General features: G+C 46.8%; 3 protein-coding genes and 2 pseudogenes across 3 annotated transcripts; 3 read left to right on the top strand and 2 right to left on the bottom strand.

The window, feature by feature from the left end:
- The first annotated feature begins 8,568 nt into the window (after window positions 1-8,568).
- LOC144254685 (olfactory receptor 2G3-like) lies at window positions 8,569-9,402 on the top strand. The gene has a single exon (XM_077798157.1). It carries the CDS (start codon window positions 8,569-8,571, stop codon window positions 9,400-9,402), a length of 834 nt encoding a protein of 277 aa, XP_077654283.1.
- Window positions 9,403-17,231: 7,829 nt separating this feature from the next.
- On the top strand, window positions 17,232-19,689 carry LOC144249735 (olfactory receptor 14L1-like; annotated as a pseudogene).
- A 9,402-nt stretch (window positions 19,690-29,091) lies between these two features.
- LOC144249720 (olfactory receptor 14I1-like) lies at window positions 29,092-36,130 on the bottom strand. Its single transcript, XM_077791882.1, has 2 exons — window positions 35,373-36,130; window positions 29,092-29,194 (listed from the first exon to the last, which is right to left on the bottom strand). Exons 1-2 carry the CDS (start codon window positions 36,128-36,130, stop codon window positions 29,092-29,094), a joined length of 861 nt encoding a protein of 286 aa, XP_077648008.1.
- An 8,481-nt stretch (window positions 36,131-44,611) lies between these two features.
- LOC144249689 (olfactory receptor 5V1-like) lies at window positions 44,612-45,565 on the top strand. The gene has a single exon (XM_077791842.1). The coding sequence runs from the start codon at window positions 44,612-44,614 to the stop codon at window positions 45,563-45,565; it is 954 nt and encodes a 317-aa protein (XP_077647968.1).
- Window positions 45,566-70,581: 25,016 nt separating this feature from the next.
- Window positions 70,582-71,339, bottom strand: part of LOC144249664 (olfactory receptor 13G1-like) — a 919-nt pseudogene continuing 161 nt past the window's right edge.

Genomic DNA, 71,339 nt, shown 5'->3' with positions numbered 1-71,339 from the left:
TGTGCCTGGCTCTTCATTATTATCCTAACAAACCAGGCCTATTCCAGCCAGGAGGAAGTCACTTTTGCCCTAACCCACTAATACTCCCCTCTTTCTGACCCAAATTTCGTGAATCCAACTGATCTTGCTGCCACCCAGGACCCATTTTGTGTCAGTAAGCCCCTGAGTAATTCCTACCCTGTGCAAGCTGAGATCTCTCTGCCTCTCTTCCTTTGGTCTCACGGCACTTGAAGCCAGTCATCATAAACCAGGACTGGGCGGTCCCAGAACAAGGGCGTGGGCAGTGCCAGCCTCTCCTTTGTCTCTTTCTTTGGCTGCCAGGTGATGAGATCAACGGCTTTGCTCCATGTGCTCCCACCATGGTGGACACCACGGCCCAGAGCAGTTCCACCCCCAAGTATGGGCTGAAATATCCAAAACCATGAGCAGAACCAAACCGGCTTTTCCATAGGCTGGTGATCCCAGGTGTGTTTTGGAGTAACAGAAAGCTGAACACCACGCCATGTGACAGAAAGACAAATAGAGGGTCGGAATGCCTTCAGCTAGATGGTTGGGGCAAAGACAATTATTCATTATGAGTTCCTTGTTTTCCAAGGGTGGTGCGTTTAATTGGCAGTCCTAACAGGTGTCAGGTGCCATGGGGACACAGAGAGAAGCATTGTCAAGTGTTTGTGGACTCTGTCTCCTGGGATGGCTTAAGTCTCAGTGGATTGGTTCCGGATGGTGGGACCCCAAATCCCCACACTACGTTATGTGGTCACATCACCCACCCAACACAAAATGTCTCTAGTGGTGGTGGAGAACCCAGGGTGCAGTGTCTCAGAGGCTCAAAACAGGTGCTCAGAAATCAAGTACCAGAGGACAGTCAGCATTGGGGAGGGTTGGGATGGAAAGTGGCTGGGCTTCGGAAGAGAGTCTTTGGGAATCTGGGGAGGGGCAGCGAGGAGCTTCCTTCATTTGGTCTCAATGCAGCGTTTGGTGCTTTTCAAAACGAAAGACTGCAAATGTTCTCCACTGGAATTAAAAAACAAACCAGGGAGTCTTGCAGAATGTATGTTTCCCAATTTTGTAACCAAACTACAAATTGCTTGGAGTTACAACATCTTAATTTGCTGCCTTGTGTAGAAACCTCTTTATGAAGTGAATTCTATTAAAATGTTTCTAAAATCTACCACACTTTTAATTTTATATATTTATCTCTGATGTGCTATTAGACTCTTTTTTTGCTGATGTTTAATTTAGAGACTTCCGTTTATTTAAAATGATAGTTTACTATTTTATTTTCTTGTATTTTGCTAAATTAACTTTCTTAATTCATTTTATCTTGTTTAATAATAGTTTTAAACCTGAATATTCTTACATTGTGATGCTCAGGGGTTTGAAAATTGATAAATTCTAAAGATTACTGATTGAAATTTTGGCACTCCTAATTACCTTGCTTTTTGTTCCTGCTTTCAAGTCTTACTGCAATGTGTTATGGGATTAAACATTTCTACTCTGATGTAATCACATCTTTATTGAATTAATACCTAGTCAACGATGCAAGCTGTCTATCACCAGTTTAGGCTTTGCATATTTTTATGAAAATATATCAATACCTATCATCAATGTGGACTGTCATGTTATTTCATAACTCAGATATGATGTGCTCATGTGGTAATAAAACATCTCTGTAATGACTTCCCTCCACCAACAGGAAGCACACTTTGCATCCACTTGGAGCCAAAGGTTAAAATGTAAATGATTGTAGGAAAAAGAAATTTAAGAAGGTAGAGAAAACAATCCACTTCCTAAAGATGGTTTTGGAGCTTGATGGTGTCCAGAGTGCCTAAAGGAGTGGTGAAGCAAAGAATAAAAACCAGATCCAAGACCAACCCCCACCCCATCCCACATCCCCGTGCACTTGCACACACAGAAGAAAGAAGAATGAGCTGGGGTGGGGGCTCAGAGAAATCAATTCAGCTGCTGGTTTCAACAGTTGCCAAGTAGTTGCCTTCCACTGACAGCCCTCCAGCTGACTGTTTGCTAATGCTGACCACATCTGCCATGAGACCACCACACACCCATATCATACTCTCTAGGGTGATTAAGAGTGGTTTATCTCTCCCTCAGTTGAGTAAAACCTTAAATTAAACCTCAGTGCTCTCTCTGGTTGGAGTTATCTGAGTTTTTCCATTTCTGTAATGACCAAGGCATTGGTTTATGTTAGGTATAGCGGTCTGGGAGGAATGGGTGGCCTTGTATTTCCTAGAGCATGATTGTGTTTGCAGTGTTCTCTACTCCACAGAGCATCACCACCAGCTGAAAGGCGAGGAGAATGTGCATTCCATAGGTTGCACGGTTGGGAAGCAGACCCAGGCCACTAGACCTGAGGATGGAGCTGCTAGGAACCCAACCCAAGATCGGTTTTTGCAAGGTGTAGGCCCGTCACTCACTTGAGACAGTCATCTTTCTCAGCTGAGCCTCAGCCTCAGGAGCACACTGAGCATGTGGGGATGGTGAGAAGTGCTAGTGAGAACAAGCAGGCACTCCCTAGTACACGCACACTCACTAGTACACCCACACTCACTAGTACAGCAGCACACACCAAGATAACAACACGTGTTAGTGTAACAACACACACTAATATAACAAGGCACACTTATCAATATAACAATGCATACTTATTAATAAAACAATATACCCTAATTACCCAATATACACTAATATAACAAGACATACTTAATACAAGGTACCAAAGTCCAGGGGAAGTAACTTTAAAAAGGTTTTTAATTATGTTTTTCCTCCCAAATAATCATACTACAAGCTACACTGGTGTATTTCATATAGGAAAATATTGAAATTTGAAGGAAGCTGTATGTTCCTAGAAGAGAGTTCAGAGAATATTTAAGCAATAGAAGGCTCTGAGAGAGTCAAGGTACTGAAGACAGAGATGTTGAGATATTTGTCAACAGACTCAGTTTCAACATGTCGATGAACGCCCTAAGTGATGGTGCTACATTGCGTGAAGAACGTCACACTCAGAAGGCAGGTTCTGGGCCTTCCCCCAGCTCTTCCATCAAGCCTGATGGGAGACCTGCATCTCTAGCGGCATGACTGGGTTGGCGGTGGCCTTTGCTCCTTCAGGATAGTGTGAGTTTGAACAAGGTCTCTTGGAGGCCCATCAGCAGGTGCAGATTCTATGTGGACCCATGGATCTGGTCCACCTGAGGGAGCTGCACAAAGGAATGTGATCAGCAGTTGTGTCCAATCGTAAGAGAGGAAGTAGGATCAGAGGTGAGGAAACTGGGTGGGGCTTGATGGTTCCACAGGTAAAGACGAGATTATAAGAGAGAGAGTGCTTTTCCTGGTAATTTATTGTGAGACTATTTTGTACTGATGGAGAGATGCTCATGGAGCAAGTTATTTGGTGCAGGGAATCAAGAGCAAGTTATTTGGTGCAGGGAACCAGGAGCACAGGTGGAAAAATGAGCTTTAAATGGGTTGAGAGAATCCTCTGCCATAAGGGGGAAGGGCTTAGCAGAAGTGGATTTTGTGTGTGTGTGTGTGTGTGTGTAGGGGAGGATACCAGGGATTGGACTCAGGGTGTTTAACCACTGAGCCACATTCCCAGCCCTTTTATATTTTATTTAGAGACAGGGCCTTGCTAACTTGCTGAGGCTGACTTTGCATTTGGGATCCTCCTTCCTCAGCCGCCCAAGCCTCTGGGGTGACAGGTATGCACCATCACTCCCAGCTATAACCATTATAAAAATAACAATGGGTTATTTTTATTTATTTATTTTTTACTGTGGTTTTGTTAAGTGTTGGACAAGCCTGTTGACTGCTGCTTCCCTGATCAAGCAGAAGGTCCCAGAGTGATGCTCAAGGAGGAAGGCCCCTCACACTGGGGAGATGCAACCTCTTCTTCCTGGACCGCCCCCAGAGGTTAGTCAGCTCCTCAGCTAATTGCCCGCAGGATGTGGCTTTCCCCAGAAGATGCAGCACCAGGAACAAGCCAGGGCCCTTTGATGAGGCTTCTGTTTCCCACCCAGGAACCCCTGTCTTGCTGAGGTGGCTTTTCCAGGATTGGGTACTGGAAACGTGTCTCAACAGACCTTGATTTGAAGTCAGTGACCCGTGGTCTGGGAATTATTTGGACATGGACCCCAAGGCTTGCTTTCTGAGGACAGGAGAAACGTGAGCTCTGCCCTTCACAGTGAGTAGGCTGGCAGTCTGTGCAGCCCGGGTGTCCAGGGTCTTGCTGGGGTCATGGAGTCCATGAACCTCACAGTTCCCATCCCAGTCAGCTGCTTCTGTCACTAGGGTGATGGTGATGTTGCCTGGGCCAGGAGAACTGTCTGGGATTCAGAATTGTATCTTGTAATTTCTCATAAATGCAAGCCAGTGTCATGCAATTGCTTAGTATGACACCAACCCTCAAGAATTAAAATAAGAACACCACGGATAATGATGGCCACGATGACTAGAAGGATAGATTGAGAGGCACTAGACATACAGGTGCGCAGGCAGACAAGTAGCTAGACCCTCGGCTCTGCACCCCAGGGGAGCAGTCCAACCCTGGAGCTCCAGCCCTGCGGAACTGCTGTGGAGGAATGGCTTACCCTGGCTTCTTCCTCCAGGAGAGAAGCTCTGCAGGCCTTTGAAATTGGAAGCTGCTGGCTCAAGCAGGGGAGTGGCGTCTGTCAATCAAAATGACAGTTTTAAATGATGGGACTGTGAGTCCCTGTGGATAGCAGCAAGACTGGAGCCTCCCACCCCTCCAGCCTCTGCCACTCGCTGCACAGAGCAGACAGACCACAGCAACTAGTCAGGAGAGTTCACGGTGCGAACAAGAAGTGGTCGGACTTAAGGGGAAAAGGCAGCAGCATTGGCGTGAGAGTCAGGGCGTCTTCTCATGGGCCAGGAGACAAAAGGTGAGTCAAGAGGAACAGGACTTGATGTGGGAAAAGGTGTTACAATCCGCCTCTTGTTAATAACCAAGGGCTGTTTGGGACACTGTTTCTCAGGTGGTCACGGGGCACACTGGCTGTGGCAGATCCAAGACGAGGGGGGACCTGGGCTGCATCATAAGCCGAGTGTCTCCTACACAGAGCATCCGGGCTTCATGAGTAGGCACAATAAGTGCTGCTGGTTGGAAGGCATCTTTGCTGTAAAATTACAAACAGAAGGAGGAGAGATCTCCCTCTCCTCATTAAAATGTAAATGTTTATTACATTTCAGTTTTTTTTTAAATGGTCAAAATTCTGCCTTTTCCTCAATTTTGCTGTTAACCTAAAAGTATTCTAAAATAATAACTTAAAATTTTAAATACACTTGAAAAAGTTTAAATAAAAGAATAAAATGGATTTGGGGCTAGATGCTGCTGGGTGAAAACCAGAGGTGTTGTGGAGGACAGGTCTTTCTGACTTGTGGTTCTGGTCTCCCTTTCCGGGGTCCTTCCAGGGAAGCACTTGTATTTCCTCAGACTTGAGGTTCAGCAAGAACTGAAGTCTGCATGTCCAGGGCACCTAGCTTGAACACGAGGCCAGGCACTTCACCAACGGGTGATCGTCTGACCTGGTCCTACGATGCCTGAGCAGACACGGGGGACAGTAACCGTTGCTCTTTCCTCTGGTTGGCAGAGTCATCCTGGAGGAACGGTGCATCTGGGAAGTGTGCCAGGCCAGGAACCTTGGTTCTGCCCCTTAGGAGAGGCTATGAGTACCCCTTCAGCTCATGGCACAGCTCTCTGCCTGTGGTGGCCGGAGGCTGCCCTGGGCTGGTGCCATGGTGCAGGGTGTGGAGCCAGCTTGTGGACGAAACCTCACATGAGGTTCTGGGCACAGGCAACCTCTAGGGTGTGGTGGGCAGGCCCCGGAGAGCTGCTCTCCCATGCCTGGCCAGCAGCACAGCAGTGCCTTGAGACTGAAGGGTCACGGGGGGACTTGGTGTCCCTGGCTGGTCATGCGTGTCCCTGTCTTGCCAGCTCTGTCCTGAGCATTCCTGTCACCTGATGCTTCGGGCACAGGTGTTCCTTGTGTCTTTCTCGACGCTGCCTTGAAGATGCAGCAAGGGAATCTCAAGGACAGCTGCCTGTCTTTGAGTCGGTGGTCAGCACCTGTGCCAAGCCCAGCCCCTCTTCTCCTCCTGAGTCCCCCCAGGGGCAGCTCCTCTTCACACCTGGCATACACTGTGCTCCCTAGGAGGAGGGTGGGAGGGGAGGCTCCTGCTACCTCTCAGAGCTTCCTCATGGCTCCACAGCAAGTGAATAAAGGCTTTGCTGCAGTTTCATTTGGGTCCCTGTTGCTCTCTCTGGCTTCTCTGGCACCTCCCCACCCAGCCATTCCTGAGGTTGCCCACTTCCTGTTTTCCTCGATGTCCAGAACGGCCTAGTGACTGTGTGACCCAGGACACTGGGAAAGTGCAGCCAGCCTTTTGCAGCATGCTGACCCCTTAGCGCGCACTTGACATCCATCAAGTCTTGGTAAATATGACCCTCCCTTTCCAGGCAGCCTACAGTGTTTGCAGGTTTTCATGAGGTCAGTGGCGTCTGGATTTGGGGTAGACATAATTTAAGGGTACAAGAGACACAAAATGCATCTTATGAGGTTGGGGAGCCGGGACAGGGGAGGCTAGGGCCAGAGCCAGGAGGACCTTGTCTCCTGAGATCCAGGATCTTGCAGTCACTCTCCCTGTGGGTGTCACAGGCAGCAGGTTAGAGAAGGTGCGGCCATGTGGGGGGCAGCCAGGGTGGGGGGGCTGCAGGGTGGGGGGCTTCCCAGAGGTGCAGGAATGCAAAGGGGCCACTCCACCCTGGAGAACAAGGTTCTTCAGCTCACAGGAGCGTGTTACTAGCTGCATCTCTTTCCTCCGTCTGTGCAGTGCCAAGCTCTACATCAGCCTTGGCACAGCCGCTAGTGTGTCCAGGTTCTTGTACCAGGTCCTTTGCAGTCTCTTGGCGATCTTTCCTTTTCTCCCTCATCCTTCTGCACGAGCAGAAGGCTCTCTTCCAGATGGGTCCAAAGCCCGGTTCTCCACAGGCCTCTCACGGGTTTGTGTGGGCAGTGTTGGTGGACGTCCTTGCTTCTGCTTCCCATGCAGGGAGCAAATCTGCACCCGTGCACATCCCTTCCTCAGAACCTGCGCTGAGCTCCGGGTATGGGTACGCAGCGGGCAACACGGGCTGACGGGTTGTGACGTGAATTTGAATTGGGAGTGGTGGCCAGTCAGACAATTTTTCAGAATGATAATTGTGTTCTGTTATTTAACATCTCCCTCCTTTTCTCATCTGAAAACAAAGTGCAGACTCGTCCTGTGCCATTGGTTTATCCCCCTCTCCATTGGAAACCAGCTTAGATTTATTTGGGCATTTTTCACTCCATGGTCCCCATCAGGGAAGAGTGTGTTCAGGTGGTTCTCAGTCTGTGCCCACCCTGCGCCTGATACCTCATGAGGACCACCACACCGTTCTGCAGTCAGCCCTTCCTGGTGTCTTTGTGTCAGTGGCCATCCGAGAAGGAAGCCTTGGGCCCTGGGGAATCTCAGGCCAGCGTGGAGGTGGGAGCTGGAGGTGCCCCTTGGCTCAGTGGCCATCAGGCAGACTCTGCCTGCTTTCTCCCAGGCATAGGTCTTTGTGAACCTTTCACAAAGGGGGCTTCTGCACCCCTGTCCAACTCTCACTCATGACCTCGGGCTCCTTGGCCTCTCTCATATACTTTTTGCATTTCCTTAAAATTTAATTGGTGGGGCTGGGGATGTGGCTCAAACGGTAGAGTGCTCGCCTGGCATGTGCAGGGCGCTGGGTTCTTCTCAGCACCACATGAAAATAAAAATAAGGATATTATGTCCAATGAAAAAACTAAAAAAAAATAATAAATAAATATTTAAAAATGCTCTCTCTCTCTCTCTCTCAAAAAAAAAAAAAATTAATTGGTATTTTTCTCCAGGTTCAAGTTAAGGAATTTTAATAGATTTGTGTAAGTATTCTTTTAAGTGAATTTTATAAGAATGATATAATGCATTTTAACTCTTTACTAGTAACATATATATTATTCTTCAGTATTGCTCTTTTTTTGACCTTTGAAGACTTTTAGCCAAATTTTCTAAATAATACCTAAATAAATAAAGTATATTTTTAACAATGATCTTCATCTTTGGCATTTCAGTTATGTCAGTGTTCAATCTGGTTTTGTCTCCTGGACTGTGAAGAGAAGGGCACAGACGGAGTATGAGCACGTGTGGGGGCGGCCAAGAAGGGGCACGCGCCCCAACCCCCACCTGCGCCTGTGATCAGGTTTTCGGTGAAGATTTTCGCCAGTGGCTGGCACAGCGCAGAGGCCCGTCACCCCTTCATCTGAGGAAAGCCTGTTTTCGTGACAGTCACTGCACAGTCTTTACACGCAGGCAAACACCCACTCTGTCTCTGGTCATCAATCACCAGATCCAAAGCTGAAGGTGTTTGAGGTTTCCCGTGGACAGTCAGTGGGCTGGAGGGAGAAGCACAGAGGGCTGGGTCTGCTGACCCCTTGGGCTCTCACCCCTCTTGGGTCTCCTCCTTCCCTCTGCAGGGGCAGCTCCCTGGGAGGCATGGACTGGGCCAATGGGAGCTCCCCCACGGGGTTCATTCTGCTAGGCTTCTCTGCCCACCCCCGCCTGGAGGCTGTGCTCTTCGTGTTTGTCCTGTTCTTCTACCTCCTGACCCTGCTGGGAAACTTCGCCATCATGACCGTCTGGTACCTGGACCCCGCTCTCCACACGCTCATGTACTTCTTCCTCAGCAACCTCTCCTTGCTGGATGTCTGCTTCACCACCAGCCTGGCGCCCCAGACCTTGGTGAACCTGCGTGGACCGGCGAAGACCATCACCTACGGCGGCTGCGTGGTGCAGCTCTACGTGTCCCTGGCTCTGGGCTCCACCGAGTGCATCCTTCTGGCTGTCATGGCGCTGGATCGCTATGAAGCTGTCTGCAGACCCCTGCACTATGTGGTCATCATGAGCCCGCGGGTGTGCCAGCAGCTGGCCTCCGCCTCCTGGCTCAGTGGGCTGGCTAACTCCCTGATCCATGCTACCTTCACCCTGCAGCTGCCGCTCTGCAGCAACCACAGGCTGGACCACTTCATCTGTGAGGTGCCTGCACTTCTCAAGCTGGCCTGCGTGGACACCACTGTGAACGAGCTGGTGCTCTTTCTCGTGAGCATCCTGTTCCTCGTGATCCCACCCGTGGTCATCCTCATTTCCTACGGCTTCATCACTCGAGTGGTGCTGAGGATCAGGTCTTCGGAGGCCAGGTACAAAGCCTTCAGCACCTGCTCCTCCCACCACACGGTGGTGGTCATTTTCTACGGGACCAGCATCTACATGTACCTGCAGCCCAGTGACAGTTATGCCCAGGACCAGGGCAAGTTCATCTCCCTCTTCTAAACCATGGTGACCCCCACTCTGAACCCCCTTATCTACACCTTACGGAATAAGGATGTGAAGGGAGCGCTGAGGAAGCTCCTCTCAGGAAAACTGTGTCTCCTGTGGACATGATGTGGCAGGAGCTGCCTGGGGACCCACACCAGCCTCTGCCAGCCAAGCTCAAGCCCCACACTCCACGCCCACAGACCTGCCCCTGCCTCTGTCCTCATGAGGGTTCACAAGGACTGAGCGGTCACGTATTCGCTGGGCCAAGAGCTGAGCCGAGGGAAAGGGAGCATGCTTGAGGTCCCTACTCACCCCTGATCTGCAGATCAGTGGGTATTGTTCAGCCCTTCCTCTCCGTCAGTTCTTTCTTATCTCAGACGCATGTCAAGATTCTCAGAAGGGTCAGAGGAACAAAGAGTGTCAGATGTTTTTTCATGACCTGGTGCATCTCCTTCCTGGTCTGAAGGTCCCTGCACGCATGGTAGATACAACTATTTTGAAAGAAAAGGTAATCTAATACCGCTGTTCTGACCATCTCATGATTAAATCAATAAGACTAAGGAGAGCTCAAACGACAGCATTTCTGTTTGTGAAAAGCAGCTTTATTGAATAGTGACTGATATGCAGAAAGTGTAAATATCTAACGTGTACAACTGAATGAGTTGTCTCCTAAGCAGACACCCTGAGAAGGTCACCACAGTCACGGTATTCAATGTGTCCACCACCTCTAGAAGTTTGCTTGTGCCTCCCTTTTGTTGTAAGAACCCAACGTGAGATCTACCCTTTCAACATTTTTGGTCCTGGGAACTGGACCCAGGGGTGCTCTACCCCTGAGCTACATCTCCAGTCCTTTTCATCTTTGGAGACAGGGTCTCAGGAAGTTGCTGAGGCTGGCCTCAAGCTTGGATCCTCCTGCTTCAGCCTCTGGAGTTGCTAGGATTGCATTGCTGGGATCACAGGTGTGGCCACAATGCCTGGCTCCCTCTCAACACCTTGTTAAGTGTACAGAGTAGTATTGTGCTCCTTGTGAGCTCCCTCAGCATGCATGACTGAAACTTTGCATCCATAGAAGAAAGTTCCTTTCTCCTCCTCCAGCCACACCCTGGAAGCCGCCATTCTAAGCTGCACTTGTGCATCTGGACGACTTCTCATACCTCTTGGGAGTGGAATCCTGCACCAGCTCTCTGCAGAGCCCTTCAGGGGCATCTGCCTCCCGCTAAGTGGCAGAGTCCTCTTTACTAAAAGCCAGAATGATAGTCCATTAGGTGGATATACCTTCTCTTTCACCCTCCCTTCTTTTCGTATTTTAATTGACACATGTCACACAAGTGTGTACACAGTGTGCTGTTTTGATATAGCTACATTTTGTGAAAAGGCAAAGTCCATGTAATTAAAACACATGCTGGGGCTGGGGTTAAGGCCCTGTGGTAGAGCACTGGCCCAGCATGCATGAGGCCTGAGTTCAATCCTCAGCACCAACAAAAAGTAAAATAAAGATATTGTGTCCACCTAAAACTAAAAAAAATAAATATTCAAAATAATAAAAAAATAAAACCCACACTATCTAACATGTGTTTTGCTGTTTTGTGCTGAGGCTGTGTAAGATTACGTTCTTAGCAGTTTTCAAGTGTAAGATAAACTGCTCTCGGGCACAATGGTGGCCCTGTGCAACAGATCTCCTGGTCTGGGTCCTCCTGTCTGCCTGGGGCCACATCTGTGAGGCACAGACCCCGCACCTCGTTCTGGTCTCATCTTTGTGGGTCCGACTTTCTAAGGCTCTGCAGATGCCTAGATTGTGACAGGAGCTGGTGTGTATCTCAGCTCAGCCTGACAGGTCACTTCACACACCGTCACCAGGTCCCCACGCCGTGGCCAGTGGGGGACTTCCCTGTTCTTCGGGGCATGACCTGCAGGGCCCGCATTGAAGGTTCTTTTCTGGGTGTTCCGATGGCTGGTGGCTGCACCTGTGGTCACTCCCTGTGGCTCAGCCGTGCACACTCCCACCAACCCTGCAGGGGTCAATCTCTCTCTTTGCTGATGTTTGCCACCTTCTGTTTCTATACGTCTTCTGCTTGACTGGGTTTGCGATAGAAGCTCTCCATGGAGTTCTTCCACTCAGTCGTTGCGTTCTTCAGCCACAGATGTCCTGTTTCTTGTTTTATGGCTCCTCTCTGTTGACATTGTCCTTGTGCTGATGTGTTATTGCTTCGTTCTTGGTGTCTGCTCTCGGGGCCCCTGAGACACTTCTTTGGAACGGTGGCTTGATTCACGGGTCTCTCTCCGTAGTGTCAGTGACTGGAGATGTGCTCGGGAGCCCTGCTGTCCCATGCCCTTTGCAGCTTTGTGCCGGACCCTCTTTTAGGACGTAGGTCTGGCTTCAGTGGGGTCAGACCTCACAGTTCTGCCACCGAGAGACCCCCGGCAGTTCCGGGCCTTTTCCAGGTAGGATCCTGTCACACTCTTGTCTCCCGTGTGAGGACGTGTTAGAGTCTGTAAACAAGTCTGGATGGCGCCTGGCAAAATGCCAGAGGGAGTGGTTTGTGAAGTAACGCCAGTGAGCCATTAAGTGTGGAGATTCCTTATTGGTTGACTGCTGTATCTAGTTTATGTTAATTAAGATAAGCTGTGTGGAATGTATAAATACCTCTGTTGTCCTACAATAAACGGCTCCCACTCCGGCTGTATTAATCTACACAAGTTGTTCGTCACCCCCTGGTTATTTTGCTGCAGCCAGACTGCGGCAAGGATGCTCAGGCTGGCATCTCCCAGGGCTGAGTGGGCTAGTGTCACCTCCAGCCCCTTTCCCTGCAGTGCTGTGCTGACCACCGGGACACCACCGCGGGCTCCGTGCCTCACCTTCCCTCCTGTGGCAGACATCTTGGGGCCGTGCTCTGTCTGCCAGCCTGGCAGAGTGCGGGGGCCATCCTGAACTGTCCACTCTTTCCAGAGGCCTCGTGCAAGCCTCCAGGGGGAAGTGTCGGGCTGCGCTGCTTCTCCCAGTCCCACAGCTGTGCACACGGCCCTCAGCCCTGCCCTCCACTGGGCAGTACTCAATCCACACAGCCTGCCAGCAACTGAGAGCTGCCCGGGCCATTTCTTTCCTCTCATCTGCCCCAGCACCCACATTGCTCCACTTCCCTCAGAGCTGGGGAGGTGATTCGGGAACAGCCCTGCGGTACTGGGACAGGCAGGCATGACCTGCATACCTCTCTCCTCCTCCTCAGGGCCTCTCAGCTCTGCTGGCCTGGGTAGAGGCAGACCCTGATGAGGTGGACTGCTCTCCCGTTCACTCCCTGGCATCACTGCTGGGTGTCTGGGGCTCTGCAGGTCTCCTGAGGTGTGTGGCCACGTGTCGTGGTACACGGGGTATGTCCGTGGGGCATAGAGCTTCTTACTCCACCACCTTTCTGTTCTCGCAGCACCCTGGTCTTTTCTTCTAACTCTCACGACTCAAGGAGAGTAGTGGAGTCAGGTCTAAGGAGACCCAACTCAAGCTGCGGAGTAGAGAAGTCCGAGTGAGACTGGGTCGCACCTGTGAACCCACAGCCTGCTCTCCACCTGTGGCCCATGGGTCTGTGCAGCAAGTGCTTTGCACGTGCGTGTGTTGTTGGTAGGTATGCATTCGTGTCTTGTAGTAGCTGGAAAAGAACAGGGCGAGGGGGACAATGTGGCTATACTAGAAGACAGATTTCATCAGCTGGATAATCGGCACATGGGCTCCTGCGGTGTTGGCTTTGACGTGTGAAGTGAGACACCACAGTTTGTTTTGTTTCAGACAAAGCAGTGGCCTTTCTGGGAGAGTTAATGATTTTCTCCAAAATTGGCATTAAATTATGTGTGTGACCTATTTTAAAGATAGGTTTATTAAGTGTGTCCCTGAGTGAGGAGATACCATTTCCCAAAGCAAAACAAGGCATATCGCTCTGCAAGTACACAGAGACCCGCTTCCAGGGACACTGCCCGCAGGGCCGACCATGCCTGCAGAGCAATGGCCACAGACCCTGAACGGCCAGCGCATCTTCAACAAGGAGGGAGCAGAAGGGGCCATCACACAGGACTTCACATTATGTCACAGCCAGTGTACACGAGGCACTGTGGGGGGGACAGAGTGGCCCTCACACTCGAGGCCACATGCTGATGTTCCTCAAGTTTAAAATGGACAACTATTCTGGACCTGGCTCCTGAGGGGAGGGAGGCCTGAGGCTTGGCTCTGCTGGGGTGGGCTTGACCCCTGGGTCCAGAGCTGGCTTCGAGCCTCTGTCCGTGGAGGACAGTCTGGAGGCTGTGTGTGGCTGATGTATTGGCTTCCTGGTCTTTGGGGCTGGCCTGGAGACTGCGCCACGGCCTCTGGCTTGGTGCTAGGCTCTGCCCAGATAGGTCTTCTGTAACAGCCCTGAGCCCTGGTTCTGTTAGAACATGGTGCCATGGTGGACAGTCTGGCACTGGGTGGGCCTAGAGCTAGTGTCCATGGGACCACAACAAACCACTGGGTGGGCCCCACCTCAGAGGCTGGCTTCTGTGGGACAACCTGGCTCCCAACAGCATGGAGTCCGCCCTGGATTGTGGGTCCATGGTGACGCTTTGGGGCAGGAGTAGGATCATGGATTCACTTTGGTTGAGGTTGGGGGCAGGGAAGGCTGGCCTGTCACTGGCTAGGCCTGGCTACTAGATCTCTAGGTGCCAGGCTGACCGTGAGGCGTGTGCACAGTCAGGACCTGGAGCCATCTTGGGCTGCTCTCCCACGGGGCTGGACCTAAAGCCTGGACTACCGGGTCTGGTCTGCCCTGGATGGCTGGGTAGCCTGGTGTCATGGGCTGACCTGGTGGTGGAACAGGCTCAGGACTTAGGTGGGTCAGGGGTAGGTGTCAGGAGGGACCCTCTGGTTGTGGGGTCAGCTGGGAGGCTTGGTCCAGGGGTCCTGGCAGAGGGCCTAGAGCTACTGGGGCCAGTCCATACATGGCGCAGCCTGGAGCTGGGCGTGTCTGCAGCCTGGCTTGCCGAGGCTGCCTGTGGTAGGGCGAGACTGGACACCAAGGCTGCAGAGTTGCCTGGACCTTGGGCCCTGAGGAAGAGCCTGGCTCTAGGTTTCCCTGGGATGGGCCTGGCACTAGGGTCTAAAGCAAGGTCTAGAGCTTCTCCTGTTTGGAGACCATCTCCACGTGGTCCCCGTGGAATGGGAGAGGAGCCACAGGCAAGGGAAGCTGTCACCTCCCTCTCTTGCTGCACACAGGAGCCACCATTTCTCCCCCAGCTCCTCAGCCTGGTGTGATTGGGTTTTGGCATGAGTGGCTGTTCAGGTTAACATTTCTGGAAAGGGATGAGTGGTGGAAAGTCCTAATCCACAATCTTAGCAATTAAAAGTAGCAATTAAAAGAGAATAGTTCAACAAATGAGGAAATAAACTAAGCGGCTTTAAAAAGTAAGGAAGGCTAGAAACACTCCACAAAATTAATAACGTATATTTATCAGAGACTACATGCAGAGAAATACCAAACTACAAACAGGAAAACGATGTTCCACCCATTTCCTCCACAAAGAATCAACATTCCTAATAGAAAACTAATGCCTACATACAAATAAATATCAACTCGACTTTAAATGAGGAAATATTTAACAGCACCCCAAACAGACATCCAGTGGCCTCAGTTCTGATGTGGGTGCAAAAGGGCATCACTCAGAGTGAGGACAGGTGCATGGGCCAGAGCATCAAGGTCCACCTTTAAGATCAATTCACAGAAGATGCAAACACAAGATTAACACTCGTCCTCTCCATACACTTATTTGACTTGAGACAGGAAGGGCTGAGGAAGGACATAGGAATAGACCCATTGGGTTGAAGTTTAGGAAGAAAATAGAGGAACAGAAATCTAGACCCAGGCTCCATGTTTGGGCTAATGTCTGTGGTCCACATATGATTTTGAAGCTTCCCTTGCTTCAGAAAAACGCTGCGTGTAACTGAACTCTGGGTGCATGCGAAGTACTATACAATCAATTTCCAGTCTTCTACCTTCTGCCACATAAAGGAGGTATTTCCCACTAGTGCTGTCCACTGGGATTAATCAAAGTTGTGCTTTGGTTTCTTTCTCCCAAAGAACATATTTTCAATGCAAGGAAACTTACCTCCAGAGAGCTCAGAGTCATGCAAAATTTCTCTCACTAGATCTCATTTATTGGCCAGCATTTTGTTTTTTTTTCACAAAGACCATAAACTGGGCATTGTGAGGTGAACACCAGGCATGGTGCTCACCAGGTGTGTTCCTCTAGATCAGGGAAAGACGAAGATATCTTGCTCTGACCAGGGCTGCAGCACACCACACCGTGAGATCAAGCCATTTCTCCATTTGGCCTAAGAGATACTAATAGAAGCTGAGGTTCCATCTCAGACAAAGGAACAGAGGTTTGGAATTTTGAACAACTGAAGTTGCTCCATGACCCAGTTCACTAGCAATCAGTCCACACCATGCAGTAAGTCTGATCCCAGACTTGGTGAGGAAAATGATAGAAATGCTATTTTACTTCTTTATCAGTAGGTTGCACTTTTGGATTTTCACATTATCTCCTTATCTGCTGTCTAGATGGAGGACCATGAATTTTAGAATAAATATTCATTTCTTTCATTTGTATGATAGTTATTTCAGATCTTGGCATGAGCGGTGTATAATTGCCGAAAGTGTGGGGCAAAAGGACCATGGTCGTCTAGAGTCTCTACTTATGGGTTTGAACTATTCAGCAGTAACAGTTATGGAGAGAGAGAGAGAGAGAGAGAGAGAGAGAGAGAGAGAGAGAGAGAGAGAGAGAGAGAGAGAGTATGTGTGTGTGTGTGAGGTTGAAGGGGTGTTCTGTGCATAGATGAAAGTGTTTACATTGGCTGAATTCTTAAGCATCCTCTTCAATGAGGCAATCCCAGTGTCTTGGCCCAATCCTGCTCAGCAGAGCCCATGCCTGGGTCCTCCATCTCTGTCCCCATGATCCCTGTCTGGATACAGTCCTTTGAAGCCCATTTGAGTGAAGGTAGAAGTCATCTGGCTGCAGTAAGCCACAGTGAAGACAGAGCCCAGCGTGAGCTTGCTCCTCCAGCTCACAGGAGCCTTCCAGTGTGCCCTTGGCTGCGGTGTCTCTCCAACATTGGGCTCATGGGCAGGTGGAGAGAGCTGGGACTTGGGGAGAGACAAGATTCCCAGGGAAAGACCCCTGGCCCACTCCCCTGGGGTTTCCTTCTGGGTGTTCTTGTGGACCTGCCCTAAGCGGCTGTGGTGCCGATGGTAGCTGAGCTTTCACAAGCACACACAGGTGTTGGAACTCCTGCAGTTCTGCAGGGAGTCAGTTTGTTGTGCATACATTCTTGATCATGAACTGCTACGGGCAAAGTTCTATTGAGAGTGGCTTGACACACTCACAGAGACTGGGAATGTGGTCAGACGCCGTTTCACTGGACTAACCCAACAAATACAGTGGGAGCCAGACGCTGGAGAAGATTGTCACCGAAACTGCTCAGTGCTTCAGCTGTGCGGCCAGATGCTCAGGATTCTGCTGCTGGGTCCCAGATTGCGGATGAGAGCTGAGGGCCAGGGCATGAGAGGGAAGGCCCATCCCAGCTGCGGCCCAGCAGACCCTGATGTGGGCACACCCTGATCCTCCTCCTGTCTCCACACGCTGTCTTCTAGACGCCAGTCTGAAAACCAGCGAAACACCCATCAAGACCTGACCCAGGAGCAGCTCCCACCTGTCTCCAACAGCACACAGCAAGGCCAGCGTGTCCAGGACACCACCTCTGTCCCTCGTCCCCTCTTGTCAACCAGAGCAGATGCCCCTTGGTGCTGTGCTTGGTTGCGTCCTCCACTAACATGCCCCCTTCAGAGCTCAGCAGCTGCTTCTGGCGAGGCACAGAGCCCCGGGAGCTGTGGTGTGCCCCTATGAGGGGCATCGAGGAGGGCGGTGCTCTCAGTCATTGTGGGGCAGGTGCCTTCCAGGTCATGGAACCCACTCACTCCACTGTCACCAAAGCTGAGAAGCCCTGAAGAGCCCCCACCCTCCACAGCAACAAATGCACACTTCCAAATACGTCTGCTCCATAGACGAGAGCAGCCCCGCTGATTTCTCCCCACCTATGGGTACTTCTCTCTTCTGTGAATACTATGCCTTATCTTTGTGGTCAGATCCTTTTCTTTTCATGGTCCCCTGTAATTTTCTTTTTTTGTTTTGACTTTATAATTTTTTAGTGTGTTTTAATTAGTGATATATGATAGTAAAATGCATTCATGCACTTTGACATTTCATACATAAATGCGGTATAATTTCTCATTCTTCTGATTGTATGTGTTGTGGAATCACATTGGTGATTATGTGCATAAGGTAGTAATGTCTGTTTCATTCTACCACCTTCCTATTCCTCCCCTCCCTTCACTCCCCTCTACCTAAGCTAGATCAACTTTATTCTTCCCTAGTGTCCCTGCCCTTATTATGAATTAGCATCTGCATATCCGAGAAAACATTAGGCCTTAGGTTTTTTGGGATTGGCTTATTTCACTTAGCATGATATTCTCCAGTTCTATCCATTTACTGGAAAAGGCCATAATTTCAAGGGTCATATTCCATAAATATATATACCACATCATCCTTGAAACTCTAGCCTGCTTAGACAGAAGACAGAAATTAAAGGGATACAAATAGATAAAGAGGAACTCAAACAATCACTATTAGCCAATGACATGATCATATATTTAGCAGATCCAAAAAAAGTACACCAGAAAACTTCTAGAACCAATCAATTAATTCAGCAAAGTAGCAGGATATAAAATCAACACCCATCAATCAAAAGCATTCCTATTCATCAGCGATGAATCTACTAAAAGAGAAATTAGGAAAACTACACCATTCACAATAGCCTAAAAAAAATTGGGAATCAATCTAACAAAAGAGGTAAAAGACCTCTACAATGAAAACTACAGAACACTAAACAAAGAAACTGAAGAAAACCTCAGAAGACGGAAAGATCTCCCATGCTCCTGGATAGGCAGAATCAATATTGTCAAAATGGCCCTACGACTTGAAGTACTATACAGATTTAATGCAATTCCTATTAAAATCCAGTGTCATTTTCTATGTTAGTTTCATCTCTCCAGGCCCCTGAGGTCCTATGTTATATTTATTGAGGTTGTACTTTGTATCGAGTGCTGTGCTGTGTGGTGGAGATTTCAGGTAGCAAGATAGTTTCCACCTGTGCATGTGTGTGATCTGTCATGCAGCAGTCACCTGCCTGGCTGCTTCAGGGACGTCATTGCAGGCAGCCACGTAGACAGAGCTGTAACCCACTCTTCTATCCTAGGAGGAAGCCGGGCAGCCGCAGGTGGGAACAGCAGCGAGGCTGTGGTGTTTCTCCTCGTGGGGTTCGCAGACTCCTGGACGGTTCAGACCACACATGCGGTCCTGTTCTTACTAGTTTACCTGGCGGCTCTCACTGGGAACCTCCTGATCATCACGGTCACCACCGTGGACGTCTGCCTGCAGACCCCGATGTACTTCTTCTTAAGACACCTGTCTTTCTTGGATTTCTGCTTTATCTCCGTCACAGTCCCCAAGTCTGTCGTCAGTTCATTCACCCAGGACACCTCCATCTCCTTCTGGGGGTGTGCCCTGCAGGCCTTCTTCTTCATGAACTTGGTGTCCGTTGAGACAGCCCTCCTAACGGTGATGTCCTATGACCGCTGTGTGGCCATCTGCTGGCCCTTGCACTACGAGGCCATCATGAGCCAGCGTGCCTGTGTCAGGATGGTGGCCCTGTGCTGGCTGAGTGGTGGCATCTCTGGGCTCATGCACATGGTGGCCACTTTCTCCTTGCCGTTCTGTGGGTCCAGCCAAGTCCATCACTTCTTCTGTGACATTCCCCAGCTGCTCAGCCTCCTGGACTCCACAGCGATCCTCCCTGAGGTCTGAGTCATGGTCTTCGTTACCAGCCTTGTGATTTTGTGCTTCGGTCTCATTACACTCTCTTACGGGTACATCTTTTCTACCGTCATGAGGATCCCGTCCAAGGAGGGCAGGTGGAAAACGTTTTCCACCTGTGTCCCTCACCTCGTGGTGGTGACCCTCTTCCTGGTGTCTGGCAGCATCGCCTACGTGAAGCCCGTTTCCAGCTCACCCTCCATCTCTGACCTTCTGCTGCCTGTGTTCTACACCGTGGTGCCCCCCACCCTGAACCCTGTCATCTACAGTCTGAGGAACAAGGAACTGAAGGCAGCCCTGAGAAGGCTGAGAAGGCAGTGTGGCGTGGGGGCTCCACCAGGGCCTGCCCTTTGCGCCTGACCTGGTCTAGCCAGGAGCCTCGAGCTTCCCCACCAGGGATCCCAGGGGTCGCTGAGCTCTTTCTTTCTTGTTTTTTTTTTTTTTTTAATGAAATTCCGCTGTATTCTAGCAAGACTTTCCATATTTTATTTTGTTGAACCCTGGATGGCACTTAAAGGTACCTTGGACTGTGCCAAATATTAGTACTTATGGTCTTTATTCATTTTTTTATGTGTTATTTTCCTAAGATTTCATAATTAATATTTTACTCATTAACATATCAATTAACACAAAATGAAAGTGTAGTATAAATTAAGTATGTATAAATAAATATATTAATCACAGTAGAACAAGATCACAAGTATTAAAATGAACCAAATGGGAAACAAAGAAAAGCCGGTGGACTCAAAATGTTTTAGATGTGAGAAGGTGTGATCAGGCAGACCGAAGCCTCAGGGGTCGTCCTCATAGTGAATTGAGGGCACATCCATCAGGAGGAGCCCAAGGTATACGATTTGCTCAGGAAAAATGGCAGAAGGAAACGTCCACGTTGGCTTGTTTTAATGACATAGTATTGGGCTCACGGACCCTAACCATCCCCTCCCAGGGGAGGCACCAGCTGAAAGGTGTGTGAATGTCTGCAAGTGTGCACGAGCCCGGGGCACCATTCCCTCTGTGAGTCCATGCTTAAGTGCCCCTGTGAAGGGCATCATGACCTTGCTATCCATGTTTAAAATTTCTTTAAGTTTTATTTCTACTGGACAAATGAAAGTTGCATTCATTTTTGGAGCATAGTGTGAAGTTTTGACTAGTTTGCAACGTAGAATGGTAAATCAGGCTCATATTTCCATCACCTCAAACAGTTATTGTTTCTTTCTGGTGAGAATGTTTAAATTCTCTTTTAGCTATTTTGGAACATAGAATGCAGCATTAGCTGTGGTCACAATGCAGTGAGAGGTCGCCAGAAGCTCTTCCTCCTGCTTACCACACTTGGCACCTCTGACCGGCATCTCCTTCCCCAGTCTGCCGCAGTCCGGCTGCAGCAAAATAGCTGGGGGTGATGAATAACTTGTGTACATTGATACAGCAGGAGTAGGAGCCCGTTTATTGTAGGACAACAGAGCTATTTATACATTTTGCACAGCTTATCTTAATTAGCATAAACTAGATACATCAGTCAACCAATAAGGAATCTCCACACTTAATGGCTCACTTTTGTTACTTTTCAAACCACTCCCTCTGGCATTTTGCCAGGCACCATCCAGACTTGTTTACGAACTCTAACGTTCCCCTGGCAAAATACCAGGTGTTATTTTGACTTGTTTACAGACCTTAACACCAGTCCACCTCCCTGCCAGCCTGGTCCTCACTCTCACTCTCCTGCTCACTTGGTGGGCAGGTGTTCAGAGCCACGCATGAATGGAGTCAGTCCTGCTTCTCATGCTGGGCCTGTTCCAGTTGGCAGCTGTGCGCCGTAGGAGCTGTGTGCATAGGCGAAACAGCGACTGCTAAATCCTGTCTCAAGAGAAAAGAAAACTCTAAAGCCTTTGACTGACCTCTCCACCCCCAGGAGCGGAAAAAGAAAAATACACCATGTGTAAACCAGCAGGAAAGACAGATGATAAAGGTGATGGCAGAAATTGATAAAAGACATTAAGAAATAAACATGATGAGCAACACTGGAAGCTGTTCCTATAATAAATTTAAAAATTGACAAACTTCTTTAGGTCACCTAGAAAAAATGAAGGAAGACTTGTATTAATAAAGTCAGGAATGAAAGAGGAGAAACAGATACAGAACTCACAGCAGATAATTTTAAAAGTAGCTTTACAGAAAAGCTGTGAACTGCTGTGTGCTGAGTGGTATTCCCTCAACAGAGTGCTGGGGTTTCTGCCGCCTCAGAAGATGGCTTCATCTGGGAACAGGGTCACAGCAGGTTAAGTAAGATGGGTTTGTTGGTGTGGTTAAGATGGAGACCCAGCCAGAGCAACAGGAGGGAAGGACACGTTGTCCTCCAGGTAGGAGAGGGAGAACCAAGTTGCCCTGATAGCAGATGCCGTGATGCTATGCACAGAAATCCTGAGACTCTACCCAAAGCCTGTTAAAACACATCCAGGAAAGCCACATCACACAAAACCACATACAAAAACCCAGCAACATCTCTAACAACAAAATCAGGGGAAGGGACCTCAGAAAATTTCACTTACAATAACGTGAAAGAAAAGAGACTACGTAAATTTCACAAAGTGGAGGGAAGATCTGTGCTCTAAAATTTGCAATTATTAATGAATAAATTAAATAGACATAAACAAATGGAGAGAGAGCTTGTGCTCAGGGACTGGAAGCATCAGTATCACTAATTGGCCATGCTGCCTAAGTGACCCGAGGTTAACGGAATCCCTGTGCATTGGAATTTCCATACAGAGACTCCAATGCAATTTTTCATAGCAATAGAAAAAAATCCTAAAATTACCTAGAACCACAAAATACTGACTAGCCCTAAGCTGCAGGTGTCATATTCATAGCTTCAAAATATATTACAAAACTAGAGTTATGCAAGCATTGTGGTACCATTATAGAAACAGCCATGCAGCCCAAGGGACCACAGTCGAGAGCCCTAACATAGATCCTCATGTCAGAACTAGCTGGCCTCTGGCAGGACTCTCAGGAGCACACAGTGGACAAAGGAGCTTCTAAGATGAGGGAACATTGTGCTGCCAGGTATCATGGGGGAGCAGGGTGACGCTGTTCAGAGGGTGCAGTTCTCCAGGAAGGAGGAAAGTTCTAGCCTCTGGTGCATGCAGCATGCCAACTGCAGCCACTAGGATGTGTTTTGTACTTGAAATGTGTTGGGACGAGGGTCTGACGTCTTTCTCCTCAGACCCACATGCGCAAGGTCACCATGATGTGATCCGCATGTTGACCAGACTAACAGGTGTCATTCATTTCTCATGTTGCATATGTGCATCAAACTCCATCCTGCCCATCTTAAATGTGTATGATCTTTGTGTCAGTAATACATCAATAAAGGTTGAAAAATACCAACACATCATGCAATCTTCAGTCTGTTGTCCCCTTTGAGAACCTTGGTGGCCACATATTGAGGCCACTTCACAAGGTGGTGGAAACATGGCTCAGGAGTCCAGCTGGGAGAGACTCCACCAACCAGCTCTGAATGTGTCTTGTATTGGTCATGAGGCCTCTGAGTGGCAGGGATTGTGTCTGTAACACATCCTAGAGGGCTCTGACGTCACCGTACTTGACGTATTTCCAATGCTTTGCTCTGCTTTCTACCCCTTCAAAGGACAGTTAAAACTGTGGAAACCAGGGCTCAGGAAGGCATTAATCTGCCTGCAGACTGCACAGCTAGTTCTGAACCTGACAGAGGCCAATGTGTGGTTTCTAAAGCCAGTCTGTGAAGGATGTTTACCTGTGTCTCCACGTTTTCCAGGGCAACATACATTTCTAATCATGCTGTATGATTACATTCTCTGTATGTTTTAAAATTGTTTTCCTGTGGATATCCACACCACTTGTTGAATAGAGTTTTGCCTGTAAATTCTTTGTTGTCTTGCCAACAGAGGCATATGTGTGTGTGTGGTCCTCGGTCTGCCAGGTGCCATTGGGTCTGTTTATCTGCTGATTTCACAAGACAGGGACACCACAGCTGCATGACAAGGCTTCCAGTTAGAATATGTCAGGTCACTCCATTTTCTTACAGTTTTGGATGTTGTGCAGGGATTTCCAAGTTCATTGATGATCAGCTTGTCACTTTCTCTAAGTGATTGTTGGAATATCTTGTTTGGAATTCCTGGAGAACTGGACTCTAAACATAGTGAGCTCACACTGGTGACCAGCGTGACAGGTCTTTCCATCTGTATAGGTCATCTTCAATTTCTCTCAGCCGTGTTTACAAGTGTTCACTGAAGCAATAATGTTTAATTTGCAAATGTTGTGGAGTTTTTCTGATCTCCGGATACTGATTTCTGATTTAATATTGCTACTGCCAGGGAGAATGTTCTACAAATGATCTATAATTTTAAATGGATTAAAACATGATTTATGGCCTACCACAGGGTCTGTTTTGGTGAATACTCTATTTTCATGAAAGACTGCGTTTTCATGACTATACCTGGCGTTCTCTTATTGGTTAAGTCCCGTCCTCAGTGATATTTAAACTTCTGTGATGTGAGTGACCTCGTGGATCTACCACATAGGAGAAGAGGGCAAAACTTTTCAACAAGGGCAGCACCTTTTCTGTGTTTACTTTCAGTCTGGGGAGCTTTGACAACAGGCAAGGCACACTTGATGCTGTTTTATATTCCTCATGAACTATGTCTAATGTCATTATAAACTTGCCTGCGAGGCACAGCCCATCTCTGTAGGCCAGCTCTTTTCCTTCAGCTGGCCTCTTTGGCCCTCTACTCATTGAAAGTTCACCCCTCTTTATGTGCCTGGCCACACATTCCCTTTATCATCTCCGGTCTTACAATGTCCTCACTGTTCTTTGACTTGGTGAGGAGCTGCATCCCACAAGGACCTCTGTAGGTGACGGAAAGGGAGAGTGTGTGTTATATGTGGCTCCCTGGAGTTCATGATTTACACGTGAGTGTGTGTTAATGTGACTGACACTCCCTCGGTGTCTGTGTGGTCTGGTTCCAGGGCCCCTGGGGATATCATGCCCAGGATGCTCAGTCCTCTGTCCAATGGGCCAGAGCTGAAGCACTTACAGGTGCTCTGTGTAAACCTTCCCTGGATACAGAGTTGTCTGCCCACTGACCATGCTGCTGACATCTGTCACTCAGAATTCTACCTCCAGCAAAAGCATCCCTCAAAAAATAAAAGAGGAGTTAAGCCTCTCCCATCTCTGGGTTGCTCAAGATTCCTAAGACACTGGACATGCCATGTCCAAGTTCAGAGTTCAGGAGCTGCTTCTGAGGTGGCACTGAGCCTAGGGAGCTTGTGGTGTGCCCCTTGGTGGGGCATGGAAGAATTCGGTGCTCTCTGAAAGGGCTGACCATGGTTGCCCTTTATGTACAGAAGGTCACAGAACCCACTCACTCCCACTGTCACAAAGCTAAGATGTGCTGCAGACCACCCCTCAAGAGCAGCAACTGTTAGGCTTCCACATCCGTGTATGGCACAGATAGGAGCGGTACCAGCACTTTCTCTCCATCTGGGCTTACTTTTCTCCTTTGTTAACATAGCGACCAACCTCAGAAGGAAATCAAGCAAATGCCACAGACATCCATTTCATGGAGGATAATTCCAACAGTGTGTCTGTGTCTGACCCTACCTGCTGCTGGATTGATTGTTTTTGCATCTGTGCATTTCAGTGTTGTTGAGCTACTCTTTTCTGGTAGCGTCCTTAATTGGCCTTGGTATCAGGGCAAAGCTGGCCCCATTGAGCGAGGTGTAAGTCCTCCATTTCATTCCAATTTTGGGAGAGAATGAGAAGAATTGGTCTCAGGTCTCCCTGGACATTTTCCTGACTTCTTCCATGAAGCTGTGTGGTTCCAGGCTCGACTTTGATGGGAGAATTTTATTACTGACTTTATCTCCTTACCCACTACTTGTCTGTCTGGATTTTCTGTTTCTTCTTAATTGGGTTTTTCCAGGTTGTGTATTCCTGGGCATTTACCTATTTCTTGTGGGTGGTTTAACTTGTTGGTATGTGACTGCTCAAAGGAGTCTTTCTAGTCTATACTTCGTTTCTAGTCATTATTATTTCCTTCCTTTTCTTGATTTGGGGTTTAGTTTCCTCTTTCTCCTCTACTTTATTGAAGAGAAGCATCAAAGTGTTTATTTGAGTTATTTATTGGTTCACTTTTGGTGGAGGCATCTATGGCTGTAAGCTTCTCTTAGAAATGGGTTTGCTACATCTCAAGATCTGGGCATGCCCTGGTTCCATCTTTCTCAAGATACTTTTAGACTCTATTAGTTTCTTCATTCACTCCTGCAGGAGCCTACTGTTTAGTTTCATATATTTGTGAATCTTCCAAAATGTTTCTTATTACTGATGTCCAGCTTAATTCTACTATGGCCAGACAATATGCCTGGTAGGACTCCAACCTTGTTAATCTTGTGGGAGTCGATGTGTGGCCACAGGATCCAGCCTGCAGAACATTCTGTGACCCTGGAGGACAGTGGCCCTCTCTTCCCTCGGGAAGTCTTCTGTCCTGCCTCTACCTGCTGGGTCTAAACCCCGGTCCCAGCCCACCATTTCCCTCCTGCTCTGTGGAGAGGACCTTCCCTGTGGATGGTGCGTGCTGCGGGGGCCCCCTGCTGTCACCTACAGGTCTAAATGTTGCACTGTTGGATGCTCCTGGACCTGACAGGGCTACCTCCTTGTGGCTCCGCCCCTCTTCACTAGATGGTGAACTTCTTTGTTCTCTCTTGAAGTCTGCTCACCGCTGCTCTGGCCACCACTCCCTCAGATGCCCTGGCAAGATGCTCTTAGCCCCTGGTCAGACAAGTGGCTCGTGAATTGTGCCCAGCCAGATTGCGGCACCTGCAGAACAGGGGAGGGCTTTGCCAGCTGCTGATCTGATGGAGTTTATCATCCAGAATGTAGGAAGAACCCCAAAAAAAACACTAAAGAAATGATAGCCCAATCCAGAAATGGGCAAAAGAACCAAGCAGACACTTCTCAAAAGGAGAAGCACCAAGGGCCACCAAACAGGAAAACCTGCTCCACACCTGAGCCCTCGGAAAAAAATGCCCATCAAATCTACCCTGTGATCCCGTCTCTCTCCAGCTACAGTGGCAGCCAGCGAGGACACAAAGAATAGCATGTGCTGGGGAGGACATGGGGAAAGGAACTCTTACACACCGCAGAGGGACACGAATGAGTGCAGCCACGTGGAAATCCACATGGAGATGCCTCAAAAAGCCCCAAATGATCCAAGTCCCAGCTGGGCCACTCCTTGGCATTTGCCTGAGATCACTGGAGTCAGCATGCTGCAGAGATCTGTGCACACCCAGACTTACAGCAGCACAGTTCACAGCCACCAGGTAGGGGACCAGCCCAGGCGCTGTCAGCCCATGAGAGGACGAAGAAGGCACAACCTGTGGATGCACAGTGGGGTTTTATTCAGCCATAAAGAAAAATGCAATCACGTCATTTGCGGGAAAATGGATGGAACTGGAAACCATCATTCTGAGTGAAATAACCTAGACACTGAGACAAAAGTATCACATTTTCCCTTAAATATTGTAAACGAGGAAGGGAATGGAAAACAGGGAGGCCAAGGGAGTAGCAGGGAGACCCCTCGAGGGCAGTGGTATGGGACTGGACTCGTCAACCTTGTGCTCATGATGAGCCAACAAAACCACCACTCTGCACAAGCCTCCTGCACCACAGGGGGCACCAGCCAGGAATGGAAGTGCTGGGCTTGCGGCCAGTGAGTCCTGGAGGTCATCCACACGGCATCCTGCTGGGGCCAGCAGCCCTGCGTTCCACACTGACAGCTCCCAGGATAGCTGGCGAGAGGTCGTCATCCCCCAGAGGAGGGGTCGTGGGGCCAGCTGGCCAGCAGCAAACTCCAGGAGTGATGGTCAGCTCCAAGTGCGCTGGAGGCTCTGCCTTCGAGGCTCCCACCTGCACAGACTTGCGAGGCAGACCCACCATCAGTACAGCCTCTGATGTGTCAATCCAACCTCGAGGGAGTGGTTTAAAAAACAAAAAAAGACAAAACAATGACAAGTACGAGATGGTGTCATGTTGTCAGTGCTCCACGGCTGACGCCCTGTGACTGTGGCAGAAATGAATACTTCAGAGGAACAGACAACAGCTGCTGAGCCCCACTCACTGCAGAGACCAGAGGTTCTGTCCCCAGGTTGGAGGCCTGGCTTGCTCCCTAGGAGTCCTGCACATCCTTGTGGACTCGGGTGCACCTGGGCACACCTCACACCAGAGATGTGTTTCCAAGCTCCGTGCTCAACGGGGTGCAGCCTAGGTAGTCAAGGTTTTGAGAATAAACAAATGGAATGGGGCTGAGATGAGAGGCAGAGATGAGGAACAGGGTGGAATGGCCCCTCAGGCTGCCCACTCACTGAGAAGTGTTGGAGGTGGGCTGGACACAGTCTTCTGTGCAGTGGCCACCTTGGGTGACCAGGCTTCATGGGCAGGGGCATCTGCACTGCTTGTGGATTGTGCCCTCGCCTTCTCTCTGCCAGAGCCTGGCTGGGTCCCTTCCCCACCAGCATCCGTGGCCCTCGGAGGTGCCTCGCCTCCTGCCATCTCCTTCCCATTCCAAGTGTAGGAAGACGAATACAGCCTCCTTATTCTTAGCCTCCATCTCTGTGTGATTTACGCTCACACTAAGTGCTGAAGCTGCTGGGTCGTATCTGTGATTGGCATTATGATGCCTCGTGCACAGGTGCCTACCAGACACCAGCCTTGGTCCTTAGCCTGGGCATCGCCTTCCTTGGGTTGGTAGCTGCTGACTACAGCTGTCACAGTTCATGCTGCAGGTGCTGTGGACGTGGACGAGTTTGTCTGAAGCTGCCCTCTCCCCAGTTATCTAATGAAATGGCAGATTGGATGTTCACAGAGAAATGGGTGGACATGCTGAAGTCAGGGGTGGAGCAGACGGGCACGTCGCGATTGTAATATAAAGAGATGATTTCTGTTCATACAATAAAAATGAACATTAAACAATGAATGCTTCTGTGTTAAAAAGGACAGTCACGTGTCTCTGTAGAGTGAGATGCGAGTGAGGTTCCATTCCACCGTTGAATCCAGTCACGGTGCATGTGGGGAAAGACTTCTGCTGCTCAGCCTGTCTCCAGTTAAAACTCAGTGGGACCAGCACAACAGCCAAAGCCACTGTGAACCACATTCACCACCCAGGAACCATGGGTGCAGGAGATACTAACTCGTTTTGTCCAGGCTATGCTTTTGCTCCAAATGGTTAACTGGCCAGTCCATCTATCCATCTGTCTCCTTATCAAAATGACCCAAGGACCGCAGTATGGACACTTTCTCCATGGTTTTTCCGTGTGGACTAGAAGACCCCCCTCCCACATCTGACGGGCAGCTGGAGCCACCAGGCACTGGTGGGCTCTATAGAGGGTCCTTCCCAAGGTGCTCTTGATCTCCCTGTTTCTCAGACTGAAGATGATGGGGTTTAGGAAGGGGATGCCAGGGTGTAGGACGCAGCTGCGGGGTGGGTCTGAGGGTGGATGCCAGACTGTGCCAGTCTGTGCCAGACTCAGATAAGTGACAGGGAAGAAATGACCGAGAGGGTGAAGTGGCCATCCTGGGGGAGCAGGCGGGCAGCACTTTTTTGAACTTCTGAGGAGCACATCTGCAGCTCAGTTGACAAGATGTTGACATAGGGGGTGAACGCAGCAGAGCCATGCGGACACTCACAGCCAGGGTCACCGGCTCAGAGAGCCACACAGCCCGGGAGGAGATGCTCAGTCTCGAGGCACATCACAGAAGAACTGGGGGCTCCCACTGGCCTCCGTGAAGGGAGTCTGGAGAGCATCCCAGTTGGATGGCCCAGGAGCTGCCTGCTGCCTGCACGCACAGACAGGGGTCATGGTGAGCCCCCAGTGCAGCCGGCAGCAAACGGCAAGGTAGTGGTGCAGGACATGACCACAGCGAGGACTCCCAGGACCAGAAGATAAATAGGCAAGTTTGGGTGGCATGGGCTGGAAGGGAGATCTGTTTCCTTCCTGTCACAGAGTTTATGATTGATTGGAATGGTGAACAGAAATGTGATCAGCACCTAAAGGGGTTGGTCATAATACACGCACACAATGAAACAGCATGATCTGATCAATTCCATTCCCAGTTCCTTCCCTCCCTCCCCTCCCTCCCCCATCCCCTCCCTCTGTCCTACTGGTCTCCCTTCTGTTTGTTTTTAATTTGTTCTAATTAGTTATAGATGACAGTAGACTGCTTTTGATACACTGTACCCATGGAGCACAACTCTCCTTCCTCTGGCTGTAATGGTGCAGAGTTACTCCAGTAGTGTGATCCCACGTGTATGTAGGGTAATAGTGTCTGTCTCATTCCAACGCCTTCCCCTCCCCACAGCCCACCCTTCTTCTCTCTCCCCTCTACATAATCCAAAGTTCCTCCATTCTTCACTACCCCACCCCCCCACTATGGATCAGCATCTGTTTAACAGAAAACATTTGGCCTTTGGATTTGGGGTTTGGCTTATTTCACTTAGCATGATATTCTCTAATTCCATTCACTTACCTGCAAATGCCATGACTTCATTAATTTGAAGGCTGAGTAATATTCCATTGTGTATATACACCACACTTTCTTTATCCATTCATTTGTTGAAGGGCATCTAGGTTGGCTCCATAGTTTCCCACTGTTATGTATAATTATCATGTGCCAATAAAAAGGGGGAAATTAGAATATAAATTGCCGATTGTGGTGGCACACGCCTATAATCCCAGTGGCTCCATAGGCTGAGGCAGGAGAATAGAAAGTTCAAAGTCAGCCTCAGCAATAGCAAGGTGCTAAGCAACTCAGTGAGACCCTGTCTCTAAATCAAATACAAAATAGGGCTGAGAATGTGGCTCAGGGGTCAAGGGCCCCTTAGTTCAATCCCTGGTACCTTCCTCCCAAAAAAAGAATTCAAGTAACAATAAATGTTGATGAGAAGGTGGAGAAAAAGGTACACTCATATTGCTGGTAGGACTGCAACTTGGTGCAACCAATCTGGAAAGCAATATGGAGATTCCTCAGAAAACCAGGAATGGAACCACCATTTGACCTAGTTATCCCACTCCTCAGCATATACACAAAGGACCTAAAATCAGTATACTGCAGTAATGTGGCCACATCAATGTTTATAGCAGCTCAATACACAGTAACTAAACTATGGAACCAACCTAGGTGCCCTTCAACAGATGACTGGGTAAAGAAAATGTGGTATATATACACAGTGGAGTATTACTCAGTCATAAAGACAGATAAAATTATGGCATTTGCAGGTCAATAGATGGAACCAGAGACTATCGTGCTAATGAAATAAACCAATTGCAGAAAACCAAAGGCCAAATGTTCTCTCTGATATGTGGAGGCGAATACACAATAAAAGGGAGGAGGAGAATAGAAATTCATTGAATTAGACAAAGGGGAATGAAGGGAAGGGAGAAGGGATAGCAATAGGAAGACAGTAGAGTGAACCAGACATATCTTTCCTATGTTCATATATGAACATACAACCAGTGTAACTCCACATCATGTACAATCACAGGAATGGGAAGTTATGCTCCGTGTATGTATAATATGTCAAAATACACTCTACTGTCATGTACATCTAAGTAGAACAAATAAAATTTTTAAAAAAAAAATCTAAAAGGGATAGATTGCCTATAAAGAATATCTCAAGCTCCACGGCTTCATGTTCCGTCAAATGATGGCAAAGGTTAGAAGATTCCCAGGCAGAGCTCCCACACGGATCGCTAGGAACAGCAGACCTTGCAAAAGTTCCGGACTCCCAGGAGCTTGAGATGTCTCCCAGAAGGAAGTCCGTGAGAAGGTGGGGTGGCCGGCTGGTGGGCTCTTAGAGCCTGAAGTCAACTGACCCAGTGATAAGATGATGCCACAAACAAGAGGGAGATCGTCCTCACCTGTAGGGAGTGAAACCTGGGCGGTGAGTGGGTAGGTTGGCTGGGGGAAACCTGGGCAGTGAGTGGGTAGGCTGGCTGGGGACACAGGCCCCACATACAGTGTAATCTAATGTGCTAACCCCAAGGGCTGGTCACAAGGAATGAGGAGGACTGGAGGTGAGCCTGGTTGCAGCATTCTTGCCTAGGATGGGTGAGGCCCTGGATGCCAGCTGAAAAGTCAGGATGTAGGGGAAAACAGAGATGTTAACAGCATTGCCTAGTGCATCACACCTTAGAAAATAGAGCTTTCTTCCAGTGGGATATGAAATATCCCAAATATAATATAAATACAAACATTAAAATACAAGATCACAAAGGAATGAGTGACAGATGACAGATGACAAGTGCACCTGAGGACTGGATGTGGCTCTCTGCACACCACGGCTCTCCCACTGACTGAGCCCACGGCCCAGGGTCTTCTCGAGCACAGTGTATGTGTGTGTGTGTGTGTGTGTGTGTGTGTGTGTGTGTGTGTGGACCAGGCCGCAGGCTTCGCCCTCCTCCTCCTGTGGGCACTGCGGTGCCTCTGAAGCTCCCCGGGCAGCGAGTTCCTAGCCTCTTCTGTGAAGCTGACCCCTTCAGTAACTGGTTTCCACATATTTTTCCCCAGTCCAGAGAGATTATTTTGAAAGTCTTTTGTAAGAGAAAACCTTAGGATATGAATCTTAAAAACTCAGAAGAGAGCATGTTCTCCATAAAGGTTTCTGGAGTGGTAATTCAATGACTAAATAAATCTATCTAAAAACGTGTGCAACATAAACCAGCTAATAAATAAGTAACACAGGGTCTGGGCATTTCATTCTCCAATCTAAACCAACTTAACCAAAAGTGCCTGAGTTCCAAAGCCACCGCCCTTAGTGCTAAACTTGCACAATAATTTTGGAAAAGGAGAGCCAAGGAGGAAGCAGGGGACCTGCCGGGCAGAGTGCTGCCTGTCCACACCCTCCAGGGAGCTGCCCTGGAAAGAGCCCACGTTCAGGATGATCCTGGTGATTCTGCCCAAGGAGAGAAAGCAGAGAAAAAGACCTGGTCTCACATCCAGGAATAAGGACGAGGTCCTGGGAAGCGGGAGTCAGGTGAGAGGTGCAGGGTGTGGGCCCCCAGCACCCCAGGTTCCCGTGGGCACCGCTGGATCAGAGGCCGAATCTGTGGGAGGCTGAATCATGGGAGAGAAGCTAGGAGCTTGGTTGACCTCACGCATAGGGACAGCCAGGGCTGGAGGGTGAAGGTGGCCCCTGCTGTGGACGGAGGCAAGGGGCACATGCTGGGCAGGAGCCGTAGGACAAGAGGCTCCTGGACCACCTGTGGGGACAGAGTCTAGGGGTGTCACAGAGGCTTGTGTGGCCAGAGGAAGGGATGGCAATGGTTTGTGGATAATAAGGGTCACTTTGATGAGTTAATGTATTCAGGTTCATTTGTAATTTATTTTTAAATTGCTGAAAAAGTACATCTTGAATGTTTCACTCCCCCAAAGGGTAAATACAGCAGGATTTGGTGGATAAATCACATCCCACAAATACATGTATACTTGCTATTTGTCAACTAAAAATTAAAAATAAACAAGTAAAAAAATATATCTAGGAAAAATTTCCCCAGAAGGCTTGAATTTCAACATAGATGAAACCTAAATTGTGATGTTACAATAACTGAAAACACAATCATAAATACTAATGTGGCATTTCACAAACCCACCAACACAATACTACTGCGTCCTAGGGCTAGAGTCAAAAGGAAGGGTCATCAGAATATAATTTTTCTTTTTTTATTAACCCTGGGGATTAGAAATCCATCTATCTGTATATTCAGATATCTGGAGGAGAATAAACCTGGGTGGAAAAATCTACATAAACATTTAAATAGAAAGGAAGAAATGGGGGTAAAGATAATGCAAATCCACAAATGCAAAGAATCATAAAGATAAAACCCAAACTTTTTAAGACTGTTACTTGACTGTAATTGACAGTGATGTGTTTTCTTTGGAAATCTCTTCAAATGACCCAGGTACAAATGGATTTAAAGAACAAATATGGATATGTTGATTAGCTTGATTGTGGTGATTATTTCACAATGAACATAAGTTCTACAATCACATGCATGCAATTTTAATTGTCACGTATATATAAATAAAGCTGCAGAAAAAAACATTTGTAGAATCCTTGATTATGAAATTGAAAGTGTGGGGCTATTTCAGGGATTAAAGGAGTGTGAACCAAGCTCAGATGGTCACTAGGGTCGCATCTGGATGCTGAGAGGTTCATGAGGCCCACATTCTTGCTGTGGCTTCCACACTGAAGAATAAATTCTGAGACAACACAGTCCTGGAGGGCCGGCTGTCAGGTCCCAGGCTGCATTAACTGAGCTGGGTTCCTATATGCCGAGTCTTTCCATATGCTTCTGAACTACAAAGAGGACACTTGCTGATTCAGTTGGAAACAAAAAGTCCTTAATATGCATTTTAGTCATCAGGACGCAGGCTCAGCTCTTGGGCATCAGAAAAGTAGAACTACATCCATCTGGAGAGCATGGATTTGTGTGTCCCACCTGACGAGAAGAGCGCACCCAGCCGGGCGAGCATTCCTTATCTGCTGCTCTCCAGGTTAATTCCAATCCCAGGGTTCATCTGTCTCTGTTCTATGTCCTGAATCCTTTTTCCTCATTACTCACATGTTTGAATGAAAGGAGCAGGGCATCTTTTCATTCAGAGCTCAGGAAGAAACCAAAGCTTCTCAATTACAATCTCTCTGAGGGTGGGTGGTTTATGTCCTGTTTTTCATTGAGCAAATGGATTTGGGAGCCTAGGGGAAGTCCACTTCAGGGGTCTGGAAAGGGTCTCGGTGTTGATCTCCTCCCTGCTTGGGGGTCTCCCTGCATTACCAGCGAGGGCTTTGTTTTGTGGGTGCTTGTCTTCTCACAAGAGAAGATTTTGACCAAGATACAAGAGTTGGTAACAGTATAGCAAAGCTTATTAGAAAAGAAAGAAACAAAGCAAGGAGAGCATAGGTTGGCTCAGAGAGGAGACTGATGGCTCTGACTCCTTTGAGTTCCAGGTTTTACTGGGGTTTAAGGAGACGTTCCTGGGAAGTCCCACCTATGCACCACCTCTGAGCTCTGGATCAGACCCCTAAATCCCTACCGTATGATTCTACCCATAAGTGTCTGAGCAAAGCCCAGGTTTGGAGAAGATTCACAGTCACAGTGAGAGTCTGTGACATGCTGAGGACCTAGAGGCACTCTTGGGCCATCTTGGCCTGTGCACACGGGTCCTAACTGGACGAGCTACCCAGCCCTGGAGGGTGTTGGCTTCTGTAGTCTCCGGCCAGGGAGGTCTGTGTTATTATCCTGACCAATGCTCCTCCACCCTGAGAACAAGGCACCTTGGCACCGATTGCCAGACATCCCATTACCTTGAGTCAGAGCAGGATCAGGGTGACTTTATATGAACTATCTGACAATCAGAAACCAAAACCAAGCTGGGAGTTAGCAAGTGTGCCCTGTCCATTTCTCTGGCACTCTGTCGACCTACCACCATCACCTACTCTAATCACTTATCTCTGCTCCAGCCTCAGTGTAAGGGCGAATGGTGGGAGTTCCCTACCCAGCCTCTTACATGCTCTTCCAGGGTGGCAATACCCAGTGCCCAGGGTTCTCTGAAAAGCACATGTACCTGCTCACGTGGGCATTCACAAGGCCTGGCCTCGGGCCTCAGTATTTCAGGATGTTGCACTTACAATATAGCGTTGAGCAAGAAAATGAAGACCTAACTATGTAGTTCACCATCACAAGTGTAAACAACAAACGTATAACACGACTGACGAGAATCAAACATAAGTCAGACTGCTTTCTAGTGATAAATTGATATTTGTTGTTAGCTAAGAAAATCTTTGATTGGGAACTCGGTATGCCTGTTGAACATTCTATGGAGAACAGCATTAATCTCCCTGTTTCTCAGACTGTAGAGGATGGGGTTTGTGAAGGGGGGGACCATGGTGTAGAACATGGCTGTCAGCAGATTTTTAAGGGATCCTTCCATTGCCATGGGCCCTAAGACAGCCACTGACCCAGAAATCACAAACAGGAGGAGAATCGCCAGCTGTGGGACACAGGTGGATAAGGCTTTGCTGCGGGCTTCCGCCGAACAGATCTTGAGCACGGTTGAGAATATGTTGATATATGACATCAAGACGAAGGCGACACACACCACCACGAGGCCAGCACTTGCGGCAATGATGACGAACTCAGAAAACTGGACGTCCGGAGATGAGAGCCTCAAAATCTGAGGCATATCACAGAAATACTGGTGGATCAGGTTGGTCTTTGTAAAGGGAAGCCTGAACATGGAGCCCGTGTGGATGGCAGAGTAGATGAGCCCGCAGGCCCAGGAGCCACCCGCAGCCTGAATGCACATGCGCGTCGTGACCACCAGCCCGTAGTGCAGAGGGTGGCAGATGGCAACGTATCGGTCATAGGACATGACCACAAGGATCGCAAACTCTACAGTGGCAAAAAGTATGTAAAAGAAGATCTGTGCAGCACATTCCTGCAGTGAGATGGTCCGACGGCCTGTCAAGGAATTAACAATGGATTTGGGAACAATCACCGAGATGCTGCCAAGGTCTAAGAGGGACAGATTGCTTATGAAGAAGTACATCGGAGCGTGAAGGCGTGTGTCTGTCACAATAAGAGCAACCGTGATAAGATTCCCCGTCAAGGCTCCCAGATAGATCACCAGGAATAGCAGACCTTGCAAAACCTGGAGCTCCTGGGAGCTGGAGACGCCCACCAGGAGGAAGTAGGTGAAGGAGGTGACGTTGTCCATGGCTGCTAGTGAGCTGTCCCCAGAGCCACAGCCCAAGGAGAGGATGCCACAGCCGAAGACACACAACCTAGGTGGGTGGAGTAAGACATTGAGGTCAGGTGAATGCTCTATTTCTGCCTGGATTTTCTTCCCCGAATCTACTGATACCCTACTCTTTCTAATCCTCCTAGGATGAGAGTACCAAGCACATGAAGTATTCAAAATGAAACCCAGTCCCATGCCCCTTCCACTTGTTGATACATCTACTCTGTGGTGTAGAACGGCTTTCTAACTCTCACCCTGAGGCGGGGCATGATTAGGATCCCCCTTCCCTCCATCTGAGGGGTTATCTCAGAAATTCTCGAAAGCTGCTGGGTCGCCCTCTGCCTTGAGCATGCCCTGAACCCCTGAGCGGTGGCTGGCTGCTCTGGAAAGCGGTTCCGTAGCCAGCTCAGCGGGTGGATCTGAGCTTCCCCTGGAGGTGAGTGGATCTGATGGAGACCAGGTGGATACTGACTGCCCCGTAGGTCGCAGCTGCAAACCACACTCTGTTCTCAGTGTCCTTCACCAGGTGACACCCTAGCAGGGGCCAGTAGAAGTCTTGTCATGCTCTTGGTTCTTCAGATTGTCCGCTGTCTCTTTGGTCCAGGTGAATGCTCACATTTGCCCGTGCTAACCTCACCTCACATTCTACCCTTCAAGGTGCACCTGCATGGCCTCATGACTACTGCGCAGTACAGAAAGTTCAGGGTGCCCACTCCCCTGCATGTGTGCAGTGATACTTGGAAATTACTTGGTTCACAGTTTTAAAATAAGGGCAATAGAATACACCGGGTTGCTAATTCCCCACCACTGTTAACACTTGAACACAACAGGATATATAAATGACCTGCATTATCCTGTTAATGCCTCATAAATCCAGCCTTTATAAAAATCATTCATCATAATAGCACACTAGGTACCTCAGAATAATATCTTTTTTTTTTGCCATTTTAAACACTACTTTTGCTTGTATGACTAGACCTCCATGAAATGGCATCATAACTTTCTTCTGCATGTAGATTTCCTGGTTGACCTTCTGAATCAAGCTCAGGAAACTTTTCCTTCATGGGACCTGCTGCTCTGTTCCAAGGGAATTTTTCAATCACTTTGGCTTAGGCCCCTTGGCCTGGACAGTGCACATACAAGGCCTTCAGGGAGCATTCTAAGAACTTGTTGCCTCTGCCAGGCACAGTGGTGCATGCCTGTAATGCTAGTGGCTCAGAGGGTGAGGCAGGAGGATGGCAAGTTCAAGGTCAGCCTTAGCAACTAAAAGAGGCCCTAGCACCCCTGAGTTCAATCTCTGATACGAGAGAGAGAGAGAGAGAGAGAGAGAGAGAGAGAGAGAGAGAACTAGTTGCCTAAAATAAACACAGAAATCTAAAACTCTATTTTGTGAACTCACACACATCTGTGAAGTGGAAAAATTTAAGTATGATTTAGATTTTGGAGTCTACCAAGCTATTTCTGTCATTAACTTGCCAAGAGAAGTGCACAAAGGACAGGCACAAGCTTACCTGTGAACCAGGACCACGTAGCTGACTTCCCTTGCAGAAATATTGCTTTTGCATAATTTAAGGAGAGGGATGAGGTCAGGGAGTGAAATATAAAAGCTGCTTCTCAGTGAGACTCATGCGCAGATCCCGAGGACAGCCCTACTGCTGAATGATGTATAGGGACACCAGGTCTTTAATAAGAACAGCCAGGGTCATGCTTCTGCTGACCTCTGGAGACCTGTCTCAACCTCCAAGGAGGCGGAGTTTCCTCCAGCTGCTAACTGGCAAGGATTCCGTGGCCATACCACTGAGAGTCATTAAATTCCTAATATTTTTAGAAACACTTTGTGTGTGACACTTAAAAAAGGGAAGTGCTAAAAATGTTTTGTATATCAAAAGAGATTCAATAAATTTTCCAATTCATGTCTGGCTATAAAATTAATTTATTCTCTTTATTCTGCATGGGTTGTTTCAAAAGCTAAATAAACTTAAAACAGAACACAGAAAGTTCATTAATTGTGAACACACTCAGTTTCCAAATTGCAACCATTCTTTTAGAAATCATAATTGTTGCATGTTGGCATAGGATCAATGAAGAATGCTAGCAATTCTATAAAAGTATGATTAAAATAGTCCTTCCCTTTTGAATTGGGTATAAGTGCAAAGCAATATTTTTCTTATCATTCAGCCAAACCAGCCCAGAATAGCAGAATGAGCAAGGGAAATATACAAGAATTCATGGTATTGTCCTAAGGCAAAAATTAATAAAGATATTTTCAGAAGAAAATAATAGTTTCTCTCTCTTCTACTAATTTTGGTTCTTGGATACAATGCATTTTGCATAAAACTCTCCTGGGGAGTTAACTAGTTACAGGATGGCTTGTTCGTCAAGTCTCATGATGGTGTGGTGTTAAGTTTTGTGCATCTGAGTGTTTGCAAACCTTGCCTAAAATGTCTGGATGTCATATCACATGGCACCCTCCGTCTCCTGTCCTACCCTCTCCTGGGATCTGATGCTTCCAGATTCCACATAGCAGAATCTACAGCTTGGCCTTTCTGTGCCTGGTTTGCCAGCATGGTGTCCTCCAGGGTCACTATGCTGTCGTAACAGATTTCCTGATTTTTGAGGCTGGAGGTTCTCCACTGTGTGTTTACACTTCAGGTCCATGTGTTCATTGGATGGTGGAGGCCGAGGCTCATCTGTACCTTCTCTGTCGTGAACACACTGAGGTGAGCGCGGAGGGCAGACGTCCCCTCCCAGACTGATTTCAGCTCCTTCCGGCTCCCACAGGAGTGGGGTTACTGGACCTTGTGTGCTCCTGGCTGAGGCTTCCTGAGGAACTTCCGTGCTGTTTTCCATTACGACTGTCTTAAGGTGTATTCTCACCAACAGGACCTTCTTCCACTTGAGGACACCAACAGGCTCCTTCTTCCACTTGAGGACACATATGGTCTCTCTGTTTGTTCAAAGTGCTGGGGATGGAGCCCAGGGCCTCTCTTGTGCTAGGCAAGCGCTCACCTCTGAGCACATGGAAGCTCTTTCCTCCTGGTGTCAGCAGTTTTGCCCTGCGTGAGGGAGTGTCCGGGGGGATTCGATTTGCAACCGACGTTGTCAGTGGTGGTGAGCTTCTCTTTCTTGTGCATCTGTCTGCCATTTGAGTGTCTCATTTCAGAAATGGCTGGCCAGGCCTTAGCCCATTTGTGGGATTATTTCTTTCTTAGGAATGGGTTCGTGATACTTCATCAGAGGTGTAGCTTGCAAGCATTACTCCATTGCCTGCATGTAGGGTACTCGTTTATCCACTGATCTACTGCTGACACTTGCCTGCTTTCCAGTCGTCAGCACTGTGAATGACATTGCTGTACATACACACTCACGTATGGATCTTTGTGTGGACCTCTTTCCCCTCCTCTTGGGAGTGGGATTCCTCACTACTAGTGGACTTCTTGAGTTTCTTTCATGATAACTCTACATTTAATCATTTGAGAAACTGCTACATTGTTTTCCCAAATGGAGGAGCTATTTGAGGTCACTGTGAGAGGCAGGGTGTGGTTCCAGTTTCTCCACATCTTGCCAAAGCTTCTGTCATCTCACTTGATTCTCACCATTCTCCTGGGTGTGGAGGGACACCTCATCCTGGTTTCTATTTGCAGTCCTCTGTAAATCAAGTACAGCATCTTTTCATGTGCTTTTAACTATTTGTAAACCTTCCTTTGAAAAACGCCCATTCAGATCTTTGCCTACTTTTAGCTGGGCATTTTGAGTTATAAGTTATGAGAATTTCCGTGTACCTTAATTGCCACTCCCTTATCAGCCAGGTATTTTGCAAATTTTTTCCACTATGTGGATTGTGTTTTCAATTTAAATTTTGAATTATGATTAAATGCACCTAAAATAAAACATTCTGTCTTTGTCAGTTTTAAGTCTAAAGATCACTAGCGTTATGCACAGTGGGAAGTGCCAACACTCTTCAGTTTGCAAGACAGAAAGCCCAAACCCTCAACAACTTTCGATTCCTCCCTCCACAGGCCTTCACCAACCTCTGCTCCATCTTCTGTCGCTAAGAATTTGGCTAGGTTATTCAGAATATAATTTATAATTCAGAACAGTTCATTATTTTCCAGTTCCTGACCAATATTAAAACTGAGATTTGACTATTCAGTGAAGGAAAGCATGTGGGATAAAATACATGTGTATATGTCTCTACACACACACACACACACACACACACACACACCACCCATGGCATAGAGCTCAGAGTGGGCTCTTTTCACACTAGTCAGCAGTTTAGTTACTAAGGATGTGGACATGTAGGTGGAACGCAAGACAGATTTTTCCCTATATTATTTTCATGTTTGTGTTTGATTTTTTAATAGTACTGTATTTTGAAAAGTTTCAAAGTTATATTAAAAAATGAAATGATACAGCAAACACCTATATTTCCTTTACCTGGACTTACTAACTGTAATATATTGATTTTTCTATGCATTTACCTGTATACATGTGAATACAAAATTTATTCATATGGATTCTTTTAATTTCTAATCAGTATACTATAAGAAAATTGATTTATTGATTACAGACTTAAATCAATTTGAAATTCCAACCACTTTGTGTCTAACAACAGTTTTCCATGCTTATGGTAAATAATCTTAACAACATAAAAGTAAATGTTTGTGCATAAGATTGTATTAAAGTTCAACCTATCTGACATGAATGAAATATATACCAATTTGGCAGTGAAATATTTTACTGGAATAATTACTCTGATTACAGCAAATTGTGAAAACATCAATTTCTTCTTCACTTTTGTCTGGTCATACAATCAGCGGGGAAAGTTTTGTTTTCTCTCACTCTAGGCAATTAAAACAAGCCCTTCATCACCGCTCCACAGTTCAGGTCCATTTTCACACCTATGTGAAATTGCTCAGCTGTGAGTGCCCACGACTGCATTAGTAACTGGGACTTGTGCAGGTATTCCCACCTGGGTCTGCACTGTCGTCATAGGGGAGGTGGGGACACTATAAACTACAGTGTGACTTTGAACAGGAGCCTCACGTAGAGCTGAGGAGTGGCTTGGGTTAACTGATGTGCTTTTAGTTCTCTGGTCACCTGGCTTTATTCCTGAAATTTGGTATTGCTGAAGACACCTGTGGACCAGGAAAGGTAGGAAAATTGAGTGTTCAATTCTGGACATTGAATGGTAAGCCGTTGGATTTTATGAAGATAATATAGGGTGAAAATGCACACATTTAAGAAGCCGGTTAAAACAGCATTAAACAAGCAAAGAGAACATTTTCAATTATTTAGAGTACCTAAATGTGTAAAAATAGTTCAGCTCAGCTCATAAAACATGCCCACACTGTGCATTTCCACCACCTTTGCATGTAAGGCACAGAAGTCTCTAGACGCTGTTTCTGACCCACAATCCTGAGTGTGTGTCCCTGTGAAACGGGACCATGAGAGTTAACAGGCACCAAGATGCCACCAACCAGGTGGCAGGTACCCTTTAGAAGTGTTTTAAAATTTTTTTACTGAGTACCAACCCACAGAGTCAAAAGGGAAGCTATATAACTTGTTGCTTGGCAATAAAGCTTTAAAGAAAATTCTTCTTTGCTAAAGAAAGTTTAAATGTAATGTTTTCTGATATCATTATACTAAAAATTATATGTTTTAAATTATCTTAGCATCTGTCAGTGGTTGTTTGTGCTTAGTCAATGCTTTTCTTTTCTGTATAAATTGGAAAACAAAAGTGACCCCATGCTGAAGAGAAAAGCTGTACGTATGGTTCACAGTGCTCTGACCGCATGCGCCCAAGGGCAGGCTGAGAACTGCTAAGGTGACAGGCTTCTGGGTAGCTCCTGGTGGACTGACCCTGGCTGCCCGTCCTCTCCCTGACAGTCACCACGCCCCTGGCTCTGACTCCAACAAGCCCATCTCTGCCTGTGTCCTTCACACTCTCGCCCGCCCCTGCTTCACCAAGTGACCACAGACCACACATGGCATGCCCGTCCTGAGGACGAACCCGATTCTTCTGTGTGCAGGGCTCTGGAATCCTCAGGTAAGTGGGAAAGTTCACGGAGCTTCATCCCCAGCCATTATTATTAGCAACCTGTAAGTTGTGCTTCTGATCAGATGGCAAATGCCTAGGATTGAATTGTGTTTAATTTAGTAGGAAGATCCTCACAGGAAAAAATCTGGACTCTATATCATGAGCTTGAACACATTTTAAACATTCAAGTGCAAAATTTAAGGAGATTTATTATCTTTGCGAGGACAGTTGAGTGTGTAACTGAAAGTTGGTGCATGGTTATGAAGATATTATAGACTCATGTCTCATAACCCTGAGTTTTAAAAGCAGTCAAATTGTTCAGTGTGTATATAAAGAAAAACAAATATTTATTACAAAATAAATATTTACTCTCTGAAGACACTAATTTTCTTGAAATAAAAAGTACTTAATTTAATTTATGTTTCTATTTTGTTTTCAAAGTGTTACATATAAAAAGGTGGGCCAGCTGAAACTACATATCTCTATAGACTCATGGACATTGGAGAATTTTAGAATTGTCACAGTAGATGGTCTGTTTTTCTAATACATATTTTTAGTTGTATTTGGACACAAATACCTTTATTTTATTTATTTATTTTATGTGGTGCTGAGGGTGGGCCCCAGTGCCTCCCACGTGCTAGGCGAGCACTCACCCTCTGAGCCACAACCCCAGCCAGTAGATGTTTCCTGTTTTAACATTTTCTTTCATTTAGTGGAATTCTTTTTGTTTTCAAAGCTGCATAATGATACCCAAGGACTTTATGGTTATCACAGCAATGTTCTTCAGTATGTTCCACGAGACAGAGAGCTCATCATGGAGAGTGCTATGTATGTATGGTTCACTGTGGATGCTCCATGAGGAGGGAGGACTGATGTGTTAAGTAGGATCCATGATTCCTGTTTAAATCCTGCAGGGAGAAAGGGTGAGGAGGTAGTTTCATTCTGTTTGTATAAATAAATCACTGTGTATGAGTTGCCTTAATTATGTATTTTACCTGAGCAAAGAAGTCATCAATCGTCTTATCAGGCAATGCAGAAAGAAGGGGGGTCACAGACAGGGACTTCTGCACTTTGTGTTCTAGTGGCCTTTTCTGAATTTCCAGTCAAATGTGTGTGTTAAAAAATAAATGAAAGGGGTTGGGGTTGTAGCTCAGCAGTAAAGTGCTTGCCTAGCACATGTGAAGCACTGGATTCAATCCTCAACACCACATAAAAATAAATAAATAAAATAAAGGTATCGTGTTCATCTACAACTAAAAAATATTAAAAATTAATTAATTAATTAAAAAAACAAAGAAAACAAACAAACAAAAAAACAACAACCAGTTTTCAAAGGGATAGAAAAACCCCACACAAGTGTAAACACGTAGACCTTCATTTAAAATCATGTTGTAAATAGTTTTAAGAATTGCAATTATGTGAACTCTGATGAAACACACTAGTGAAACTAGAAAATTAAATAAGAATAAATAAAACTAACATGTTCTAGCATATGTAATTTAAAACACCTTATTTCCCTAAATATATTAAGCATGTGGCTAAGTATGCAAGTTTTACATTCAAAAGGTACGTGTGAACAATGTGTGTATATATGTGTTTACACACACACACACACACACACACACACACACACACATATATATATACATATATATATATATATATATATATATATATATATACATATATATATATATATATATATATATATATATATATATATATAATTTCCTGAATGGGGACAGACAGACACTTTCAAACAAGTCGGTTTGTGTCTTCAGGGTGAGTTTAATTTTATTGAGTTAAGTTTATGTTTGAGTGATGATGACTTGTAGATAAAGAAGCATCCTTCCTTTGATTTCTTCAGAATGGGAAGAGCCTGTCAGAGCAGGGCGTGCACCACTTATCACCCCACCCTCTCTCCATCCTTTCAAGTGCTAATTCCTAGTGTCTACAGAAGTGCACACACCTAGGAACAATGCACAGCTTCTATGTCAAGGTCTTAGTATTGAGACAAACTATAAAAATAAACACTTGGAAATAATACAAAGCAGAACAAAGCAGGTGTCAAAGGGAAGGTGGATTTCCACTGAATTCTACAATCCCCAGAACAACGGAAACTCCTCAAATGTTTGATGGAGAAGGTAGATTTTAAATTTCTCCATCTATTCAGAAGATTTCCTCTTGGTAAGGAACCAAGGGTGAATATTTTAAGAAATATCGTAAGTACTGTAAAGGACATGTGTCCAACAGGGGTTCAAATAGCTGCACCTCCTGGTCAGCAGGGCTGACAGGTCATGTCCACCACATGCCCACTGCTTCCCAGAGCTTCCCAGCCCCGGGCTCCCTGCTATCTAGACATAACCCGGCTTGTTGGCTTCCTTCCCTCCAGGAAGGCCCTGTGCAGGGAGCAGATGGACATGGGCAACCTCAGCACAGTGACACAGTTTGTGCTCATGGGGCTCTCCGACCTCCCCGAGGTGCACTACCCTCTCTTCGTGGTCTTTGCCGTCATCTACCAGATCACCTTGGCGGGAAATGGGGCCATTCTCTTGGCACTTTGCACGGAGAGAAAGCTGCACACTCCCATGTATTACCTTCTGGCAAATTTGTCCCTCCTGGACATCTTCTGCCCTTCAGCCACTGTCCCCAAGATGCTGCACAACCTTTTGAGCGGGGAGAACAGCATTTCTTTCCTCGGGTGTGCAGTGCAGCTCTATTTCCTGGTGGCCCTAGCTGGGAGTGAAGTCTTCCTGCTGGCCGTCATGGCTTATGACCGCTACGTGGCCATATGCTTTCCTTTGCGTTATACCCTCATCATGACCAAGGTGCGCTGTGTCCAGCTGATGTGTGGGACCTGGGCAGCTGGGTTCCTCAACTCTCTCCTTCACACTGTGTCCACCTTCTGCCTGTCTTTCTGCAAGTCCAACCTGGTCAACCAGTACTACTGTGACATCCCACAGATTGTGGCCCTCTCCTGCTCCTCCACATACATGGCAGAGATGCTTGTTTTAGTGGTAGGAGGCACACTGGGAATCAGTGCCTTCCTGACCACCCTGGTCTCTTATGTGTACATCATCTGCACCATCCTCAGGATCCAGTCAGCAGAAGGCAAGCGCAGAGCCTTCTCCACCTGTGCGTCCCACCTCCTGGTGGTCTGCCTCTTCTACAGCACAACCATCTTCACCTACATCCACCCCTCTTCCAGCCAACATTCCCCTGCCAGAGACAGACTCATCTCTATGCTCTACAGGGTGATCACCCCAATGCTGAACCCCCTCATCTACAGCCTGAGAAACACAGAGGTCAAGGGAGCGCTCACGAGGGTCCTATGTGGAGCAGCACGTTCACAGCAAGCAGAGCATTAGAACAGAGTGACTCCGTGCTCTGCCCAGAGTGAAGTCATGGGAAAACGGTTTTCTCTCAAGATTTGGGGTAAATTTCTGTACACATGTACACACAGAAATTCATAGACATACATGTAGGTGCACCTTTAGCTGTACGTATTTATGTATCTCATTCTTTATTAGGAATTAAAATTTGTCATCCAAAATTAAAATTCTTTGACGTTCTAACGGACTGTCTGCTAACTTGTATCCATTGCTACCTTTCCTATGCCCATCCCATATCCAGCCTGTCTGAGCCCTAACAGAGCTAGACTATGTCATCTATCTTATTTCCTTTTCTAATCAACATCCAACCGTCTCTCTGTAGATCTTCCATTTAAACTCCTCATTTCTGTATTTTTAGCTGAAAATGGACAAGCTGTGGCCATGAACACTTAGGAGGTTCTAAGGGAAGTTAAAGTGCACACACGTGTGTTAACTGAGCTGCATCCTTACACAGCCCTCTCCTCGTCGCCCTGCGCTGTCCTGTGGTGGGAGCTCTTGACACGGACTTGCGTGAGGAGTTTGAAATACGCTCTGTGTTACTGGCCATGCTCATCATGCGCTGCAGCAGGTCTCAGGGACACGAATACCTGGCCTGTGTGTTGAGGCTCCGAGCCCTGAGCACTCATCTACCACTCTCTCCCTCCCTGGTGACCCGCCCTCCTCTCTCTCCTTTCTTTGAGTTCAATTTATTCAGGTTTCAATGTGTGAGTTAAGAACATACAGTATACATATGGTAACATACGGTATATATATTGTAACATACGGTATTCATGTGGTAACATACGCTTATTCATTTAGCATAAAGTTCTTCATTTCCATCCAAGTGAGGAATTTTAAATCAGGGGAGTGCTGGGGGCAAGAGCCTTTGGCCCTGAAGCCTGGGTCCACCAGACACAGTGTGGTGCTCTCAGGCCACCTTCCCAGGTGGCTGGGATTTGGCTTGGATTTGCATTGATTTGTTCAAATTCCTATCTTATTTTCTAGCATGAATCCACATATTTCCAAGAATGTAGTTCCACACCTTAGTAAAACCCTCAGGTGGAGCATTTTTCACGCCCGGCCGGTGGGTACTGTGACAGAAGTCATGTCTCCCCTGCACAGGGTGCTGCCGTCTGTCAGGAGGAGGAAGGCTTGTCCCCTGTGGGGTCTCAACAGTCTGCGTAAGCAGATTCCTCACCTCCTGCTGAAAACCTCTCTGCCCACCATCTTCCCCATCCCAATTTATACCGCCTCATGCTTCAGGGTGTACAGGTCAGAGCACAGAGTCGCCTTGCTACTATCTGAACCTGAGTGTCCCCTAAAGCGCCTGTGCCGACACCTAGACCCCAGCGGGATGGCTTCTGGAGGGGGGCCTCTGGGAGAAAGCAAGGACCCACAGTTGAGCCCTCGAAAGTGGACTCAGAGGCCACATGAGGGACAGGAGACCCGCCTCAGTCTCCCAGCCATGTGTGGCTATAATGAGGTGGTGCCACCACACCCCAGGTGGCAGACCCCAGCAAGAGCCCGATGCGACCCCACAACCAGGCTCTAGGACTGGAAGGATTTGTCACGTAACCCCTCAGGTATGGCGTCCTGTCCTCACTGTCCACAGATGCAGCGCCCTCTTCTGCAGACCCAGCCAGAAACTCAGTGCTCCCGCCCACGGCTGCGGCTTCTGGGTGCATCACTGTGGCTGCCCCCCAACTTCACCCTTCTCCTCAGTGTGCTTCTCCGCAATGCAGCCGTGCACATCCTGGCAAGCGTCCCCATATTCAGGACAGGACTTCCAGTGTCATCCTGTACCAAGCCCAGGTGCTTCATGGGCGACTGACTCCCAGGCCTGAACTCATTGTCCTGGACTCGCCCCCACCTTGCCCGCGTGGCTGGACTGCCTCGGTTCTCACGCTCGTTGTCACTAGGGAAGGCTTCACGCTCTCGGTCCTGGTGGCCTAGATCCTCTCCACCATCTCCGTGGCTAGCCCCCTCCTCATGCCAGCGAGGCCTTCCTCACCAACGCCTCACCCCCACGCTCCTGTGGGCCCTTGACACTGCCTCATGGACTCCATGATCCCAGCATTTATTTCCCACTTTTCCCCTAGAATATGAGGTCTCCATCTTCCAGACACACCTGCAGTGCCCAGCATTGCTGCATGCTCCAGACCCCCCGTGGACACTAGTCTGCTAACTAAAGAGCCATGAGGCCAGTCTGGCTCTTGGCATGACTGAGGGGTCACCCAAGTCCCAGCAGTAAACATGGGCACAGAGAGGGCTGGGCAGGGCAAGAGACACTGCTGCTGCTGCTGTGCCTGGCCCATCACCCAGACTGGGAACACGAAAGCCAGGCCATTGGGCCAGGCAAGGTCAGCTGACCTGAGCTGATGAGAGCAGTAGCTGTGGCTGCAAGACAGCCCCAGCAAACGCTGGGCATGACGTTGCACCCTCGTCATCACAGAGGCTCAGGAGGCTGAGGCAGGAGGGTCTCAAGGCCAGCCTCAGCAATTCCATGAGGACCTAAACAATTCAGTGAGTCCCTGTCTCAAAATAAAAAAATAAGAAGTTCTGGGATATGGCTCAGTGGTAAAGTGCCCCCTGGACTCAATCCCTGATACCAAAATACAAAAAAATAAACAAACAGAAACAAAGAGCACCAGCGACTGGGCATGAGGGATCATTCAGGGTCAGTGTGGCCAGCGTGCCTTAGGACTGGGAGAATGTGGGCTCCAGGGCTTGGGAGTACTGGCCCAGGGGTGTAACAGGAACCACTTTGTATCTGAGTGTCAACCTTGCTGCTTGCTCATGGGGACATTGCCCCTTCCTGTTCTCTCTTTCCCACTTCATGGCTGCAGGGAGAGCAGGTGAGCCTCTGTCTGTCCTGAGCCAAGCTGCCTGTCCTTTCCCTCACTGCCCACCCTACTGCCCAGCTGCAGACCTGGAAATGGGCAACTGCTCTCTTGCGGATGAGGACCATCCCTGAGTACATCTTCTCACAGTTCCCAGAAAACAGCACTAGGGGGCAGCCTCGGGCAGCATCAGCCTGCGGCCTCCCTCCTTCACCAGCAAGGCAAGAGAACTTCTGCTCCGCATGGGATCAGCACTGGACCCAGCTGGTGGTGACTTGGGTGTGGAGTTTCTCTGGCAAGTCACACAAAGTTCTGAACTTGACTGTGGTAGAGGTGCAGGACTCCACGGCTGTGCTAGACAAGAAGCACACAGGGCGACTGCGTCACAGTAAAGCCTTCGGGAACATCAGGGTGAAGAAAATGACGCTGGACCAAGCCCAGATGGGAGCAAGGAAGAGAAAGAAACAGAAAACATTTAAGTCATGAAATGAGGTGACAGGAACATTTTCAAATATTCAGTAAAATCAGTAAGCAAGAATGGAGAAGTCTGAGAATCTTGATTTAAATCCAAAAACACAAAGTTAAAAGAAAAAAAAAATCAGGAAAAATCGGGAGGTTTGAAGGTGAATGGGACCATGCCAACCCAACACAGGCTTCAGGCTTCTTCCAGGGACGAGGCCCTGGGAGGGCACAGAAGGAAGTGATTCCAGGCAGCCAAGTGGCAGGTTCAACTTTGGTCCTGCTACCCGTCAGGTAATAAGGCATCTGGACCAGAGACGGGGTCTGCCCAAGTGCTTCACAGCACACACTGGTCCAGTCCACCCCTTGCCAGCCCTGCTTCCGGCAACACAAGAGGAAGGTCAACTTCCCTGTGACCAGGGATTGGAAATAGAAGCCCACCATCCTCCCCTCCTCTCGAGAGGTGCCCCTAACTCAGCACCGTGGCAGTAAAGAGACTCCCCAAGTGTCCAGGTCCCCTTCCTCCTGAAATGCAGGTGCCTGGACCCAAATGTCTCAACCCAGAATCCACCCAGGTACACCCCTCAGCTCTGCCATGCAGGGCAGGAGTTTCATTGTCTCTGTTCTATCATTCCTTTATTTAAATCAAGCTACACTCTGACTTTATTCACTTATCATGTTTACCACCTAAAACATCTGTTGCAAATAAATGCTCTGTAATGTGAACGGATGATTCGATCAATCCCAATGGATGCTCTGTATCCCACGTAGTTAGGTCACATCAATAGCCTCACCATGACAATCTCCACATCAAAAGTGCTTTATTTTATAAATTTTGACTCATTTTTTTCTTCCCTTTCTTTCTTTACTTCTTTTTTTTTTTTAATTTTAGTTGCCCAAGTACCAAGTGGTAGAAATTTAAGTTAGATGGGGCTGCTCCTAAAAGCAAATTTCTTAAACCCCATCCACATTTCAAGACTGCTGAGTCCCAAGTCCATCTTTTAACTGCTGGGCTGCCAGGATCACCTGCACCGTATTGAAGCTACACTATTCCAATAGGTTGTTAATTCTGTATGAATCAGGGCAAGCAATTGGTCGGCCTGTGACAGTCCCGTGCACGTTAACTGAACATGGCAAATATTCACTCTTTCTAGATGTGAAACTACGGATCATGTCCCAGCAGTTTAGAATTTACCAAAGCTTGTATCCTGTGCTAGTTAATCCAGGAAGCTCACCCATGGGTTTGTGTGACTCCATTGGGGATAAATGAGTCAATTGCTAGCAAAGCTGTTAGCTGATCACTCACCCCCTGACAGCTTGCACCATTCATTCATCGCTATATTGAGGTTTTCTGGAAGACAGATTAATGGGTCCCAGCTTCTTAGTAATTTAAGAGAAAATCATAAAATGTTTTGTGACCTCATTTTGGAATGCAAAGGTGTCCCAAGGGCACCCCTCGGGTCTGGCCTCACCACGCCATGCCAGCCTCTATCTCTGGGCATCATCCCAGCCTGCAGAGGATGTCTGGCTTCCAGTTTCCTTTCTCTGTGGAACAAGAACTGCTCATTCCTTACTGTTGTGTGGAAAATGCTTCACCTTTTCTGTTCTGCTGAGGCTACAAAATTCACTGTTGACTTCTCTTCTACATCAGCTCTGAGGGCAAGTGCATCTGTCACAAAGCTTCGAGCACTGGACAGTAGAAAGCCTGACTAAGAACACTCGCAGCTTCCATTGCTGTGACAGCGAGCGGCTGTCCCCTCTGCCACACAACCTCTCCAGCGTGGTGGGCAACAAGGATGGTTGAGGCTCTAGCAGGTTAGAGTGGAGACACTGGCCATGTAACGTCTATGCTCAGCTCTTTAAAATCCTGGCTGCTGGGCAGCTGTTCTTTCGTAGTGACTCTGGTTTCTATAAGCAGTTGTCCAAAGCTGGAAGAACTTAGTTCCTCTTATCACCCTCCAGGGGTAGGAGGTCTCTCTAGAGGCAGAGAAGACTGTACTTGGACTTTTCAGGTCCTTAACTCACTGCAGAAAATAATTTAAGGAAGATTCAGGTCTCAGTGGCCAGGAAGAAGGCTGGGCTTGGGTTTCTTAGGGTGCACACGAGGTCGGACATGTGTGATCCCAAGGGGCTGGGCATTCTGAGCCAGGCCGTGCCTTCTCAGTCCCAGGACCCTGGGCTGATGTGTAGGCTCTGTCTGTGTCTAGGGGTGGGGTGGTCCAGCTGGTGACTGAGCCAGGGGGTCATGGACCAATCAAATGGGAGGCCCTATGCTCAGGAGGTTGATGGTCTCATTCTCTTTGTTTTTCTTTCCACACTTTATAACTATTTATTGGTGTATTAAAATTTGACCTAATAGTACGGTTCCTATGCCTTATTCCTACATGCACTTAATGTCATCTGCTCAGTCTCCTTCCTCAGGATGTCTTGAGGTCTTGTTTCTGCTTTGCAACATTCCAAAAAACCTACAGGGAACTGGAAAGTCCCAAAGTTCAGTGATCCCCCACACTCCAGCCAAAGGGGTGACGTCCTGGGATAGGGTTCAGTCCCCAGAGACATTTCTGCCACTTCTTGGAGATCTGCAAAACCAGAATGTAGTGTGGCTTTGATGGTGATCTTCAGCATACAGAAGAGGAATGTGAGCAGTTTTTTTTTCCTTTCTTTTTAAAAAAAAAATCGATTTAGCTTGAAGCTGTGGTTAACCCAAGGGCCTCCTCTTGTCTCTTTCCTCCCTCCTGTAACTTAATGGAGGACATTTCAGAATTCTACTTTCTTCAGCATCAAAACAGAAGCACCACAGTGAATGGAGCAGATCATGTGATATGCGTGAAGGTGTCTCAGGGAAGTCCCTTGCTGTGCGGGATTACAATGCACCAGGACAAACTAGCAACACAGAAACACTTAAAGACCAGTGAACAGAATCAAGCCTGAACGGCCAGAAGTAAACATGCCAGTGTTGGGCTGGAATTCCAGGTGAGGAGAGGGCTCTCGCCCCCCGAGCACAAGCTCACAGGGAGCAGGAAGGCCTGTGGAGTGAACGGTGGCACGGAGTCATGGGGATAGGCACAAGGACTGGCATCTGTCACCGGCACCTGTCACCATGCTGTGCTGGCTGCTCTTGGTGCACTAAGCACAAGAAGGATTTTTTTTTGCGTTTAAGCTTTGGGGGCTTGGATGGGGCTAGGAGGCAGAGCATTTGCCTGGCATGTGTGAGGCCCTGAGTTCCATCTCCAGCACCACAGGGGAAAATATGAAGCATTGGTGCAGAAATGGAAATAGTAACATCCGTCCCTCAGGAACCCATGGAAGCAAACTTGGAAATATTTAAAGATCTGAAAACAGGCCTAACTCAGAAACAACAGTAGACATGTGACTGACTTAAAAGATTCTTTAAAGTGTCAAAATATATCAGTAGACCATGCAACACACACACAACCACAGAATTTCAGAAATTGAGAGAATTTTCCAAACACTTTCAAACAAACCAGGTCAACCATATCAGTAACATTAGAGAAGTGTTGTGAAGAATGATGATAAGAATTTGAACCTGGAGTACTGTGTTGAGTGACTAATCATTCCGCTCACAGAGCTGATGTATTTTCAGAAACTGTGATCCTCCTAACCTACTTTAGAAGAGGTGGTAACAAAAAGCAGCTAACCAGGAGGGTACCGAGATGTTCTGAGAGCTAGAAAGCTGCGCAACCCCAGAGCAGAACAACTGCGCCCGCACCCTGAAGCCGACAGTCGTGGGACTTTTAAAGTTCTGCTGTGTGCACGCAGTGGGATGCCGGTCAGCCACCAAAAGGAGCCAAGTCCTGTTGATTGGATGATGGATAGGCCTATGGATGGTATGCAAAATGCACTGTGCAGAGACAGAGGGACAGACACCGCACACTCTCGTTCTATATGAGGTCATCTCACAGAATGGAATGGCGAATCTGAGGCTGGGGAAGGTGGGGTTGGTCAATCAACAACGCTGCGGTTGGGAGGGATGGGCCCCGGGGTTCTACTGCACCGTCCATGGTGCAGTACTGTGGGAAGAAAGGATTCGAAGTCCTCCTCACAAAGACCTGATGCCTGCTGGAGGGGATGGATGTGCTAGTCCATCTGACTGACTGGGTTCTCTCACCCAGTGTCCACGCGTCACACTAGTCCTTACGTATGTGCAAACTTGTGAATTAGAAGTCAGCTCTACAACACAGCACGTGGTGCAAATCCCAGGCACTGTTGACACGCAGAGGTCTGTGGTGCTCCATTTCAGGACAGAGCCTCGGGTTCAACATGTCAGACTTCTTGCTCTTATTCATACACGTTTTTAATGCACAGAGAAAGGTTTTGGCTCTACTCTGATTTTATGTTCAAGCTTTTTCCAAACAGGGCTTTTGTTTCAGCCTAACTTTGAGTCTTTAAGTGCTGAATAGATGAGTTTTGATTCTTATACAAGTGGAACTGACGATGTTTCCTGTCCCAGGAATGTGAAAGGCAGACTTTCTAGAATTATGTCAGATGATGTACAAGGAACGAATTGATCACAATCAAACAGTGTAAACGTGCGCTTCCCAAAATAAGGCAGGGAAATAGTACACACACACACACACACACACACACGCACACGCACACGCACACGCATGCACACACACACAGACGCCATGGGATAGCCACCCTGTCACGTAAGCGTCCATGGTTGCCAGAGCATGTGAGAGTGTCAATCTCAACTGCACTCCTCTCACAAGAGACCTTTCTTAATTACACAGAATAAAGACACAGAGGGTTGGTTGGAAAAGGATGGGAAAAGACAAGCCATGGAGATACCGTGTGGAAAATCCCACAGGGTTGGTTACTGTGTGACCAAGAAGGCGCAGGGGCAGATGAGTGAGCTGGACAAGAACAGATGGGCCTACATGGTCAGCACAGCCCAACACAGCCCCAACTGTGTCCATAAGCAGAGAGAGGAGAAGTGGACGAGCAAATCCACACCTAAGGTGGGACCTGAATGCCCTGTGGTGAGTCAAGGACGAGGACGAGCCAGTCGAGATCCCAAGGGTGAGGAGAACGTGCACCATGCTCCAGAAAGTAGGTTGATCCACACATAGAACGGGCCTTCGACACGAGCCACAGATGGTAACACCCCCCAACACTTTCAAAGGGTGAGAGATTGGGAGAGCATGTTTTAATGACCCAAATGGAATTCATCCAGAAATCAGTAATTTAAAAACAAAATTCTCACCTGCTGGGAAATTAAACAATATACTTTTACATGGTCACTGAATCAAAAATGCATAAATTATAAATATATTTACTCAAATTATAAGAATGTTAGGTATCTAAAGTGGCAAATGCTGCAGAAATTATACCAAAAAATAGCAACAACACATGAAGAACACAAAAACGTAGAGAAAGAAAAAAAAACAAGTAAAATCACAAAATCACAATAAATAATATCAATAGAATAAAAGCTGGGCTCCTTTAGAACATTAATAAAATTGATAAAACCAATCATGATGATTAAAAAGACAGAGAAAACCAACAAATAGAAAATAACACAACCAGAAAAGGAAACTTTAGTCATCAAAAAGTTGATGAAAAGATGTTGTTAAAACCTGTGGTGAAGGGCAGGGCGAAGCTCAGTGGTAGAGCACTTGCCTAGCACAGGTAGGGCCCTGGATTCACATACAAATAAAACAAAAATAAAGGTACTGTGCCACCTACAACTAAAAAAAAATTAAAAATTAAAAGCCTATGACAATGCATCCCAGACAATGTGGATCAACTTTTCAAGTAACAGAAAGTATCAAAATTGCAAAAAAAAAATGTAGCAAAGTTGTGTCCTCTGATGGCTATGTAAAATGTGAACACATTGATTAAATTATAAACCCTTAATGAATTGTTCAAGAAATTACTCCAATCTTTCACAGATGGAATAAAAAATGAGAAAACACTTCCACTTCTCTTCTGAAGTCAAAATAACCCCTACCTAAACTTAATAAAGATATTTAAGACAGTGAAACTGTACCTCAGCATGGAATTTCATGTATGTCAGCATCTCTTCAAAATGAAAAATCCGAGCACTTATTAATGACACAGACCCTTAGAAATCTTGAGAGCATAATAAGGAATACCTTTAAAAACTTTAGTGAAGTTTACACAATGGTGACATATTGCAGCATCTTCCTCCAGAGTTTGAGAAATAAATGAAGACACCCCTGGTCTCTATTTCTATTCAGCATTTTGTTGGAAGTTGAAATAATTTCAGTAAAGCAAGAATAAGAAATAAAAGCATTAAAAATGCAAAACAGAAGGAAAAAAATCATCATTATTCATAGACAACATGACTTTTAATGTAGAACTTCTAAATGAATCTATAGATAACTATGAGAAGGAACTAAGATAGTCATAAGAAAAAGAAACGAAATAAAATGTAGTTTAAAATATACTTGAGAATCCTCACTGTAACTATGGGAAATGTAGAATTATTATTTGAGAAAGATAAAGAGAAAACAAAATTTAGTTTGAGATATAATTTAGAATTCCTTCAAAAATTGTAAGAAATCCAACAAGTGATATATAAAAACCGTATTAGGAAAACTGGAAAATAGTATGGAGAGAAATTTAAGGTGACTTAGATAAATAGAAGAATAGACCACGTGGTGGGTCAGAGGAATTCACATAATGAAAATCAGAAATCTCTGTCCCCAGTTTTCCGTAGCTGCAGATCTAGCTGAAACTCCTTAAGTTTGTTTTTCTGCATTGAGAGCCAGCCAGATCCTCAAAGAAAGGAGCAGTGCTTAGAGAGTCCAGTTAGGAAGAACTAAGCAGGGGTTAAAGTGCACTGAAGACCAGCTCTCGGGGCGCAGTGCCGGGCGGGTGGACTTGCTACAGGCTGGGCCTCTGCACTGCTGAGACAGGCCAAGGCCCCAAGACAGACTTCAGACCTGTCGCTCAAAGTGACAGGCACAAGTTTTTTGAAGGGACAGGGAAAAGAGGACATTCTCAAGGAGAGCAAGTCCTCTCAGAAAGATGAGGGACAGAGTGCCTCTTCTGCCTTCCAGTTTCACTGATGCCTTGAAAGTCTCCGGAGTCCTGCCCGATTCACCTCTTGACTCTTGGCTGACAGCATGGCACTGCATAGACCTCCTCCAGGAGAGGGCAGTGTGGCCCCAGAGCTGGAGTTTTTAAGAAAATCGATTCCCCCTCTTTTGCCTCAATTTCCTGCCTCCTTAGTCATAGCCCTTTAAAGAGCCCCATTGGGCTTTCTTATTGAGGGTCTTGGTGTTTTGGCTGTGACATAGTTTTGGTGAAAAGGGAGGGTCCTGACATGGTCCTGGAAACATGGTTTGACTCCATTAAGGCTGGGGAGGCCCGACGCACCAGGCCCGTCCACCAGGTGCCTGCCTGTCAGATGAGGCTCCCTATGGCTCTCAGTGGCCCTGCACTGTCCTCTTGCTCTCCATTCATGACCCAGGAGCCACTAACAAAATTATTGCTGTGTAGACACACAGGCCACTTGAACAGACTCCAGAAAAGCCACACATCCATGATTTACATAGCTTGTACTCTATGCCCATATCAAAGATGGCAGGGCGGGGGGGCGGGGCTGGTCTTTCCAGGATGCTATCTTATTATTTGTATGATCTTATAATATGAAAGTAATGTGGCAGTCTCATCTTGTTCTCATTCCCAAAGGGAGACAGGGCCAAGCAGCAGTGTCCCCACAGGTTCTAACTGGTGTGCCACCTACTGCTTTGTTCTGGGGACACCATGGCCACAGCGCCATTCCCCGGCAGCCTCATTTCTCTACCTGGAGCATCAAGGGGCCTCCCAGACAGAACTTTTTTTTTTTTTTTTAACAAAGATTGGGGCTTATTAAAAACGTGGGGAGGAGCGACCTGGTACATGGTCCCTCGTAGAACACAGAGGAGTTGGGTGACCTGACAGCCTTTGTTTTCCTCACTTGGCAACTTCAGGGTCTGGGATCCCTGCCAGTTCCACTTCTGCTGCAGGAGACAGGGGACTTGTTAGAGCGTTACAATGTAGCAATTAAAAACTTATAATTGAATAGAAGGAATTGCGAGCGCTTGCATCTGCACAGATCTCAGGAGAAGGATGACGGCGGTTGCATCCCTGGGGTTCCAGTCAGCTCCCCCAGCATTGTGGACAGTAATGAAGCCCAAGTTCACTCCAGGGGAGCTTGGGGACAGTAAGATCAAAAAGGAACTCGGGTTTCCCTGGGCCTGGTGCGATTCCAAACACAGCGCAGGAGCCTTGCTGATTATCCAGCACTGTTCTGTCTGTTGGGACAGAAAGGAGGCAGTGGGGGGCTCATTAGCTGGGAGCAGGGTGCACATGAGGCTTCTGATGTGGAGTCCCTTGATAGGGCTCACTTAATCCCTGTGTTTGTGCTTCATGGGGCTCATCAGCTCATGATTTTTTTTTTCTGTTGCAATAAATATTGTCTTCTAGGATGAACCTATTTCCCCCATGCGACTGCTGATTTTGGTATCTGCAGGGCTTAACTCCAGATTCATAACTTGCCTTCTTCCTTGTACAGCATTTAGAGTAAAATTACTATTGCACGGAAAATATAATTGAATATTTTATTTAGTATTGAAACTGTCTAGTTCTTTGAATTCTCAAAAAGCTATTTAATTACTTAGAGTTTGCACACAAGTTTTGCTTATTCATAAACCTAAAAAGTGAGGCTAGGATCTCCCCCATGGCAAAATAAATAAATAAACTAACAAAGGTTACCCATTTGGCAAAACATTCAATGTACTCAGGAAAACATGGAAATCCTAGAATGTATTCACCGATTTAGCTCCATGTCAGCCCACACCAGGAGGAGTGTTGATTTTCCTGCAGAAACCCTGGGGTACGGCAGGTTCCCTTAGCTCCTCTCTTTCCTGCCACCGCAGTGAGTATTCTGCCCACAGCATTATTCTTTAGATCTCACATTCCCCAAGCCTCAACATATTTTTGAACATTATTTTTTATTGACATGCAAAATCATGTAGACCTACCTAACATGAAGAGAAAGATTTTCTAAAGATTAATTTGGCAACACAGAGCATCACAGTGGAAATACCTGTGCCGTAGGCACTGGGTTCAAGGTCTGGGAGATTGAAGCGGGGGAGATGCCTGGCAGCACATAGCAGAGCATGTTGCCATAAATGCTGGGACCAAGCTTTTAGTGCCACGGCTGGCCAAGTGCTCCTCACAGAGCGTCCTGTCCAATGGCTGCATCTTAGGAACATAAAAGACGAACATCCTGACAGAAATAGGTGTATCACGCAAGGCACACAGAGCACAGGATGCACATAGAACAGGAAGGCATTTCTCAGGGGGTTGAAGAAAATCTTTGAGAAAGTATTCATTTCAGATAGGCAGCAATAAATTGCCCCCTTCGTAGCTTCTGGTTATGATTTTGTCTGGGACTGGCAAGATTTATTTCATTTTGTATCAGCGCAGGGGTTGCAGGCTCAGGAGCCTGACTTCCACTTTAGGAAGAAGAACCATGCCAACTTCCGTGAAGGTGTGTGCCTTCCCATGGACAGTGTGCAAGGGCCCCTCCCTCTACACGCCCGCTGAGCTGTCTGTAAATAGCAGCCGCTCTAACAGAAGTGAAGAGATATTCATTTGGGTTTTGATTTGCGTTTCCTTGATGGTCAGTGCTGCTGGAGACCTTTACATTGACCTATTTGCCATTCATCTGACTCCTTGTGGGAAACGTCTAAGCAGGTCTTGCTCATTTTTAGTCAGGTGCTGTACTTTCTTGCTACCGAGTACTTTAGTACCTTTTCTACACTAGCCCTTTGTTGGAGGGACAGTTGAAAAGCTCTTCTCCTATTCTGTAATCGTCCCTTTACTCTGCTGTTTTCTTTTCTGTGTGTGTATACTTTTTAGTTTGATGCGATTTCATTTTTTTCTCTTTTTGCTTTGTTTCCTATGCTTTTGAGGCCACTTTCCCTCAAAAATCATTGTCTAAACCAACATTATGGAGATTCTCTCTGTGTTTTCTCCTGGTAGATTCATAGCTTGGGGTCTTATGTTTTAACCCTTTCATCTATTGGGGGATGGTTTTGCATGTGATGATGGGTACTAGTCTATTTCCACTCTCTGTGTGGATAACCAGTTTTCCCAGTACCATTTATTGAGGAAACTATTCTTTTCTCTGTGAGCCCTTGACAACTTTATCAAATACCAGTTGCTGTAAATGTGTGGATTCACTTCTGGATTCTCTGTTCTGTCCATTGGTCCATGTGCCTGATTTTTTCCTGGTATCCTACTGTGTGGGTTAGCACAGCTTTGAAACATGTTTTGAAGTCAGGAAATGTTATGCTTTCAGCTTTGTTGTTTTTTTTCACAAGATTATACTTGCCTTGGAGTTTAGACATGGAGTTTGGGTTTTTCCCAGCTCTTGAATACTAATACAATCAACATTTTGATAATGAGTACATTGAATATGTAGATGATTTTGATATAGATTAAGTGGAATGTTTCCTCATTTATTTGCTATCTGGATGATCTTTACACGCCAAAAGTAGATGTTAAAAATCTATAGTTAGTTTCTACTACTCCCTCCAGACCTGTTAATATTTGCTTTGTTTGTGTTCTGATTTTAGAGGAATAATGCATTTACAGTTGTTTTGTCCTCTTGCTGATTTGACAGTTTTATATATTTAACTTGGTCCTGTTTTAGAGTTCACCTGTTTTTATAGATTTTTTTTTAATCTGGTATGTGTGTGGCTCCTCCTGCTTCTTTCTGGTTCCCGTTTGCGTGGATTGTCTTTTCCCCTGACTTCCCTTTCAGTCTGAGCATGTCCTTACAGGCAAGGAGAGTCTCTTGTAAGCAGCATGTGGTTGCAACATGTGGGTCTTTTAAAAAGAAGAAAACCCCCAAAACAGAAAACACATACTGGTGGTGTTTGCATTGTCTACACAGGGGCTCCACCTGTGAGTTAAATCAGGTGACTGCATTGCTCACCAGCAGCTTGGTCAGAGTGCAGAGCTCGCCAGTTCTGCTGGGCAGCAGAGCCTGGCACACTGCTCTGCTGGAACTCAGAGTGAGGGCAGCAGCCCAGCCTCCCAGAGAATGGAAGACAGGTGGGGTTGCTCAGGGTCGTTTATAGCTGGTCCACCCAGAACCACGGGAAGCCTTCACAGTGCAGGTCCAGCCTGCCAAGGAGCCTCTGTCAGACCAGAAGCTGGCTGTCTCTGCAACTGTGTGAACAGCACAGAGACATAGGACCCCCAAAACACAACAGCAGCCAAAGACACCTTGACCAACAGGCCATAGAGCAAGGGAGGCCCACGACACTCCAGAAGTATCCAAGAAGCTTCCTTACGTGTTCCCCGGAACCCATATTTATCTCTCGGCAATGACAACAGTTTTTCAGAGAAGAAAACACACCATTATTCATTTTCCACCCCAGGATCACCTACAGTTCCTATGTGTCTAATCTGAACATTTTAAAAACATGAACATCCGTGCCTGATAAACTCTCTACCTTCAGAAGTTAAAATGGAGATGGTATATAAAGCTCCGCACTCTGAGATAAACACTTGGCAGAGTCAAGGACGGACCCAAGCAGGTGCGAGAAACACACCATTTTGTATTGAAACCTGAAATCCCAGCCCTGCTATGGGGCCAGGGCTATGGACCTACATGGATGTGTCCCCAGAGGCCCCTGTCACCTGCCTGTGCATTGCTGTGAGGGGTGGGGATGGTGGGAGGTGGGCCACTGGGATGGGCCCTTGGAGGGGTGGAGCAAGCAAGGCCCCCCCTTTTCTCTCTCACTTCCTGGCTGCCATGAGGTGATGAGGCTCCTCCACCAAGTGCTCCCTGACAAGATGCCCTGCCACACCACAGGCCCAGGAGCACTGATGCCAACAGACCATGGGCTGAAACCACGAGGCAATGTCTCTGCTAGTGCCTCAGGTCTATCTTTCCAACAATGCTTTCAGGAATGCCAACTTTAATTACTGTACGTGTCACATAGTGTATGAGAGATATTGTTTATGAATGGTTCAAAACAGTATATTTTGATTTAAATCTTAATTGCTTTTCATTGAGTGTGAAATATTAATTTGAAAGTGAAATCCCACTATCAGCAATAGACAGTTTTGTTGAAATACTCTAATAAGGAACAATAGCCAGTTCCATAAATAACTTTAAAATTCTAAGAGTATTGGTATGCTAGTAATCACAGATTTGGTTTCTTTTAATACTCTTTTAATCTTGTAAAGAATGTCTTTTATAAACATCCTTTTTCTTGATCAACCATAACATGGCATAATGTGTAGTCACTGTTCCTGAAAAGTCATTCAAATGCTACATCCAGAGATAATGAGAAATTCTTACAGAATTTTGTAATAGTATATATTTTGGATTAAAGAAATTTCATAGTTGTTGGAGTGCCATGAAATTAATACTTGCTGTAGTTTATACTTTTTCTGTATGTTTCAAATCAGGTGTGTACCATTTGTACTGAGAATACCACAGAATGAACTATCCAAAGTCCATTGATTTTAATATGTGTTTTGGTTTGTAAACAAATTATAGTAATTTCTTGCACATTTTTGGAAATTAATTATATAAGAGTTTATGTATCTGCTCATAGATACAGCATGTAAATAAAAATGTCAATTCACAAGAAAATAAATAAATTAATTAATTAATTAACCTTTCCTTCTTTTAAGTTGATTACTTCAGGATTTTTGTCACAGTGATGGACAACATAACAACACAGAAAACTAGTACTGAGAAGCCAGGTTGTTGCTTTGAGTACACCTGGTAAAGTTGTCCAGAGCCTTTGGAACTGTATTGTGGGAGGATTTGGGAAATCTGAGAGTAACAGGCTAGAAAAAGCTGGATTGTTACAAGTAGATCTTAATCTGTGATTCTGGTGAGGGTTTTGAAGACCAGGCAACTGATGGTAATGCAGACAGCAGAGGCTGTGTGCTCGAGGTTTCCCTAATGGAGACCCTGCTGGGGAATGTTCTAGAGGTCATCCGTGTTACATCACGGCCTCCACACACACCAGAGGTTCAACAGGGTTAAAGTATAAACTCCTTTTGCCTTTTCTTAAGAAGAAAACCCGCAGCACCCTGCTAGCACAAAGCTGCCTTGGGAGTGTTCCCCTGGGATCCATGTCCATGTGTTCGGCCAGCAAGGTGCTCAGAGGCCACGGCAGCGATGATCAGGTGAGGCTGTGGCAGCAGTTGGGAAAGCCTGCTGAGGGAAGCCACAGGCAGTGAGCCAAGGCACCCCAAGGAGAGGACATGTGGCTGCAGTCAGCACAGCCACAGGGAGGAACTGCCAAGCCCTCTGGAGCTCATGTCCTGCCCTGTGTGCCCAGTGGTCAGGCACGGAGACTCACGGCAGTCCTTCCTTGTACATCCCTGTTCCTCCACCTGAGATGGGAAGGTGCACTCTGCCATTGTGTTCTGGAAATTCGTAACTCGTGTTTTTACTTTTTATTTTTACCGTGGTGTACAGCAGTTTTCTTGAGCCTCAGAAGAAGTCTGTGAGCAATGCTGGGACTGTCAGGACTTTGGGGACTCTTGGAGATGGACCAAGTGTGCTTTGCATTATGAGATGGACATGCACCTTTGGGGTGGAAGGCAGAATGCCATAGTGTGGATAAATGTCCCCCCTGGGCTCTGTGTTGAAGGCTTGGTGCCCAGGCTGTGGTGCTGGTGGGAGGTGGTAGAGCCTTCAGGAGGTGAAGCCTCATGGAAGGAACTGACATATTCAGGGGCATCCCTTGAAGGAGCTATTGGGACCCTGGGCTCTACTTTCTTTGTGTCTCTCTTTGTTTTTCTTTATAGTTGGCGCCCGAACAGGGACCCTTCCAAAAGACATGTTAATGGGGAAGGGAGTAGCTTACCGCCTGGAACAGGCTTTTGACGTGCATCTTTCATGGGCTGGTACTGGCCCCTAATCAGTAAGCTATGGGAGATTCCCTATCTGACACTCAATGTTGTCATCATCATCAGGCTGAACTTTCTGATCTACTCTGCAAGGCTGCACATACTATAAGTAATGCTAACCTCGATGCTTTGCTGGCAGAAATAGATTCTTTTTGCCCCTGATACCCAGGAAGTGGTTCTTTACATTCAAAAGATTGGGAAGATAAGGGTAAAAGGCTTCATGAGGAGCCACAAGCTGCTATGCTTGTGCTGCAAGCTTGGTTTCTTTGTCAAGATGCCATATCTAAACTTAAGCTTTATAATTCTCAGACCATGCTCTCTTTCCCTCCCATGCCCAAACCACTGCTCCCTGCCACAGGCAGAGCCTCCTGGGTGCATGGCCCCTTTAAATCATCACTGATCCTCCCACTGCTGTAGGCAGCAGCCATTACCTCACCCCTCTAAATGCTGATTGAACTAAAAGTTCACAGCAAATACAGGAGGAAAGAAAGTCTCATAAATGTCTCATAAAGCTGTTTGTCCTATTAGGTTGGATTCCGCTCACGCCAATTAAAGCATGAACAATTTTTAAAAAAAGAAAAAGAAAAAAATAGTAACTCTCCAAGAAAAATTATATAAATTGTAACACCATGCTTTAAGAGAATAATCTTACAAAAGAAAAAATGGTCGCAGCAGTTTTCCTTACTTCCTGTCTTCTGCTGGATCTCTGGCTCTCCTAGCCTTATATTTAAAATGTGAATTACAGGCCTACAAGATTTACCAGGCTTATGAAAAAACAGTTTAGACAAAAGACAAAACGTGTCCCTTTTCAGTCTAAGCCACTTGGCTGGCTCTTATCTGTGTTCTGCCAGCTCCTCCCTAATGTCACAGCTCAGAAAGAGGAAAGTAGAAAGATTCCAAATGTACAAGTTTTCTTTTTCAAAAAGTATTTTTTTCCTGAGAATTTCACAGAATTCCACCTGACTCTTATCTGAGCTAAAGGTGCACTCTGATCTGATGAAGAACTTAGTATTGAGGCCACGTAAGTGTTTTAATACTCTGCATAAGTTAATGTATTTTTCTGATCAGTCTTGTTTTACCTAACTATAAAGGTTTCTACATTCTGTCCTTGTCCAGAGGCCAATTTCTCCAGGGTTAGTTCTCAAATACATTCAAAATTTTCTTTTAGTAAAATCCTTAGGAGGATATAGACATGGTGATGTTGGGGATAAATCTGATAACCATCAAGGACAAATATCTGGCTATCTGAAACCTTCAGTGTTCATCACGGCTGTTGGATTTTATACCTGACATTTCCAGTTGTACAGGCCTGCCCTATGTCTATGTATTAGGTACTTAATATCAAAATTGCCATTTAGACAAATGAGCACTCATAAATGAAAATTTAAACAAAAAAATGGATACAAATAATTTAATTCAAATCAAGTAATCAAATAAAAATATGGGTATCTTTAAAATTCCAACTTACAAATTTTTCTAGGTGGTTAGACAATTAATAAAGTTTTAATTTCTATAAATCTCTAAGATGTAATGCAATATTCATTGCTTCTAAAATTTTTCTTCAATAGGAAAGAGATGATTAATACTGTTAGTTACATTTTTCTGATATTTTAATTTTTTTAACAATTAAAATGAGTATATTAAATTCAACATAAATGGGACTAATCTTCATAAGTATTATTTCTTAAATAAATAAATTAAAAATTATAGCTGAGGCCCAACAGATCTCTCCTTTTTTCTAGTTGTGAAAGAAACTAGACCTGCCTCCTTTCTTTATTTAACTCCTTCTTTAAAACAGGCTTTACCAAAAAAAATTTTTTTAAATTATTAACAGTAATGGTGGATTGACTTCCTGTATCTAATGTGTTATTGTTATTAATAATCTTTGTTAAAACATCTTATGATTTTTATAGCAGTAGTTGCTAATTATAATACAAAATTATATATATGAAAATGATTATATTCTCTTCATTTTTTAGGCTGCAATATTTTGCCTTTTGCTAATATGTATGCTCAATTAATTGCTGATGATCATATTAAAATTTTAGCCTTAATAGGTAAGGACATTCACATATTACACCTAACTTATGGAAAAACTTTACTTCTCTAAAGCTTACAGTTTTCCTCTACTATCAAGCTGTATTAACAGATTGTTTTTTAGCACCAATTGCTTTTCACCACCTCTTGATGGCCAATTCTCTTTGTTATATTAGGTTATACATTTCCCCTCTTCCTTAATTTTTATCATTCCTCTTATTCATGGGTTAACAAATACAGATGGAACTAAACAAAGGGGAGTAATATTTATTTTTATTAATGAAAAATAACTATCATACCCTGCCTCAAACCTCTCCACAGCAAGCTGAATTAGTCACCTTTATCCTGATGCTGAGATTATTTTCTACTACTTGAAACATTATCACAGATTCTCAATACATAGCTAAACTTGTTCCTCATATTTTTATAGCTGTGTTATGCCCTCATTTGGATTCCAATTTACCATCTCTTTTATTTTTACCCTTTAAACTCCTTTACAGCACCGTACATCTCCTCTCTTCCTTGCTCATATACACAGCCACACCTCTGTCACACACTGACAGAGGGTAACACTCTCACGGATGAAGCATGAGATTCCCTTTCCCTTCATTTCCAGATGCTGTAAAATCTCATGCATTTCTTCATCCAAACCCTTGCTCACTAGTAAAGATGTTTCCATTTCTTCCCAATAGGCTCATCTGTGGTCAGTAACTGTTCCCCCACCTTCCAGGCTCCTGTGTGGGAGTGTGTAAATCATGGGCCTGTGTTCTAGTGCACTTTGACAAGTGGATATGACCTGTTTCCCTCCTTTTCATACTTGTACCTTTCTTCATGTTTTTATTGATAATCACTCTGGATTTATTGGGGTAGTGCCCACAGGTCTAAAAAAGTATCTACTTACTTTTCTTATTTATTACTCTACTTTGCCACTGTGGGAAAGCCTAAAAAAAGGATAATGCCCCTGCATACATATCCTGTGTTTTTGCACAATCTTATACTAAAATATAATTTAACCTATAAAATTCCTGACAAGATCTAATTAAGTAAATATGTTTTGCCCTGAAGACATATCTCTTAAAACAAAAACAAAAACAAAAAGGGATCTACACTCTCTCATGTTAATAATGCCTTGAATATTGCTTTATTTACAGTTAAAGCACTCAACATGCAATATAAAGTTATTACTCACAAATGCTCATCTGCCTTAGATAGACATTTTATTCCCAAACATACAGTGCCAAAAAATTTATGTAAAATATAGGGTTCCACCAGACCCAGGGTTAGAAGACCCCATGCCTCTCATCTCATGGGGAAGGATGGACTGCTGTGCCCACACCAGCAGGTCCTGTGTGGACTCCAGCTTGGTGGGTGAGACTTGTCAATCATGAGTTGGCATCAGGGACTTCACAACCCGATCCCCAAGTTCCATTTGGATGAGGAGATTCCACTGAACCAAAAGACAACCACAGTCTTCAAAAAAGAAAGAACAAAAGGGCCCTGTGATATTCAACCTCCAGTAATTTGGGAAGATAAAAAAATCATCAACAACCTCAGATCAATGGCTGTTGGCTAAAAAGGGGTTAAAACACACTGCAGAAAATTTGGTCACTGCTTTGTTTGCCAAACTTACCCACAAAACTCTGTCAATGTTTTGAGCCTTATGATAATGTTGTTGTGCTGATGTACCTCAGCTATGGGGAAATCCAGAGAAAATCAGACTCCTTGTTCATAAGTGGATGTTTCCCAATACTGGGATTGTTATGTTAGGCTTGTTACTGTTAATACCTACCCTATTTTTTTTGTCTCTACCAATATTAAAGAGAAAACAAATGTTATTCATCCAAAAGGCCATACAAAACAAGAAAGGCGAGCTGTAAGGATTCTGGCTGTGGAAATATACAAGGTGCCTTCCTCTGGTGGGCAAACTCCCGGAGGGTAACAGGCGCCCTGTTATCCACTTTGGAATATTCTACAGTTTCTCCCTGGAACTAGTAAGATAACTAATACATGCTCAATGCTAGCTGCTATGGCAATGTCCTTGGAAAGGGGCCTCTGTGCTAGAGTTTTATCAGCCTTGACCTTGATCTCAGACACTCAGCTGGGAATACAGGAACTTTCTTAGACACTACTGTGTCGCTGCACCTAAACCTGCCCACACAACAGTAATGTCACACAATGAGTAAAACGAACAGATGATGACAATGACCTGATGTAACCTATGGATATGAGTAAAGCTGGCAGCTCAGATGAGCAGCCCCCTTTACTCTGCTCCTGCACCTTGATCATCTGTGTGTCTTTTAGTTTTTCTTTGGTCTCTCTCCTTTGTCTCCTACCCACCATGAGGTGAGAAGCCTCCTCTAGCTCAGCCTTCCCGCCATGATGATCTGTCTCACCACAGGCCCCGAAGCAGGGAAGCCAACCAAGCATGGACTGAAACCTATGAAACCATAACCCTTTCCCTGCCCGCTTCAAGGTCATCCTCTCAGATGTTCTGTCATAGCAATGGGAAGCTGAGAAACGCAGTGAACCGCCATTGTACTGAGACAGTGAATGTTGGAAGTGTTTTTGGTTACTACAAAGACTTCCCTTAATAAGGCCCTGAGGTTGAATATTTAAAGAACATCATGGATTCAGAAGATTTTAAACAAGTCACAATAATTGAAGTGACTAATTAAAGTATCACTCAAGTAACTTGTCATCATTTTTGAGACAGATTCATTAAGTTGCCAGGCTGGCCTTGAACTTGTGGTCCTCCTGCCTCAGTCTCTTCAGTTGCTGGAACTGCAGGTATGCATCCCACACCAGCCTTCCAAGTGAATTAATGCAACTCCTTGTGGAAAACAAATCCACCATACACATTGATCCTCTCTATTCCCGTTCACATAGCCACAAACAAATGGCACAAAGCACTCAAACCATGCTGTCCCTTACCCTGAAAGTTGAAATGACCCCTGAGCCCACAGTAAAGATGGATGTTTGTGCAGTTTAAGGTGTTAGCCACTGTGTATAGAGGGAGTAAAGATGGAGCTCCAACTCCACCCAGCCAACACAGCCTGTAGGTGCACACCCAGGACCCTGAGCAGAGCCGACTCACCTGCAGCTGCACACCCAGGACCTTGGGCAGGTAGATAGCAGCGATCAGCCTCCTCCTGGGCTTCACCAATGCATGTTGGGTGTGACGGGCAGCTGAGAATCACATAAGAGCCTAAATACAAGGAGGTGCCATATCTGTATTTACATATCACATAGCACATGACTCAGTGCCCTCTGTGACACTGACAGAAAATAACATGGAAGCAACAGTAAAAAGTTCTGAGAGTTGAGAAAACATCCTGTTTGAAAATTTTCCACTTCAGTGTTTTCTGAGAGGAGCTGGTAGGGAACCCAGGGCCTTGTTCTTGGTAAGCCTGCACCATGTGAACCGTTCCCCATCCCCACTGAGGTGTTCAAACACTAAGGGAAAAAAAGAGTGTTTGGAGATCTGTGGTGAGGTGTGGTAAGGTGAGATGAGGTGAGGTGTGGTGAGGTGAGGTGAGGTGATGAGGTGAGGTGTGGTGTGGTGTGGTGAGGTGTGGTGTGGTGAGGTGAGGTGTGGTGAGGTGAGGTGTGGTGAGGTGTGGTGAGGTGAGGTGAGGTGAGGTGAGGTGAGGTGAGGTGTGGTGAGGTGAGGTGAGGTGATGAGGTGAGGTGTGGTGTGGTGAGGTATGGTGAGGTGAGGTGTGGTAAGGTGTGGTGAGGTGAGGTGAGGTGAGGTGTGGTGAAGTGTGGTGAGGTGAGGTGAGGTGAAGTGAGGTGTGGTGAGGTGAGGTGAGGTGAGGTGTGGTGTAGTAAGGTATGGTGTGGTAAGGTGAGGTGAGGTATGGTGAGGTGTGGTGTACTAAGGTATGGTGAGGTGAGGTGAGGTGAGGTGAGGTGAGGTGAGGTGAGATGAGGTGAGGTGTGGTGGGGTGAGGTGAGTTGAGGTGTGGTGAAGTGAGGTGAGGTGAGGTGTGGTGAGGTGAGGTGAGGTGTGGTGAGGTGAGGTGAGGTGTGGTGAGATGAGGTGAGGTGTGGTGAGGTGAGGTGAGGTGAGGTATGAGGTGATGTGGAATGGTGTGGGGTGGGGTGAGGTGAGATGAGGTGAGGTTTGGTGAGGTGAGGTGAGGTGTGGTGAGGTAAGGTGTGGTGAGGTGAGGTGAGGTGAGGTGAGGTGTGGTGAGGTGTGGTGATATAAGGTGGGGTGAGGTGAGGTGTGATAAGGTGAGGTATAGTGAGGTGAGGTGAGGTGAGGGGTGATGTGGTTTGGGGTGGGGTGGGTGTGGCGACTATGGGTGACAATAGCTTTGGTGACTGAAAGTAGCTGAGAGCAGATACTGAATGTTCAGATAGATGGTGAGTGTGAGGAGCCGCACACACTGCCCAGCTGGGTGTGACCATTTCCCCATGTGAGCGTGCAAAGCCTCAGGCTGCTCACCACAGCTGCGTGGCTTCAGTTTGCTGCAGCAGGGCTGGGAACATGCTGGGAACAGGTGCTGGGAATAGGTGCCGGTGCGCTAGACAAAATATCCATGCTCACGGCTCTTCACTCCAGACAAGGGGCGCGCATTCATGTGATTATCTAGTCTGTTCTTTCCTGCAAAGATGGGCCTGTCTATCAGTCTGACTTGTCTGTTTGGGAGGATAGCGCAGTGGAAGAGGGTGCCTGTGATGGACTGAGGGACAGCTGTCACCCTGAAGAGCTCAGATGCTGTTGTCCTGCTCATGTTGGGTCAGAGAACAGTGGGAGCAGAGCCGGCCACTGATGTGGAGGGAAAGAGAAGCAAGACCCTCCATAGACACCATGAGCACAGATGTTAGCAGGTTGCCCACACCTCAGGAGTGAGCAGGGTCCTTTGGCAGAGACGAGAACCACTGTGTCTTCACCAATTACTGCTTGGTGACCTTCCTCCACCTGTGTCAAATCAATCACCTTGTCATAGCCACTCAATCTCAGGGCAAACCCCCATTTTCATGGCCCTTCGCCAATTCAACCCACACAGTCCCAAGTAAGTCCTCTTCACAGCCACTGTGTCCCATAGGCTGGTTGTGGCCTCCCACAGAAGCCTGGCCGGTGGCCCCATGAGCCTTCACGGTGGCCTTCACTGCAGGGTACCATGCGATTCACCCTCTCGCCATTAGGTGCAGGCTTACTAAGAACTGATGTTAAGTACACAAAGCATTGTATCCATGGAGTAAAAATTCTAAAGCAGGCAGCAATGAAATGATGGTATTATTTTAATAACTGTGGAAAATTCATCTGCATAGATTTAAAAATTACTGCCTCAAAACCTTGACTGTGACATGGATTTCAAGGAGGGAAAGCTGTGCTGTTCCTGTGACAAATATTTTCCACAGTGACAAAATATATTTCTCTGCTGTGTAAATTGGGGTTGACTCATAGACTAGTGCATTCTTTCACATCAGCGGTGACATTCATCATGTATGCACGTGGGACACGCAGGCTGCTGTAAGTCACTGTGTCCATGCACACAGGAGAATCGTAGGTGTGCATTTTACACACACTGGGAGAGTGCAGTGAGGTGTGTTTGTGAGTGTGCTGTGCGTGTGGCATCATAAACATGTTCACAAGAGGAGAACGGAGTTGTGGAGAAGACCAGGGACAGGAAGAAGCATCAGGAAGGGAAACTGGGGACTGAGCTATGAAAGCCCCTCAAGCCTGAGACGTGTGACACTGACTCTGGAGGACAGAGGTGATGCCCCCTGAATATGCTAACGCTTCAGAAGCACCTTCCTGACCCCTGCCTGCATCTCCTTGTTGCGGAAGTTGTACACAATGGGGTTCAGCATGGGTGTCACCAGGTTGTAGAGTGCGGCCACCACCTTGTCCTTCTCGAAGGTGTAGCTGGAGGCGGGGCGGATGTAGGTGTAGATCATGGGGCAGTAGTAGAGGGACACCACAATGAGGTGGGACGAGCAGGTGGAGAAGGCCTTCTTTTTGCCCTCCGCGGAGCGGATGCGCAGGATGGCCCTGATGATGAAGCCGTAGGAGATGCAGGTCAGCGTGAAGTCCCCCATGGCCAGGGTGATGTCAGCTACGTACACCATCACCTCGTTGATCCTCACAGGGCTGCAGGACAGGGCCAGCAGTGGGGGTATTTCACAGAAGAAGTGGTCAATGGTATTCGGCCCGCAGAAGGTGAGCCTCAGGATGAGACCCGTGTGCACCCAGGAGTTGGTGACGGCGATGGCCATGACAAGGCTGAGCAAGGCCACGCACGTGCAGGGGTTCATGATGGTGCTGTAATGAAGGGGGGAGCAGATGGCCACGTAGCGGTCGTAGGCCATGGTGGTAAAGAGCACCATCTCGGCCCCCCAGGGACCAGGTGAAGAAGAAGAGCTGGGACATGCAGCCGCCGTAGGAGATGGTGCTCTCCGCGGACAGCATGGTCCACAGCACCTCGGGGATGATGCTGGTGGTGCAGACGATGTCCACAATGGCCAGCCCCAGCAGGAGTATGTACATGGGC

This window comes from Urocitellus parryii, chromosome 1, assembly GCF_045843805.1.
Source record: "Urocitellus parryii isolate mUroPar1 chromosome 1, mUroPar1.hap1, whole genome shotgun sequence".
Lineage (NCBI taxonomy): Eukaryota > Metazoa > Chordata > Mammalia > Rodentia > Sciuridae > Urocitellus > Urocitellus parryii.
Note: the sequence above shows the minus strand (reverse complement) of the source record. Positions and strands in the feature narration are given on the sequence as shown.

Excerpts from the sequence above, each read along its gene's own strand:
- LOC144249689 (XM_077791842.1), top strand. The coding sequence starts at position 44,612 with ATGGACATGGGCAACCTCAGCACAGTGACACAGTTTGTGCTCATGGGG.
- LOC144254685 (XM_077798157.1), top strand. The coding sequence starts at position 8,569 with ATGGACTGGGCCAATGGGAGCTCCCCCACGGGGTTCATTCTGCTAGGC.
- LOC144249720 (XM_077791882.1), bottom strand. The coding sequence starts at position 36,130 with ATGGACAACGTCACCTCCTTCACCTACTTCCTCCTGGTGGGCGTCTCC. Across the intron at positions 29,195-35,372 it reads CTCCTGTTTGTGATTTCTGG|GCAGCAGGCAGCTCCTGGGC; the intron begins GTCAGTGGCTGT and ends CTGTGCGTGCAG.